At 41.2% G+C, this 50787-nt stretch overlaps 2 protein-coding genes across 3 annotated transcripts; one reads left to right on the top strand and one right to left on the bottom strand.

The window, feature by feature from the left end:
• The first annotated feature begins 39078 nt into the window (after positions 1-39078).
• On the top strand, positions 39079-40716 carry LOC103706910 (CBL-interacting protein kinase 5-like). Its single transcript, XM_026804576.2, has one exon. It carries the CDS (start codon positions 39143-39145, stop codon positions 40586-40588), a length of 1446 nt encoding a protein of 481 aa, XP_026660377.1. The 5' UTR covers positions 39079-39142; the 3' UTR covers positions 40589-40716.
• A 7384-nt stretch (positions 40717-48100) lies between these two features.
• LOC103706882 (CBL-interacting protein kinase 19-like) lies at positions 48101-50416 on the bottom strand. 2 transcript variants are annotated; one of them, XM_008791147.4, is made up of 2 exons: positions 48757-50414; positions 48101-48356 (listed from the first exon to the last, which is right to left on the bottom strand). In XM_008791147.4, the coding sequence occupies exon 1, from the start codon at positions 50216-50218 to the stop codon at positions 48770-48772; it is 1449 nt and encodes a 482-aa protein (XP_008789369.2). In that variant the 5' UTR covers positions 50219-50414; the 3' UTR covers positions 48101-48356; positions 48757-48769. The 2 variants fall into 2 exon arrangements, with proteins under 2 accessions (XP_008789369.2, XP_026660371.2); XM_026804570.2 differs by having other exon boundaries at positions 48153-48356; positions 48810-50416.
• Positions 50417-50787: the final 371 nt, after the last annotated feature.

Here is a 50787-nt window from a genome sequence, read left to right as displayed (position 1 = left end):
TGAACCCGAATTAAGTAGATTGGGCTAAATCCAAACCCAATAGGAACTGAACCGAGCCCAATTGAATGAAATGGGTTAAATTAAACCCAATTGAGCTGGGCCTGAACCCCCATTTATGCAATAGTAATCCCAGCAGGCCCAATTAATTGTAAATCAGGCCTAGTCCAAGCTAATTAAATTGGCAGAGGGCCTAATTGGCTGAAAGAGGCTGGACTTAGTTTTAAATCAGGCCCAACCCTGTCATTAAAAAGCCCAATTAACCATATGGACCCAAATGGCTTTAAATGAACACCAAGGGCTTCAAATTGGCTAAATTAAAATGGGCTAAGATCCTTGGTTGGGACCCAAGCAAGTCCATGATAAGATGAACCAAATTCTATAATAAATAGAGAATAATATGATTCCTATAATGTGGTTTTAGGAATCAACGATTTGCCACCAAGACCTTGGATAACGAATTTGCTGTAAGTAATCTGTCTTAATCCTATCGTAGATCTTGTATTACGAACCAGTGTTTTTTTTATACAATTTGAATTGTATGCATGATTAGTGAAGAATGTAAGTAACCTGTCCTAATCCTGTTATGGATCATGTCATTAATGTTTCCTACGCATTTATTTTAAGTATATATGTTTCATGCATGATATGTTACAATGCATAAGTAACTTGCATGATCCCAGAAGCTATGGCTATGTATGCAACATAATGATACTGATATTTTAATCATGCATGTAAGTTTATAAAGTCTTAGCTAGCCCAGAGGCACTATAATGGGCTCAAAGATGCTACTGAGAATGACTGAGCCGCCAGTGGCTGAATAGTAACTGAGCTTGCCCCGCCAGTGGCTGAATAGTAACTGAGCTGCCCCGCCAGTGGCTGAATAATAACTGAGCCTGCCCCGCCAGTGGCTGAATTGGAATTGGGCCTGCCCCGCCAGTGGCTGAATAGTAACTGAGCTTGCCCCGCCAGTGGCTGAATAGTAACTGAGCCTGCCCCGCCAGTGGCTGAATAGTAACTAAGCTGGCCCCGCCAGTGGTCGAGTCTGACTTCGCAGTAGCATCCGAGAGAAAAAAGACCACGGCATGCCGGGGGCACGGTTTGATATGCATATATTATGAAAATTTTTGTGATTTTGCACTACTGCTTTGTTTAATTTGCTTACATGTTATGCCATGATGATTATTAGATAAACATGCATGTCAGCTTCTCAAACCCTGATTTACATGTTTAGCCTACTGGTTGATCCGATAGGATTATGCAGGATTACTTACTGAGCCGTGTAGCTCACATCTGTTTATGCTTCGTTTTCTTTCAGATCCTCATCAGTGATCGCCATCAGATATGTTTTTGTCTATTTTGTTACAGAGCTTCGTATTTTTGGAGAAGCTTATATACTTTTGTACATTTGAATAGCATAGAAGCTCTGTATTTTTTTGGTTTCAAATTTGAAGGTTGTACTGCAAACTTTTAACATATATATAAGTTTGAATCCTTGTGGCTACCTGTTACCCCTGTATGAGGCTGCGTGCTACTGTGGGCCATAGTCGGCAATGGCACGGCCGTGTCACGGATCCGGGTCCGGGGCGTGACATTTAGCCTCTGCATTTGATCCAGAAACCAGTGGAATATTTAACGAGTGATTTCGCAGCACTGCATATTAATTCATAAAATTAATAGTTATATATTTATGGACCAGGCTTGCCCTTCATCACAAACAGCTGAAAAAGGTTGCAGGCCAACCTTGGCCGAAATCTGGACACTCAGCAATAGAGCGGACGGCCGCATAAAGGTTGTGAAAACAGAGCCATAAATTAAAGTTAGCACAAGATGTTGCGCAAAGGTGATCATGTTCAGAGACTGGCAACCATTATGGCATTAATTTGCAGCTCGAGCTCCATCTCATGACACAGAATGCTGATCAGTCTCCTGAAGGTACCAACCAATAGCAAAAAATAAAATTTGCATCGTCTAACCACTGCAATCTATGATCCTGATTAAGCTTTTGCTTGATTATTATGATATAGAATGCTGAGTAAACTGTTTAGCAGAGCCTGTGTAACTGGGTAAACTGTTAAATGAGATCAATAATTTTTTGTTGGGGTGTTCCACGATTAATATTTCTTTATTATTCTCACTACATTATCATTAGCTAGCTACCTCAAGACCTGTTACTACAAGCCATGTTCATCAACATTTTCCTGCAGTGGATCCTCTTTCCTAGCAGCAAGTGGTTTGCTTAACATGAGTTCTGTCCTTTTCAAACCTCATGTAGCTACCATGTCCTTGTTTTCCTTTCCTTTGGTATCTTCTAATAACTAAAAGAGAAGATAACGCAAGTACCGCCCTTCGACGTCCTTTAACTCGGTCATAGGATGGCATTGATATGTATTCTTCTTCTGCAACGAACCATCTATAAACCAGTTCTTTCATTACACTTGCTTGGCAATCAATGAGAATAATTTTTGCAAGAATTGTAAAATGTTGGATGCCATTTGTCTGGCATTCATCTGCCGCTTACCTAATATTTAAACAAGATAGTTGCACGCTCCCATAATTGGAAGTAATGCAACTATTTCCACTCTTGTCGGGGAGGCTGAAGGCTTCCACAAACTTGGATGTTCTCTTCTGTAGGAATTTTATTATAATCAAAACGGATCAAAATAAAACTTACTTGTTATAGATCGGGTTGTATCACTAGTTTTTGGTCGAATCACAAGTTGTAAGCGTAATTACAGAATTGAAAAGTGCTTATTGATCACAACTCAAGAACCTTTTTTGCCAGAAAAATATATAGCAAGATCACTCTGCTTTTTGGTTTTTTCTTTGTACGTTGTTCTCCTTTCTCTCTTATATTTTTGGATTTTTTGCGTACATATCTTTCTAAATTTTAAAATTTATATGAATATCCTTCCAAAATTGATATTTGCATGTATACCCTTATAAAATAATTGTTTTGCATGTATACCCTCCATTTTTCTTTTTTCTTGCATATATGCCCATCTCATCTAACGCCGTTAAGAAATTAGTAGTTTAAAATTAAAAATGATTGAAACACCCATAATAGGTAGAAGTGCAAAAGAAATATTTGATAAGGGTATATATGCAAATAAAATTTTATGAGGATATTCATGCAATTTCACATATTTATGAGGGTTTACATGCCAAAAAATCTAATTTTATTTTTTTTTTATTTCAACCTGTTTTTGTTTTTAGTGAGATTTGTTAACCTATTACCCGCTTTAAAAATAAAAAGGTACTTTCATAATTTTAATTAATTTTTAATTTAAATAAATATAATTTTGATTAATTACGTTAGCTCAATCGTTATGTCAAAAGTATTCCAACAAAAAAATTGTTTTGTGAGGGCAAGCAAGTAAATATCAATTTGGAGGGCATTCATGTAAATTTTAATATTTAGAAGGGTATTTATACAAAAATCTAAGATTTTTTTTTTGCGTGTATACCCTTTTAAATATATGAAATTGCATGAATACCCTCCAAAATTGCTATTTTCATATATACCCTTATAAATGTTTCTTTTTGTATGTTTATCCATTAATGGTATTTTCGTCATTTTAACTTTAAACTGCTAACTTCTTAACGACATTAGATGGTATGGATATACATACAAAATAAGTGTTTGATGAGAGTATACATGCAAATATCAAAGATATTTATAAAAATTACAATATTTGGGGAAGGAGGGGAGGATGGCGGATTTGGAAAGGCTATTTACGAGGAAGGGTGCTTGCTATCCTTGCTTAAGCTTTTCTTTTCGACCACCTCTTAAACGTGGTCCTGGACCGGCCACTTGTGCGCTACCATAGTCCTTGCTCTTAGACTTCTTGTTCTTGGGCTGCAACTGATACCATTGGTGCAGCACAATAGATTTTGGGTATGCAGATTTTTCGTGACGGAAAAGCCAAGAAGTTCAGGAGAAAGCCCCTACTCTCCTGCAGAAAGAGAGCGCTTTAATTGGAAAGTGCTTGGGCCCCTACACCATCTCCATCAATCTGTCGCTTTTGCTTAAAGTTCGCAATCTCTTGCAGCCCGGTCGTCTAGTCTTAGAGTTTAAGCTCAGAGATTGGCTGGTTGGGTAACGAGTAACGACGGCATCCACCGTTTCTTTGAGACTAGACAAATTTCACTTTACAATTAAAGCGCTTCCATGAGGATATGGCCCAATCACTTTCCAATTAAAGCGCTTCCATGAGAGTTATGTCTTCATATATGACTTCATAGGGAGCCTCCGGAAGAGAGTCATGGTTTACTTAGAATAAATAAAGCGCGAGTTCTTAGCCATCCTTTTCTCTTTCACTCTCGCCTTTCTTTGGGTCTTATACTTGAAAACAGCATGTCGAACAATAAAGGAAAGCGTTTCTTTCTGGAGGACATTGATTGATGATTAGCTAATATCAGAATCCTTTCCATGTAAAAGGTGACAAAAGGAAGTGAATTGGCAAAATTTCCCAAGATTTAATATGATGTGGATTGTTCTTTGCAGCAATATATCTAGATTATTACCACGGGAATTACCAATATTACCGACTGATGAAATCACCTCCAGCGTCGCAGCTTGAGATGCCCTGTGAGAATTTTCAGAGGATGAAATTTAATTAGGTGGTTTAGCCTCTGCATTTGATCCAGAAACCAGTGGAATATTTAACAAGTGATTTCGCAGCACTGCATATTAATTCATAAAATTAATAGTTATATATTTATGGACCAGGCTTGCCCTTCATCACAAACCGCTGAAAAAGGTTGCTGGCTAACCTTGGCCGAAATCTGGACACTCAGCATTAATAGCCACGAAGCCACTAGAGGTTGCCTTCTCGTTTAGCAAATGAGTGGATACTCGACGGTTACAGGGGATGAGTCCTCATTTGGAAAGGATCGAGTATCCTTTCCAACTCGATCCTTTCAAAGATAGGATCTTTGAAAAGATCCTAGTTCCAGATAGGATCTTTGAAAAATAAAATTTATCTACCGAAGTACGTGCTTTGACTAGGACGTCTTCAATTAAGAATATCCCACTTTGGCAACCCTGCAAGTTTATGGATGCCATTGACCATCCATAATTAAGAATATGACCCAAACTTGCTCTCCATGGTCAATGGCACTCATATTCTTTGCTCTCCAGGTTGCAAAGTTTCAACATATCATAACCAACCACCCAAACTTGCTCTCCATAGTCAATGGCACTCATATTCTTTGCTCTCCAGGTTGCAAAGTTTCAAAATATCATAACCAACCACCCAAACTTGCTCTCCATGGTCAATGGCACTCATATTCTTTGCTCTCCAGGTTGCAAAGTTTCAAAATATCATAACCAACCACCCAAACTTGCTCTCCATGGTCAATGGCACTCATATTCTTTGCTCTCCAGGTTGCAAAGTTTCAAAATATCATAGCCAACCACCCAAACTTGCAAGTTTCAAAGAATATGAGGATTGTAAACTCAAGTTTTGGGCATAAACTTGAGGATTGTAAACTCTATATTTATTATAGTGGATTGATTGTAAAGATCCTAGTAGGGGCCCAATCACTTTCCAATTAAAGCGCTCTCTTTCTTTCTCTCATCTTTTAAAGAAACTGTTGCATTGGAAAGCAGTGAAGGTCACTATTGGTAGGAGGCGGCAAAAAAGCCTAGTGGCTATTAATACCCCAGTGGCTCGTTTTTTTTGGGGGGAAGTTGCTTCGCGGTCCAAAGTTAGACCCCTGTATAACGAATAGTCCCTGTTGACTGTGCTTTTAATAAGCAGTCCATTGACATATGAAATCTCATAAGAAGACCAAAATACCCCTGACCTGTTTCCTCTTCCGTCGTTCCTCGTATGCATGTGTTCATTTGAACGAGCCCTATTCAAAGTTCACCAATTCCAGCCCTCGTTCGTCCCCAATCTTCGTATCCTAATCCTCTCTTCCGACGGAAAGAATTCCATAAAAATCTCGCCCGATTCCGCTTGATTTTTACGCCCCGGTTTCGAACCCTAGAACTGCAAACCACTTCCCAACGGTACTCGATCTTCCTCTTTTCCCCTGTTAAGCCGTTCCCCTTTTGGAAAAGTACAACCCTTCCGACCCGATTTTGAGGAGCAAGGAGATATTTTCTGTCCCACCTCGGAGTCGACCTTCGAACCGACTTCGCCCTGTTCGTTTGTAGCGGAAGCTTAGGTGGACATTGGTCTCTCCAACCTTCCCTGAGTCGTCTCTGCATTCCTTCAACAGGTTTGTCACCGCATACTTTCTCGAATAATGTATTGAACACGGACGTGATATGCAGTATTGTACGGCATTCCAGATAGTTGTTGGAATGGTCCAGTGGTTTTGCGGGATTAATGGACAGAGAGGTTGTGGTAGCACATTTGAGAAATTTGTTGTGGAAATTTTTTTCTATTCCGTGCTAATTGTGTTATTTGTTTTAGTTTTTAGGATGATTTATTTTTTGTTGATATTATTAAAAATATAATTTGTAACTATATTTGTGATGCAGAAATCTAAGATGACCCCAAAGCAGAGTATCGGCAAAAAATCCTCTGTTGGCCCGAGTACTATGGTTAATGGAAGATGTTATTTCACCCACTTTGTAAATTTTATGGTCACCCTAATCCCATTCATGTCTGATGAACAGAAGGAAAGAATACGTGGCACTCCATTTGGGCACATACTAGGTCTACCGTATATAAAATAGAGTAGGCCTGTCTTGGACACATTGCTCTCCCTTTGGGATAATGTTGAGGAGAATTTTTGGTTTGGTAGTGTTATAGTGCCTTTTGTAGGGACTGATTTCGCACTAATCCTTGGTTTGAGTGCGACGGGTGATGAGGTGCAACTGCATAGGAAGGGGAGGGTTACGTGTGACCTCATCATCCGGTTTTTTGATGGTGACCACCAGAAAGCCAGTAGAGATGCAATTAAAAGTAGATTACAAGTCCTTGTCGGTAAGAGCAGTCGACAAGATGTGGAGGATTTTACAAAATTATGGGTTCTTTATCTTTTTGGGACTATCCTCTTTCCAACCGTACGCTACTATGTCCCTAAGACATTATGTTCATATGTCGATGATTTAGACCGCTTAGGTTCGTATAGTTGGGGTCTTGCCGTTTTTTCTTTTCTTCGACAGCAAATACCTAGTCTAACCGATAGTGTGAAGACTAGAAACGTCACAGGCCAAGGGGTTGGTCGATACATGGATGGCTGCACGGTCGCCTTGGTGGTAAGCATCATAAGATGTTTTTTTAAATTTCATTGTTACGATATATATATTTAGATGTAATTTGATGTTTACAATGCATTTTTGGCAGGTATGGGCTGTTGAGCATGCTAACAGCATTGTTGGAAGGCACCGGCCACCGTTCATGTATCCACATCTCGTACGCTGGAACAACACCCCATTTCCCCGCAGGGTGGACGTGATTGCGGATGTTATGAAAAATTTAAAACGATTTGAGGTTTGAATGTTGAATTCTTACATTGGAAATATTTTAACTTGTACATTAAATTAACTATTCAAATGCTTTAGGTTATTGAGAAGTTAGAACCAAGAGAGGAGGAGTTGCACCTTCTCTCGCAAGGAAGGCCACAATTACTACGGCCTGATGAGAGGCGTACGGAGACAGAACATCAACAATCCGTGCATGTCGGAACTCAGGTATTAGCAGCTTACTGTGACATAGCATTTACAAACACAAATAAATGCACTTTTGAATTGGCATGCACTTTTCACTTGTCGGCACATAGTTCAAGTCTGCACACATGGATGTATGCCTACAGTTTGTTCAATTCATACACCACATTCATTATTGTGTTGTTTTAGATTCCGTCATCCAGCCAAAGTGATCGACATCCACTGCGGGAAATTCACACACGTATCACAGTGCTTGAGACGTGTTTGCTACAACATAGCTTTAGTTTACCAGACCCTCATCCTATTGGGGATGTCGAGAATACCCGCATAGAATAGCTCGATAAGAGGGTGTCGACAATATAGAAGGTCCTACGAGATAAGGGCCTTCTGGTTGATGACAAACCTGGTGAACATGCTACAGTTCCTCCTGAGGTAAGCATGCTTCCTCTGTATAAGGTCTGACAAGTTAACTACCAGTTCTAGTATGAATTGACTTGCTTGATTTAAATAACCTCTTCCTTGGTTACGTGAAGGAGCATACTACAGTTGATCCACCTATTCACGACGATGCTCTTCAGAAAGATCATATGCAGCATAGTGCTGATTCGGTGGAGGTATGTAATTTTTTCGTACGTAGTGTTCGCAGTTTTTAGAATGGTAGTATAAATTGTCTTGAAATGCATTTTCTTATCAGGTTATTTCGTCCACTGATGCTGAAGCTAAGAAGAAAGCTGGAGCTCCGAGCTCATATGTGTCCTCCTTATGCAAGCGCGTGAAGCTGGGAGCACGCAAGTGCAAGCCATCGGAGAAAGCGAAGGCCATATCACACCAGCCAAAGACTTATAAAAAGGCTAAAAAAAGGGAAGAGGCATTCTCAGCCTTGTATTCGATAAAAAAGCGACGGTTAGCTCTTTCCCATTTGACATACTCAGCCTTGTATTCGATAGTGTTCTTATCTGTTGGTTTTGAATGCTGCTCCTCCAAAGCAAAATCTAAACCCAAGAGACCCAGTGCTATTTCTCTGTCTCGTTTCCATCTCACATAATTATTTTCAGTCAAGGTTTCAACAGCAGACAATTGACTTGATAGGGAAGAGGCATTCAAAACTGCGGAAACAACAAATTTTATTTAATATCATCCAAAAGTGATGCATGCAATCAATGGATGATAACATATCTATCTAATCAACTTGGGCTATTAATTAGATAGTCCGTAATCAACTTGAAAAACATATAAGTCTAATTATGGTAAGAGCCTTGGTGCATCATTGTAGAGTCGCCTTTGGGTTAACAACACAACATGCTATAAGGTACTCTTAAAACATATCATGAAGCTAATTAACAAAATCACATCAGCTTTCGTAACACCATCACCTTTGGGCAGAAGAATGATTCTAGGCTAATGCAATCCCATTAATCACTCCATGTCATTTTTCCAAATCATCATACATAGTAACACCTTCGGGCAAGATATTGCATTTAATGATTTGGCAAAATGCAATGCTACCCTTTTTTTTTCTTTTTTTTGTTGAGAAAATCAGATAAATATCAGTGAGTGTGCCACTTTGGTGACTACCACCCACTTCAATTTCAAAATATTCTCTTAATGGAAAAATAAGGATAGTCTTTATGCACAACAATTTTCAATCACAAAAATAATGATTTATGTGACAAAAATATAACCATCAAACATACTACAAACATAATCAAAAACACATGTGATTGATTAAACAAAGATGTTAATTAAAAAAAGCATATATGGCAGCAAGAAATATCCAAAATTTAACAATTTAATAATTAATATGCATTAGGGCCTAATTCAAATTATTCAGTTTTTAAACAATAATTAAATGGGTTTCTAACTTAAAAATGCAAAATGAAATAAACATGGGCTGACTAAATAAAAGGCCCAACCTGCAATTATGGACTTATTCAAATTGGGTTTTACAAGCCCAAGCCCAAGCCCAAGCAAAAGAAAAACCCTAAGCTATTCTCTCCCTCACTATCTTCTTCCTCTTCACACGGCTGCCGCTGTTCCTTTGTTTTTTTTTTTTTTTGGGAAAGCAGCTTCTGGCTGCTACCCATCGCTGCCCATGGTGGCAGCCCGCGGCTGCCACCCATGGCCGCCACCCACGCCGGCCATTGCGAGTGGCCGGCGACGCTCCCCGGGCCGCCGCGACGCCCAACGGCCGGCTGCGGGGTGGCTCGGGACACGCCCCGGCCTGCAGCGGCGGCGGCGTCCGCCTGCTGTGGTGCCGTGGGGCGGCCGTCCGCCCGCGGTGGTGGCGGGCGAGCCTCCTCGGCCTCCTTTCGCCGGCCGTCGCACGGCACAGAGGCGTCGGCCAGCGGAGAGGAAAGCCCTTTCTTTTTTTTTAAAGCAACCTGTGGCTGCCTTCCATGGCAGCCACCATGCCGGCCACCACCCGTGGCCGGCGACCCCCATCTCCAGGTCGCCGCGACGCCACAAAGCGCGTGGCCGGCCCGTGGAGTCGCCGAACTCGGCCGTGGGGTGGCCGGGCTCGTGGGGTCGGGCGTTCTCCCGCGGCGGAAACGCGGGAGCCACCTTGGCTTCCTTCCGCTGCCTCGCACGGCGCAGAGGCGCCGGCCGGCGACGACGAAGATCCCATGCCATCCTTCATCTTCTTCTTCCTTCCCATGAACAGATGATTTGTAAAACAGGCAAAGGATTTGCAAAACGGAAAGAAGATAAAGGATGTCTGCGGGAGAAGGAAAAACACAGTTTTTTTTGTTTTTTTATAATCCAAAAATCACATACAATCATATTTCATGCAAATCTAAAATAAAATCATTTCGATTTATGCAGAAGATCCATTCACCAATGCATAAAATTAATTCATAAATTTAGATAAAATAATAATTATATATGAAGGATTCTAATCCTAGCATGGAGGCTCTGATACCAATTGTTAGTCATAAATAATAACATGTTAAGATTTAGAATCACAATAATACCGTATTCAAGTTTGAGAAATATACCTGCGGAAGACATATTAAATACGTTCTTCAATCACTTGGAATAATAGCGGCTGGATCTTCCCTTCCTTGCTCCTCACAAAAGATAGCGTCAATGAGGTAAGCTATCAACCATATCGAGAGGAGAGGGGGACCTAGCCTTTATATAGGAAATATAAGGAAGCTTTCTCATTAAAGGCTCCAAAACCCTAATTGGATTTTTTGGCCTACATGCCAAAATTACCACAATAAATAGGACTCAATCCTATACATCCAAGGTGCACAAAGCCCATAAACAAAATGATCACATATCATATTGGGCTTAACCATAGTACAATTCTGAGCTAAAAGTCTAACCCGTTTTATAAAACAAAAATATGCAATCAGTGTAAGCCCATATTTTGAAATTATTCTAACATATACATGCAAATATCAAAGATATTTATAAAAATTACAATATTTAGGATGGTATGCCGCTGCCGCTTGAATACTTGCCTACTATGTCTTGCCAAGCGCAAAGCACAGCTGCCCCTCCTCGCCTTGCCGGAAGCCCCACAACTCCACTTCATCGTTCTCTTGAAGGAAACTTCGGTTCAATAAGTACTTGTACTCCTTGCCTTTGATCACAGGGGATCTAGAGGAGTCCCAGCGAGTGAGCGTCAAGTGGCAGCGAAACCCGCTCCGAGAGTAGACCCATACCTTCAGTCCTTGAACACGATCGGTGCCGGGCATGTTCCTCCTTGCTGGGGGTTGAAGAAGATTAGCAGCGGCCTTCTCGGCCTCAGAGAGCATGGGGATGAGGTTGACCTCCACATCTCGAGAGGGGATGAGGAGGCGGTTCTGGTCCCGAAGATTGAGGTCGGAACTCCTGAGGGTTTTGGTCATTATGAACCTGGGCTCGCTACCGCCATGCTGGTACACTATCTCTCTCGCCCACCCAGGGATTGCAATTTGATCCATTTCTCTTTGCAACCTGAAAGAGGCTCTCTGTGTCCTTTTATCGGAGTGAAAGGTTGGGCGGCTCACACCTATATCCAACGGATGTAAGGAATTGGTTGTAACATAAAACATCAGATCGACTCACAAAAGGATCTTCCTACACGAAAGAGAAGAGCATGGAAGAGGAGGAGTTCGCATACCTATTCCCTTTCGAGTTTGGAAGGAGAAGACCACCAACGCTGTGAGAGAAGAGGAGGAGAGTCAGGCAAAAACAAGAAGGGTAAGATGAACAAAGGGAGCAGAGCCCGGTGGCACCGGATGATCTGGGCGAGATGGGCTTTTTATATCAGGTGGGAAGGATAGCTTACGAGTACGCGTTTTTTAAAAACTCGACATGACCAACCATTCACCATGTGTTTATAAAAACCATGGCACTCGACGAAAGGGACCACGCACACTCGACGAAAACCATGGCACTCGACGAAAACCATGAAACTCGACGAAAGGGACCACGCAACCATGGCACTCGACGAAAACCATGGCACTCGACGAAAGGGACCACGCAATAAGAGGACAGGTTGCTGACCTCATCAATTAAAACACACGGTAGTCTAAGAACAAGAAGTCCAAAAGGACATTAATGAGAAACGGACCACGCAAGATGTAAAACCCTGGAACTGGGCCCGGTCCAAGTGACCTAATCAAAAGAAGATATCCATTAAAAATAATAAGTTCATACAACTCCAAGAATATAAAATAAAATATAAAATCCGTGTCCCTTTGTCAGGGTTGCATCCGGCCCTAGAGAGGAGATCAATATGGGACAGCTGGGATCAAACTTGGAGCATTAATCGCTAAGCACTTAGCGGGTGATGTGGACACAGGTTCAGCTGCAAACGCGACCTACACACATTAGTTCAGACATCATCCCAATTAATTCGACTTGACCTGCACACATTAGACTTAATCATTAAATAATTAAATCAACTCGAATTACCTCTTATAATTATTAAAATGCAATGATGATAGTAAGACATATTTTATGGTCAAATTTATGAAATGTGTGTGTTAAAATAATGATAAGTGCTAGGAGAAAGAGGTTAATTTATATATTATTTAGCACTTATCACCGGCCCAGTCCCAAAACCTCAGCCTCACGTGCAACGCACGTGAGGCGACGGGATGGATTTGTTTCCATCCCGAAGAAGAAGGAAGCCCTGTTTTTAGGGCTTCCTCTCCTCCTTGTGGCCACCGAGAAGAGCCGTCGAAAGAGAGAGTGGGGGAGAAAGGGGGCAGTTGTGGTTCTTCTTCTTCCTCTTCTTCTTCTCCTTCTTCTTCATTTCCGTCGGTACGAAGGGGGGGTCTTCTTCTTCTTTTCCGTCGGAGAGGGGGAGGCGCCGGTCTTCGTCGGGGCTGAGGTAAGAATCTCTCACCTTCTTCTCCTTTCCTTGCTTGATGCTTGGCCATGATGTGTTGGGGGTTGGGGCCGGCCGATCGCCGGATTTGGGTCCAAAACGGCTGCCCTAGCCGTCGGCGTGTTCGCCGCCGCCAGTCGCCGGGGGTGGTCGGGCTTGCTCCGCCACCTCCTGCCGCTGCCAAGGCCAGCCACTGCGGCCGCCTTGGGTCCGACCGAGAGGGAAGAAGAAGGGGGGGCGGGGGCTCACGGGTTCCCTGTCTCGCCGAAGGTGAAGAAGGTAATCGGGAGAGAAAAGAAGAAAGAAGAAAAAGAAAAGAAGGGAAAAAGAAAAGAGAAAAGAAAAGAAAGAAAGAAAAAAAAATAAAATATATAAAAGAAGGGTGGTTTACGGGTATGAACCCGGATCCGAACCCGAACCTGGGGTGCTAGACACTTCGGCAGGGTCGGCCCTGGGAGAATGTTAAAACTTAGGTTTTATATACATATTGTGATGAATTTTAAAAAAAAATTATGGTTTTTGAATTTTAGGTGCTGCGAGGGATTTGCGGAATTAATTGGATTTGTTGTGGATCGCATTCGCAAGATAAGTGATGTAACCTTTTTACTAGATTTATCGGCAAAGTAAATATCTATTTTACGAATCGAATTATTTGCGATTACGAATTTGATGCATGGATTATATGTATAATTTTAGAATATTGTATGACTCTGATTGGACGTATTTGCTTCTGGTTGAATTGTATTTAATTGATCTGACATTGTATTTTTCGGCTTGAAACACTGAATATAATGTAAGAAAAGATAATGACTTGAGATAGATTCATACTTGCAGTCGAGCTATGTTGAGGACCCTGCCAATGGGGGCTAATACATTGGTACCGCAAGAAGAATAGTCGGTGATATGACCCTGCCACAGGGAACATGTGGTCATAGTCCTTGGCTGTTGAGTTGAATCTGGTAAATTGAAAGAGGTTAAGATATGAACGATATTTGGTTTTGACACTGTATGTTTTTATAACTGAAATATGAAATAGAGAACTAATTGAACTATCGACCTGGCTATGTTGAGGACCCCGCCAATGGGGCAGATACGTTGGCAATTGATTGTCCTGAAGGACTCACCGCAAGAAGATTAGTCGGTGTTGATGACCCTGCCACAGGGAACATGTGGTCATAGTCCAGGATCGACAAGATGAATTGAATATGTGAAAGAATCTTGAAACCGCGAAAAGAATCTTATGAATTTAAGAAATATTTGACTTATATTTTGGAACTGCATATCTATTTATTTTCCACATATTATTGCTTGATTTATCTAGCTAGGGTGTTCATTACTTACTGGGCTATCTAGCTCATTATACCCTCTCTTGTTGTTTTACAGATTTCGAGAACTAGTCTATTGGGGATTCAAATTGGAAGAGCGACTAGAAGGATTGTGGCACAAGTTATCTTAGATTAGGGTTATTTAAGTTGATTTGTTATTATGGACATTTATTATGATTGGTGGACTTTTATTATTTTAAGAACTAGGTTTCTGCATGTTGATAAATGATTATTCTGCTGCATATTTAGACTTGTGAGACATTATGACTTGAGTTAGTCAATGGAATAAGATTCCAATTTATTCTTTTAAATTATTTTGGAAATTCATAATTGAGGTGTTTGGTTTAGATGCCTTGCATGCTCGTGGGGAAAGTTTCCTATGGGTGTGCGGCGGTTGGCGCGACCCCCGGCCCGCGATCTCGGGACGGGGGCGTGACACAAGAAGAGGACAGGTCGCTGACCTTATGGTTTAATATTGTGCAATGAAACTTCATCAATTAAACACGTGTTTAATAAGAGAATTAAACAAGAATAGCATCCTCGACAGGGTGTCTTGCTGTGGATGTTTGGATTGAGATCTTTGTGGCCATCAAGATGAGGAATGCTTTGATGGAGACATGCTTTGTGCTTCTGCTGGTGTGAATTTTTAATTTTTCATGGGCTGTCATTTGCTTGTTCTTGCATCAGCAGCATCTTGGTTTAATTGATGAAGTTTAATTGATGAAGTTTCCCTGGGCGGCAGCAGCTCACCCCACTCTGCTGCAAACACCCCCTCTGGATTGTACGAGCGTGCCAACTTGTTCATGTTGTACTTCTGGGGGGCTGCTTCTCTCTCTCTCTCTCTCCCCTATCTTTATCTCTCAACAGTGTGCCTGCTTGTTCTTGTGGAGGGGCTGAGACTCTCTCTCTCTCTCTTTATCTCTATCTCTCAACAGTGTGCCAACTTGTTCTTGTGGAGGAGCTGAGACTCTCTCTCTCTCCCCCCCCCCCCCCCCTCCCTCCCTTTCCTAAGGGCAGGCAGAGGCTCTTCGTGCTGTGAAAAGGGGTGCAAGAAACTAGTGGTGCCTATTGGAGCACGTATGTCCTGTGTGTTCCCTATCTTCCAACTGCTTCCTCCTCGCTATACCAATTAGGAAAAATGCCACAATGCTCCGCTTGTTTCCCGATGCAAGCGTGGCAGAAGAGGATTCGACCACCTCGTTGATTTGCAATAAAGCATGCATGCTTGAGTAGTGGTATTAATTAGGACTGATGCCCCAGGGAAGTGCCTGTAGGTATTGCCGGGAGTCAATTGGGAGCTCTAGAACATATAAGGACGCATTTGGTTCGCGATTGAAATTGGAATCGAAATCAGGATCGAAATGGCTATATTTTCGGATATGTTTGATTTGTGATCGGAATCGAAATTGGAATGAAATTTCAATATTAAAAGAGAGTCAGAACTAAGTTGGGGGGGTGGGGAGGGGGGCGCTGAAACTCTCCTCAATCAAACAGTTCAAATGAGAGTCACTTATTTCCATCTAAGAGCCCAAATCCTCCCAACCAAGCATGTCCTAATTGTTTTGATATTTTTAAAACCCTGGAATGATGCTAGGGAATTATGTGAAGGCTTGGAGCCAGGGAGGGCTTGAAGCCTACGTCTTCGACGCAAGAAGCTTTCTTTTGGGGTGGAAGGCACTTGGGGAGAGCATTAACACTTTGAGTGCAAGTTGGAGAGGGAACAAATGCAGGTTCTACCATAAGTAGCAATGGAGACCCACTCCATCCGCCCTAGCAAAATCCCACTAATTAAAGATGGGGAACAGGAGGCGCTTAGTTGCCTAAAGATTCCAACAGAACCCCGTTAATGGAGCACCGACTTTAGCAATTTTCTTTTTTCTAAGCAGGAAACAAAGTAAAATCCCTCCAAGAAAAATATCAAGGAAATATTGATAACAGTAACATATAGGAGAAAGAGAAAGAAGAAACATTACCAAAAGCTAGAAGAAAACCTTTCTGGTAGTAGTAGTAGTAGTAATAATAATAGAACCATTACTTACCAGAAGCTAGAAAGACCTTTCCTATGACAATAACTGATACAGAGAAAGAAGGAAAAAGGAAGGAAACGTTACTACATGCTCCGAAATTACCTCCTTTCAGCGACAGCCAGATGATACCAAAAAAACATGGGATAAGCTTAAGCAAGGATAGCAAGCACCAAGAACTGTTGCTTTCCAAGCAAAGAACTTTTGGCCATGGTTTTGGTCGTCGAGTGCCATGGTTTTTTTTACCCACAAGAGTGCATCAAGGGACGTGGAAGAATCTCCTCTTTTAATGGCAGAAGAAAAGTCAAGTACTTCTAGAACGGATACAGATTTTGCATGACACATGCATGGTGGATTCCTTTCGCCGAATCGGTTCAAACACAAAGAACGCAGACTCTCGGAGGAGGATTAAGCACCAGCCCTATGTCTGTGTGTGTGAGAGAGAGAGGGACCACGCAATAAGAGGACAGGTCGCTGACCTTATGGTTTAATAAGTACTTGTGCAATGAAACTTCATCAATTAAACACATGGTGCATGGTTCTCTCTCACAGAGAGAGAGAGAGAGAGAGAGAGAACATTAATGGCATCTCGGCAATGGCCCAAATGCAGACCTGAGTGTTGAGAATTTGAATGTTTCCATGTGACCTTTAAGCTACGTTTTGACTCTCTAGGAATGCCTATGAACCATGTCATCATCTGAGGTCATGTCTTGCAACGGAATACAGGCATCCAATCTATTCAGTCTGGACTCTGGAAGTACTTATGTTATTAGATAACCATCGTTACTTAATCAAACTCTTTTGGTTCTGCGTTAGAGGCCTCACGAGTTAGTAGGACTCAGGACCTGTCCTGAAAGAGGTTACATCTTTCTTTTTGAAATCCGCCTTCTCTTTCATCATTATTTTTTTCACAACGATAGGATATGCGTGAGCCGTACCGGCGCCCCCGCCAGCTGTCCTATCTTGCTCGAACAAACGGCTATGATGCATCATTAACACCATAGACAATAGAGAGACGTTACCGGTGGGCTTCAACGAAATAGTCTTGACCTGAGTGTTAAGAATTTGAATGTTTCCATGTGACCTTTAAGCTACGTTCTGACTCTCTAGGAATGCCTATGAACCATGTCATCATCTGAAGTCATGTCTTGCAACGGAATACCGGCATGCAATCCATTCAGTCTGGACTCTGGAAGTACTTATGTTATTAGATAATCATCGTTACTTAATCAAACTCTTTTGATTCTGCATTAGAGGCCTCACGAGTTAGTAGGACTTAGGACCTATCCTGAAAGGGGTTACATCTGTTTTTTTGAAATCCGCCCTCTCTTTCATCACTATTCTTTTCACAATGACAGGATATGCGTGAGCCGTACCGGCACCCTGCCAGATGTTCTGTTCTGCTCGAATAATAGGCTATGATGCATCATTAACACCATAGACTAATAGAGAGACGTTACCGGTGGGCTTCAACGAAATAGTCTTGACCTGACGTTCTTGACACATATATGGTTGCAGGGAGTAGGAAAGAAGCTTCGAGGAAACTTCCTCTTTCATTATCACCGTCTTTCCTGCCGGTCTTCCTGGAGGGAAGTTTCTTGGCCGGAAAGGGGAAGCGAGATATCGAAGAAGGAGCGGCGCGGGAAGAGGAAGAGAGAGAGAACAGAGGGAGGAAATAACGAAGAAGAAGTCCCCCTTGCTTCCGATTCCCACCATCTCTTAAGTTTTCTTCTCCAATCCGCCAGGTAAGCCGCCCCTCAATAAAAAGGAGGGCAGTATTCCTCCTACTGGTCTTTGCGAACCCTACTCTCTCTCTCTTTCTCGATTGATTCTTTGGAGACGGAGAGGGGAACGATCGACCGCCGTTTGATGCTTAGTGGTAGCAGATCCACCGCAACGGTGTCATCTCTCCTGCGACAGCGATGGCCTGCCGCCCGGTGGCGTCCCCCAACAGGTACATGCGGCAATGCGATGAGGAGAGCGGCCGCGAGCGTGGAAACCCTGGCGAGATCTGCTCCTCCAGCGGCCCCTTCGATATCCCTCCCAAGAACGCCCCCATAGAGCGGCTCCGGAGATCTGCTCTCTGAGGCCGAGAAGGCCGCTGCTAATCTTCTTCAACCCCCAGCAAGGAGGAACATGCCCGGCACCGATCGTGTTCAAGGACTGAAGGTATGGGTCTACTCTCGGAGCGGGTTTCGCTGCCACTTGACGCTCACTCGCTGGGACTGCTCTAGATCCCCTGTGATCAAAGGCAAGGAGTACAAGTACTTATTGAACCGAAGTTTCCTTCAAGAGAACGACGAAGTGGAGTTGTGGGGCTTCCGGCAAGGCGAGGAGGGCACTACAGCAAAATTGGTTTTCGCCGATGCCTTATACAAGCATCGGCGGTTTCCTTTTAGCGCATAAAAAAGGCCGATGCTTTTTAAAAGTGTCGGCAACATACGATGCTAATTAGCGTCGTTATACTGTAAAACCTAAGACGATACATATTCGCGTCGTCGAAAATCTAATTCTAAACAAACTACGCGTCGTCAAAAATCTAATTCTAAACAAAACCCAGCGGCCGCCCTCCTTCTTCCCCATTCTCGATCGATATCAAGCTCTAGCCGACCCTAGCTCCTCCCTCCTCCGCATCCACGCTCTCCAAAACTTAGGATTTCTAGGGTTTTCTGAGCGCCGACCCTTGTCCCCTCCTCCTCCCTCCTCTCCGGTGGCGACGATCCAGCATTCGGCGTCCTCCGTACCCTCTCCTCCAACCGCTTCTCCCGACGAATCTCTGGCGAAGGTATGGAAGATATTTTTTTTGTTCCTTCTAATTTCGCAGTTTTGATCTCGTAATAGCGTTATAATCTCTAAATGTTTTGATTAACTTGGTGAAATATAATGTTGGTAAAATGAAGAATAAAGAAAACGAGCAATAATCAGCATTTTATGACTTTTGTATTCAGTTTTGGTCTACATGCCTCTGTTTTTCTGACTCTCTGTTTTGGATTGAACAATTATGAAGTTTGACTAGTATAAATAAAGGATGGGAAGGGAGCCTTTATTTTGATATAAAGTATTAAATACTAATTACAAATTAAGGTAAGAGCAGTATAAATCGAATATATATTAATCTAAAAGTTTAATTAAATTAAAAAATTTAATTATAACTAGCAACTAATTAGAGGAATTATACCCTATAGATCCATGAGTTTGTATTAGTGATTGTCATAGTTTATCCACATTTCCCGAGTCTTTTGAAATGTTCTTCCTTATTTTAGCATTTATTAATTGCATGATCCTCATGATCCGTTAACATGAAGATTAGTGTCCTTTCTGACTTGGAGCAGCAAGAGCATTAGATTGTTTACAAAGTTTTCAAACTTGGTGCGGATTTCTTTAAATATCCATAAAATGCACAATTTAGCAGAAAGTTCTTGTACCATCTATCATTTAAATGCAAAAATATCCACAAGAGGCTTGAAACCTCAATATAGTTGTTTCAAATATTGTTGTTTCAACTGGACTTTTTTTTAATGCTTCTAAAAAGCTGCTTAACAATAAGCAACAAAAACATGTTTGAAACTCACAAACCACTGGATAACATGTTATGCAAGAACACAAAGGAGTCGTGAACTATAACCAATAGTACTAAAATGTCTCTCTTTTAACAGTCAACATGATAGCATACATATTTTACGAAGACACTATTCATAATAAGTGTGTCTTTTATATAATCTGTACAAATATAAATGTGTAGATATTCTCCTAGTTAATAAAAACATAGATTATAAGATTTACCGATAAATTCTTGGTAGATTAAATGGATGTTACTACACAAGTACAACCTAACTAAGGTATAGTCCATCAGCTCTTTGAGTTATTTTATTATCTTACCTGTCTCCTTTGGTTATCCCCTCATACTGATGTTTCAGCCTACAGGGAACCACTTACTGAAGCAAATTGGAAAGATCTTCTTTGCACATATTCAAAGCATCTCTTAAAAGTTCTTAACTTTTACCTGTATTGGTGCCACTAATATTTTCCCTTCCCATTATAATATGTAATAACATAATTTGCCAACACAAACACCTGCCGAGCATCTCACTGTTCATACTAGTAATGTATATAATTCATTGCATAAGACTCGTGAATTGAACTCTTCACTAAAGAATAGCCCTCCCATATTTCATTACTACAACCATCAAGAAGGTGTAAAAAACAATTTATATAATTATTTGAGGGATTCTGTAGGTGGAAAAAGAATGTTTGTGTCCTGTAAATGGGCAGTGATAGTGACCAACATGCTACCAAGTGCTCAGAACATATGGCATTTCTTGACCTTTTCAAAGAAGTCATGGAAATAAGAAAAGGATTGCTGACCCAATTGGCAAACATGGGTCAACAATCTTACAACGACCACATTTGGAGGTTATTGAATTCAAGTTGGGCAAGAACTGTTTTATGGCGAAAGGTCCTATGAGCAGATCCTTTTCAGACCTATAAGCTAGGAGGAAATGCTAAATAAATCATGATAGACTCACTGACAGTAATAAACCTTTGTATTTAGAGATGTATGAGAATCGTGATTATGTGCATTGAATGCCAGAAGATGACTTGTCATGTTTATCAGATGACAAATAATTTATTCATGAAAGCTTCATTTCTTAATCTTCAGACTTGAATCTCAAATGTTACTGTGTTTATAATGAGTTAGTATCATTAAAAATTAGATACCACATAGGAATGCATGATTTATTCCAGACAGAGACTCCTTTGAGCAGGATAGGTAATTGGACTACAATCCAAACTAGTTACGTTGTTGACAGGATATTATGACATCCCAACACCCAATCTACATGTTGGAATTCATATTATAACTGATCAACACTTATCTCTTGAAATAGCAGATGTTGCTAATTTTTATGGAGTCCTCAGTTAGCGGTTCCGAGGAAAGCCATATTATCTAAATGCATATTTGAAATGAATCTTGTGGTCTTATAGTGTTTAAAACACAAGAAACAACATGGTGAAACATACATATTTTATTGCAATTTATTTAGATTTTATTTATTATTTAACTAATATTGTTTTTTTTTGTGCATACTAGGTAACAACATGCCGCGAGGAAAACGATTCAGAGATGTTGAGTTTCAGCACACATCCGTGGGATTTTCTTCCGATCAGTCCCTACGGTCCCAACTGCCCGACGAGCCCCAGCAGCACGAGTCTCAGTCTGCGCACGTGCCACCTGTTGATTGTCCAGACATGAATGACGTGCACATCCAGGATAATTTGATTTACATTTTTTATATTATTTTTTATTACAATACATGGATATTTTATTTTATTTTTATAGATGGACTAGGGAGAGTGAGGAGGACATGAGGACCCACTCGAGCACAGGACGTGTGGAGCCTACATGAGGATGAGAAGATCGTCGTCCAATGCAATGAACTGGGATAGCCTATCAAGAGGGCTACAAGCATTTTATCGACTTTTCTAGGATCGGTTGCACAGAAGGGTCAGTTGTATCCGCTCAACTATACGAAATGGAATGAAATGCTTCCTTCGTATAAGATTGAGCTTTTTAAAGTTATTGAGGTAAAGAATTGAATTTGCTTACTATCACAATTTTATTTTTTGATTTATCATTGTTATAACATTCTTGATTTTAGTGTAGAAAAAGTTTGTCCTTCCTGCAAATAGCCAGATTGGGTGCTGAAGTTCGTCAACCGCAAATGGAAAGAATATAAGGCGAAACTAAAGGCAGACTGGAAGTACGTGGGCATGACCGAAGAGGAGGTGACTCGTGTTTTCCCTCCTAATGTAATCCCTCATCAATAGAGGGAGCTTGTCCACTACTGGTTTTCAAAGAAAGTTCAGATTATATATATTTTTTCAATTCCTTAGATTATATTTACTAATAATATAGATTACAAATTTATACATTAAATATATTATATTGTTTATTTTTTGGGGAAGACATATTTCAACATTGGTAGAGCTGTACGAGCCTCTCAGACTGTTCCTCATACTTCAGGCTCGATGAGTTATGCTAGACTTAGAGCTGAATTCGTAAGTTATTTTGAAACTTTTTGAAACTATTTTAAAATGTTCTATCATATAGCATATATCATGATAACTAGCTTGTCAATATACTTTTTGTTGTAGATGGATGATAATGGAAGGGAGCCTAGTAAGGTGGAGTTTTATAAGATGACTCACACCCACCGAGATGGTAGTTTTGTTCGGGAGGAGGCAAAAGATATAGTTGTATGTATTCATCTTTGAATCTTTCAACGATATTATTATTAATTCTATTATTGCCATACATTAATATGACTTTTTCTTTTGTGCATTATAGGACAGGGCAAGAACTCTTATTTAGAGCGTGTCGAGGAGTCATCATCATCCGACGCGACCAGTCATGTCGAAGCTCAAGTGCTCGCCGAATTATTGGGCCTAGAGCGTTATGGTTGAGTGAGGGGTTATGGCATTAGAGTTATCCCTACTCAGTTATCTACAGTGGGAATGTATACAAGAAATGTTGGAGAAGGTAGTAGCAATGCAGAAGTTAGTAGACTTCGGGCAACAATTGAAGATATGAAGGATCGCCATCAGGCAGAGTTGGCAGAGCTGAAACAGAACCAACAAACTTTGCAGTCTCATTTGAGCATATTTCATCTATGTTGCGGCGATTTCTCCCTCCTCGGGTAAATAACTATATATATTTGATGACTTTACATAATTATCACTTATTTTCATGAGTTAATGATTTTCATAACTTGTAAAGTTTCTCTTTTTTTTTTATAGATTTCTGATACTTCAACAGCTCGTAGAGATGATGGTGCTGAATCCGGTCACTGATATTTTTGAGACCATTATCTAAGGAGTTTTATACGTATTGTTGCCCAGATAGACAACCCAAGAGGGGGGGGTGAATTGGGTTTTAAAATAACTTAGCTATTTAAAACGTTTGTGGATGACTAATTAATGCTTTAGCGTGATGATTGATTCGTTTATATGTGCTGTGAATGAAATGAGAGAAATAGAGAGAGACAATCAATCACAAACACAATGTTTTATAGTGGTTCGGAGCTAACCCTTGCTCCTACGTCCACTTTCCAAGTCTCACTTGGGAATTCACTATAACCCCTTGGATTACAGCCGGTTGTTTTACAAGCTCACAACCAAACTTGTTGTTTTACGAGCTCACAACGAACTCGGTCGGTTTTTCCTGGCTCACCGACTAGAACCACCCCGATTGTTTTTCCGGGATCACAATCGAACCCTTACACACGTTGGTTTTACACTCAGCTCACCAACCAACCTCTACACCCTTGATTCAATCCCCCGATTGAACCAAGCAAAGACAAGATGTAAATAAAAGGGACAAACGGAAAACAAAGCTTCTCAAAAGCAGATAAATAACAATATAAACTGAAGAGAGGTTAGAAGCCCTCAAACACATTTGAGTTGGAGTTGAGTAGGGCTTCTTGAGCTTCGGGTCTCCTCTTGAATGTCTGGTCGACTTGAATGCAGGAGGAGGCTTCTTTAAATGCTGGGAAGAGGAAGTTGGATGAAGTTAATGCCGCTCTTCCCTTTTTTCGTTGAAAACCAACTTGCAGAGAACGAAAGCTTGATCTCTTTGAATGGAATGGTCGTTCTCTTCCTTGCTACAGTCCTCTGTGGCTATTTAAACCATCCCCCATGGAAACTAGCCGTTAGAGACCTTTTTCTGCCCGTTCTGCACACTCTGCACAACCTGACAATATGTCCGTTGGGGGGTCGGAGTCGACTCGCGCGATCAGGAGTCGACTCGGCTGTAGCGGGAGTCGACTCATGCTTTTCTGGAGTCGACTCGACAACTGTTCCGGATTTGAATTAAAGTGGCCTCTTCGACTGGGAGTCGACTCGTCTTGACCCGGAGTCGACTCGCCAACTTCTGGAGCTGACTTGGCATTTTCGGAGTCGGCTCATCTCATGAAATCCACGGAGCCAATTTTCATCTTGGCCCACTGGAGTCGACTCGATAATCCTGGGAGTCGACTCGGCGCTCAGAGCCCGAACTCCCGATCTTCTGTCTTTTGGCTCGTCCAGTCTTGGAGTCGACTCGAACTTCTCTGGAGTCGACTCGGCTCTCAGTTTCCGAAACTTGGCCTTCTGTCTTTTTGGTGGAGCGCTGCCTTGGAGTCGACTCGAGCTGTCTGGGAGTCGACTCGCCTCTCAGTTTTCGAAATATGGCCTTCTGCCTTTTTGGTGTCGCGCTGTCTCGGAGTCGACTCGTGTATTGCGGGAGTCGACTCGAATCTCAGAGTCCGAAAATGGTTCTCTGACTTTTGCCTAGTGTTCCACTGAGAGTCGACTCTCACTTTCTTTGGAGTCGACCTGCCAACCATCGGAGTCGACTCGCGTTCCCCCGGAGTCGACTCGAATCTCAGGGTTGAAATAACGCTCTCTGACTTTTCTGACTGTAGCTTCTTGGAGTCGACTCATATTACTCCGGAGTCGACTCGGTAAGCATCGGAGTCGACTTGCGCACTTCAGGAGTCGACTCGCTGACAGGTTTTGAGTTGATGCTTTCTGTTCGTCTGTCTGTTCTCAGTCGGAGTCGACTCGTACTGGTCTGGAGTCAACTCGAGCCCGTGCCAGTGATTCTGATACACTTGGAGTCGACTCGTAATATCCTGGAGTCGACTCGAGTCTCAGACTTTGGTTCAATCTGACTTCATACCTTATCCAAAATATCTTAAGCCAAGTCTAGAGACATTTAGACAAGATTTTCACTGAAACACTCAATTGAATTCATTAGTAAAATATAAGATATACTCAAATGCTTTGAGCTCATCAAAATCAAATAGGGTTTCAATCAATCACTCCACAATCTTCCCCTTTTTGATGATGACAAAACTTTGAGTATATGTAAAGTGAATTGCTCAATAAACAAGGAAATAAAATCCATAAATGAATTCAAATGTCTGGTAATTTAATATATCCAAGCTTGAAAGGTGTGAAGCAATAAATTTTGGAATTAAAGCTCCCCCTTTCATTTGGAATTATATAAGCCTTCATATCATGCAATCAATTGTTTGGCTTATATATATTTAATGATTTAGCTTTCTTAAAAACATTCAGATTCTCCCCCTCAACATATGCATTCTACTTATGATTTGATTCTCTGAATTTTCTTTTAATGTATTGAATTTTTTGATTTTAAATTTTTAGTTTTTAGAGGAAAAATCTGTCAATTTGTTCTTGAGTTGGATTCAGCTAATCTCCGAATATCCCTTGAATAGATTTCGGAGATTACTCCATTAGGAGCCCCAACAGAGAGATAATGAGCCTCGAGGTACCAAATCCACTAAGAACAAATTATGTTTTAATTTTCATTTTGATTCCTTTTATGTTGATTCCATTTACATATCTATTAAATATTTCTCCCCCTTTTTGTCATCGTATCAAAAAGGAGGTAATCAGAACACACAATCAATCATAGATCAAATGGCACAGAATTGCAGACAATATGGCTACTCATTGTATTGATTTATATGTAAATACATGTGAGAATACAATAAGTAAAGCAAAACAATACATGTCAACACAAAAACAGCTAAGGTCTCCTCGAGGATGTAACTCCTCCTCTCGAGGATGTAGCTCCTCCTCTCAAGGATGTATCTCCTCCTCTCGAGGATGTGTCTCCTCCTCTCGAGGATGTGGCTCCTCGAGGCATGCGCTCAGCTGTCGGATGATGGCCGAGGTGGCCCTGCTATGCATCGTGTCGAGCTCGGTCACCGACTTCTGAAGTGCATCCAGCTTGTCGATGAGCACATTCGACAAGCGCTCGGCCCCCTGAGTAGTGGTGCTCATGTCCTTCCGGATGTCATCGCGCATCTTCCGAGTGATACCCGTGGCCTCACTCATGCTGGAGAACTGAGCCTGGATCAAGCTCCGGACATTGTAGATCTCTTCCCGTACATGGGCCGTCATGTCAGTCACGGCAGTCAAGGAAGGGACCAACTCAGAAGATGTGGGTGCAGGAGTGGGAGCAGGCACTGAACCTCAGAGCTCCCGAAGTAGATCATCCCGCAGGTCTCGGACAATCTCCTGCCGCAACTCCAGGAGCTGCTCAGGAGCAATCCGGACCGCCATGGGTGGTGGAGCTGAGGAGGAGGGTCCGGCTGAGGTGGAGGGTACTGGAGTGGAAGGCTGAGTGGGATAATCAGAGTCTGGGTCAGGACTAGGAGAGTGTCTGGTGGTACGTGTGGAGGTAGAAGACTTCCTAACCCATGTCCCCTCGACCTTCCGAAACCCCATCCTGTGTAGGGTCCCCGGACGCATGCGATCTGTCCATCGCAATGCGCGAGAGGGTTCCCCCTCTGGAATAAGAATCTCGTACTCCCTAAACAAAAGAGTGAACAACATACCGTAGGGAAGGGTGAGCCTAGGTCGATCTAGTGGCTCACATAGATGCCTATAAATGAGTTTGGGAAAGTTGATTGGGGTGTCCTGAAGAATATAAAACATAAGGGCGAGGTCCCTCTCAGAAACAAAATCGAAGCGCCCAGTCTTCGGGAAGATGGACCTAGACAAGATGCTCAGGAGGATCCGCACCTCAACAGGAAGTGAGCTAGTGGACACCTCATCTAAGGGGGACTGAGGTGGGTATCCTAGAATGGCCGTAAGGGCCTCAGTCCTATCCTCGGGGTGTGTGGGAGCCACCCCTACTTGTGGAAGGTGGAGGATGTGGGCAATGATATCCTCCGAAATGAACAAAGGGACACCGGCTACCATGCCCTCTATACCCCCATCTCTCCGATGGACGGTACCGTAAAACTCTCTAACTAATCCAGGGTATGTGGGGAGATCTAACGTAAGGAAATATTCTAAGCCCTGGACACGCAATCTCTCACCTATGGTGAAGCCCTCCCGGGAGAGATAGTCGAAATCGACGTATCTCCCGGTGGTGACCGCCTTCCCGGCACACGGCCTCGCGGGAACCGCCCTCGGCGGGGAACGAGCCGGAGGTTGTGGCCTCACGGGGTCGTTCCGAGCCTTGGAACGCCGCTCGGCACCGGTCGCGGAATGGGGCCTCTTCCGGCTTGAAACAACGGATTTGCGAGGCATGGTTGACCTAGAATGGGATGAAAACCTAATGGGCGATGAAAAATCGACGGGAAAAGGACCTAGGGGCGGCCGGAGACGATCTACGAGTCGACTCTAGGGTTTTGAACAGTGGCGGCGGTGAAAAGAAATGTTTTCTAAGCGATGAAGTTAGGGTTAAAAAGTCGGATCCCGACTGCGAGTCGACTCGACCTCGAGTCGACTCCAAAATATGCGCGAGTCGACTCTTCTTATGCGCCTATTGACCTCGAGTCGACTCCCGACTGTATGCGAGTCGACTCACCCTCTGCGGCCATTGATCTCGAGTCGACTCCCGTAAATGTGCGAGTCGACTCCCCCTTACGAGCCGACTCTGAAACATGCTCGAGTCGTCTCGAACCCTGGCACGCACCTTAAAATCATGCTATATTCGTGCCGAATGAGGGAAAATCACTAAATTATGATCTGATTTGATGATCATTGAAAAGAAACTCTATTTTAACCACAATCTAATCATCAAAATCAATGAATCTAGTGGAAACTACCACTAGGATGGATCAATCACTCCTAATCCCCTCCTAAGCACACTAAATCTCTCTTCACTTAAGGGTTTTGTAAAAATGTCAGCTAATTGATTATCAGTACAAACAAATTGAAGTGTCACATCACCATTCAGTACATGATCTCTTATGAAGTGATGTCTTATCTCAATATGTTTAGTTTTTGAATGCTGAATTGGATTTTTGTTAGATTAATGGCACTTGTATTATCACAATTAATGGGTATTTTATCTTGTTTAATGCCATAATCTTCTAATTGTTGTTTGATCCATAAGATTTGAGCACAACAACTCCCGGCTACAACATATTCAGCTTCAGCAGTAGATAATGCAACCGAGTTTTGTTTCTTACTAAACCATGAGATTAGGTTTTTTCCTAGAAATTGACATGACCCGCTGGTGCTTTTTCTATCAAGTTTACATCCAGCAAAGTCTGAATCTGTATATCCTATTAAGTTCAGACTAGATTCTTTAGAATACCATAAACCTATGTTCTTAGTTCCTATTAGGTATTTAAAGATTCTCTTAACTGCAATTAGATGTGATTCCTTAGGATTAGACTGATATCTTGCACACATGCAAACACTAAACATGATATCAGGCCTACTTGCAGTAAGATACAATAAAGATCCTATCATACCTCTATATAGTTTCTGATCTACAGATTTACCTGATTCATCTTGGTCTAATTTACATGATGAGCTCATGGGGGTGCTGACTGACTTGTTTCCCTCCATATCAAACTTCTTGAGCATCTCCTTGATATATTTGGCTTGATTGATGAAGATACCTCCTTCGGACTGTTTGATTTGAAGTCCGAGGAAGTAGTTCAGCTCTCCCATCATGCTCATCTCAAATTCACTCTGCATCAAATCAGCAAATTCTTCGCAGAGGCGATTGTTAGTAGCACTGAAAATGATATCATCAACATAAATCTGCACTAACAACATATCTTTGTTTTGCTTTTTCAGAAATAGTGTTGTATCTACATTACCCCTAGAGAACTCATGTTCTAATAGAAATTTGCTAAGCCTTTTATACCATGCTCTAGGTGCTTGTTTCAACCCATAAAGTGCTTTGTTCAATTTATAAACATGATTGGGGTATTGATGATTTTCAAAACCAGGAGGTTGTTCTACATATACCTCCTCATTAATATACCCATTTAAGAATGCACTTTTTACATCCATTTGAAATAATTTGAAGTTCTTAGAGCATGCATATGCTAATAATAATCTAATAGCCTCAAGTCTAGCTACAAGAGCAAAGGTTTCATCAAAATCTATACCTTCTTCTTGATTATAGCCCTTTGCTATTAGTCTAGCCTTATTCCTTATTACAATTTCATTTTCATCAAGTTTATTTTTATAAATCCATTTGGTACCTATAATTGGATATTCAGAAGGTCTTTCAACTAGATTCCATACTTTGTTTCTAGTAAATTGGTTTAATTCTTCTTGCATTGCATTTATCCAATTTACATCATTTTCGGCTTCTTCTATGTGTTTGGGCTCAAAATGTGAAACAAAGGCTAGATGATTATTTAAGTTCCTAAGGGATGCTCTAGTCCTAACAGGTTGTGATGGATCATCTAGAATTAATTCCTTAGGATGCCCGTGAGCATACCTCCAAGCCTTAGTTAGCCCATGATCTACTATAGTCTCTTGGCCTGATGATGCATCTTCGATTAATTTTTGATTGTTATCTTGTAATGTCATCTCATCTATCTTTTCTTCAAGAATTTCAGCATCATCATCAAAATTAACTCTCTTGCTAGAAGAAATGTCACTAGAATCATCAAATACAACATGTATAGATTCTTCTATAACTAAGGTTCTTTTATAAAAGACCCTATAGGCTTTGCTAGTTGTAGAATATCCTAAGAATATGCCCTCATCAGATTTAGAATCAAATTTACCTAGATTATCTTTTCCATTATTATGAACAAAACACCTACATCCAAAAATATGAAAGTAATTTACCTTTGATTTTCTGTTTTTCCAAAGTTCATAAGGTGTTTTCTTTATAATGGGTCTCAATAAAACTCTATTTAATATATGACAAGAAGTATTAATGGCTTCTCCCCAAAAGTACTTAGGGAGGTTACCTTCACATAACATAGTTCTAGCCATTTCTTCTAGAGTTCTACTTTTCCTCTCCACAACTTCATTTTGTTGTGGTGTCCTAGGTGCAGAAAAATTGTGTGTTATTCCCTTTTTACTACAAAACTCATCAAATAAATGATTTTCAAATTCGGTACCATGGTCACTTCTAATAGCTATTACTGAGGTATCTCTAGCATTGGTTACTTCTTTATAGAATTTCTTGAAAACAGAAAATGCTTGATCCTTATGAGCTAAGAACACGACCCATGTGTATCTAGAATAATCATCTACAATAACTAGACCATATTTATTTCCGCCTAGGCTTGTTGTTCTAGTTGGTCCGAACAGGTCCATGTGTAATAATTCTAGAGGTCTAGAAGTAGAGACACATTTTATGGATTTAAAGGAGTTCCTAGATTGTTTGCCATATTGACAAGCTTCACATATTTTATTCTTTTCAAATCTTAGTTTTGGCAAACCTATCACGGAATCTCTTTTAACTAATTTAGATATTGTGTCCATGCTTGCATGACCTAACTTACGGTGCCATAGCCAACTAGCATCATTGTCCTTAGTTTCATTAACAACTAAGCATGGGTTGTGTTTGGCAAGATCCTCAAGATCTACAACATACACATTCCCACGTCTTATTCCTTTAAAAAACTAAACTATTGTCATTTGGGTTTGCTACAATGCATAGTGATGGTTTAAACATAACATCATAACCTTTATCACATAATTGACTAATGCTTAATAAATTATGCTTAAGACCGTCAACATACCTAACATTATCAATAAAAGTAGAAGGGGTAATTTGTACTTTACCTATACCAATGATGTGACCTTGGTTGTTGTCTCCAAAAGTCACAGCACCTCCCTTCTTAGCTTCAAGGGTGAAGAATTGATCCTTGTCACCCGTCATGTGTCTTGAGCAGCCACTATCCAAGTACCAGCAATTTTTGTTGACCTTGGCTGCAAGACACTCCTACACAAGTAGATCATATAATCTTAGGTACCCAAGTTTTCTTGGGTCCTTCATGGTTAGTCATGTTGGTTCCTTTTGGAACCCATACCCTTTTAATTTTTCTTTTAGTTTTACCTTTTCTATAATCGCACACATTTGCTTTATGTCCTAAGGTTCCACAACAAAAACAGGTTATTTTCTTAGTTTTACTTTCCCCAGCTTTAACAAAGAAGTTACTAAGAAGTTTTTGCTTGTTTTTTGGTTTATACCCTAAACCCGCTCTATTAAATACTGCTCGTTGACTATTAAGTATCATATTCAATTTTTCAGAACTATATGTAAACTTTTCAACCAAAGGTTTGTACTTTTCAAGTTCTTTAGTTAGAGTTTGTTTTTCGGTTTTTAGAATGTTTAAATCTTTTATGAGATTCCCGTTTAAGATTTGTTTATTGTTTTTAAGTTCTGAAATTTTCTTAGTTAATTTTTCATTATCTTTACTCAAGGTATTAGTCTTTTGAGTTAAGAGTTGATTGCTTGTCTTAAGTTCTAAATTTTCTTTGGTGATAGAGTCCTTATCCTTAACTAATTTATCATATTTATGTAGGTATGATTGATTAGCTATCTTTAGCTCTTTATTCTTAAGATTTATGGCCTTATATTCAATCATTAGTTCATTAAATGCATCATACAATTCATCAAATGTAAAATCTAGATGCGATTCGGACGTTACCTCATTTTCATTGGCCATGAAGCAGAAATTGGCCTTTTCTTCTTGTTCATCATCCGATGATGATGATGATGAGTCGGAGTCCGATAGGGTGGTGACGAGAGCTTTCTTCTTCTTGTATTTGCTCCCCTTCTTTAGTAAGGGACACTCAGCTCAGATGTGCCCCGGTTTCTTGCACTCATAACACCCAATCCCCTCATTTTCCCTTTTCTTACCTTTATCCTTCCGATAGGAATTTGAGGGGCCTCTCCTTTGATGATAGGACTTCTTGTTGTTGATGAATTTTCTGAACTTGCGCACGAGGAGAGCCTCATCATCATCTCCCTCATGATCTTCTTCTTCACTGCTGCTACTGCAAGACAGATCTTTGTTAGATGATGTAGATTTAAGAGCTATTACCTTTTTCTTATGGGAGGACTCTTCTTCGCTGTGCTGCTTCATTGTTAGCTCGTGAGTCATTAGGGATCCAAGGAGCTCTTCAAGTGGAAGCTTGTTCAAGTCCTTAGCTTCTTGGATTGCCGTCACCTTGGCTTCCCATGACCTTGGTAGACAGCGAAGAATTTTCCTGACAAGATCACTGTTAGTATAATTTTTGCCAAGGCTTTTTAGGCCATTGACAATGTCAGTAAACCTAGTGAACATGCATGTGATTGATTCATTAGAATCCATTTTAAATAGTTCATACTTATGAACCAATATATTTATTTTGGATTCTTTGACTTGATTCGTGCCCTCATGGGTCACTTCAAGTCTATCCCAAATCTCTTTTGCAGAATTGCAAGTAGAGACTCTATTGAATTCATTCCTATCTAGTGAACAATAGAGCACATTCATTGCTTTCGCATTGAGTTGTGCCTTCCTAAAGTCATGGTCATCCCAATCCTTTTCTAGTTTGGGTACATTGACACCCTCTACATAGATGGATGGGATGTATGGTCCATTCACTATAATGGTCCACATCTCATAATCTTGGGCTTGGATAAATATTCTCATCCTAGCCTTCCAATATGAGTAGTCGGATCCATTAAAGAAAGGGGGTCTTTGGGTGGACTGACCCTCAATGTGGGAAGATCCAAATGGGGTTGTCATTTTGATCTTTGACTCTAAGGTAGAAGAGTTTAAGCTCTGATACCACTTGTTGCCCAGATAGACAACCCAAGAGGGGGGGGTGAATTGGGTTTTAAAATAACTTAGCTATTTAAAACGTTTGTGGATGACTAATTAATGCTTTAGCGTGATGATTGATTCGTTTATATGTGCTGTGAATGAAATGAGAGAAATAGAGAGAGACAATCAATCACAAACACAATATTTTATAGTGGTTCGGAGCTAACCCTTGCTCCTACGTCCACTCCCCAAGTCTCACTTGGGAATTCACTATAACCCCTTGGATTACAGCCGGTTGTTTTACAAGCTCACAACCAAACTTGTTATTTTACGAGCTCACAACGAACTCGGTCGGTTTTTCCTGGCTCACCGACTAGAACCACCTCGATTGTTTTTCCGGGATCACAATCGAACCCTTACACACGTTGGTTTTACACTCGGCTCACCAACCAACCTCTACACCCTTGATTCAATCCCCCGATTGAACCAAGCAAAGACAAGATGTAAATAAAAGGGACAAACGGAAAACAAAGCTTCTCAAAAGCAGATAAATAACAATATAAACTGAAGAGAGGTTAGAAGCCCTCAAACACGTTTGAGTTGGAGTTGAGTAGGGCTTCTTGAGCTTCGGGTCTCCTCTTGAATGTCTGGTCGACTTGAATGCAGGAGGAGGCTTCTTTAAATGCTGGGAAGAGGAAGTTGGATGAAGTTAATGCCGCTCTTCCCTCTTTTCGTTGAAAACCAACTTGCAGAGAATGAAAGCTTGATCTCTTTGAATGGAATGGTCGTTCTCTTCCTTGCTACAGTCCTCTGTGGCTATTTAAACCATCCCCCATGGAAACTAGCCATTAGAGACCTTTTTCTGCCCGTTCTGCACACTCTGCACAACCTGACAATATGTCCGTTGGGGGGTCGGAGTCGACTCGCGCGATCAGGAGTCGACTCGGCTGTAGCGGGAGTCGACTCATGCTTTTCTGGAGTCGACTCGGCAACTATTCCGGATTTGAATTAAAGTGGCCTCTTCGACTGGGAGTCGACTCGTCTTGACCCGGAATCGACTCGCCAACTTCTGGAGCTGACTTGGCATTTTCGGAGTCGGCTCATCTCGTGAAATACACGGAGCCAATTTTCAACTTGGCCCACTGGAGTCGACTCGATAATCCTGGGAGTCGACTCGGCGCTCAGAGCCCGAACTCCCGATCTTCTGTCTTTTGGCTCGTCCAGTCTTGGAGTCGACTCGAACTTCTCTGGAGTCGACTCGGCTCTCAGTTTCCGAAACTTGGCCTTCTGTCTTTTTGGTGGAGCGCTGCCTTGGAGTCGACTCGAGCTGTCTGGGAGTCGACTCGCCTCTCAGTTTTTGAAATATGGCCTTCTGCCTTTTTGGTGTCGCGCTGTCTCGGAGTCGACTCGTGTATTGCGGGAGTCGACTCGAATCTCAGAGTCCGAAAACGGTTCTCTGACTTTTGCCTAGTGTTCCACTGAGAGTCGACTCTCACTTTCTTTGGAGTCGACCTGCCAACCATCGGAGTCGACTCGCGTTCCCCCGGAGTCGACTCGAATCTCAGGGTCGAAATAACGCTCTCTGACTTTTCTGACTGTAGCTTCTTGGAGTCGACTCATATTACTCCGGAGTCGACTCGGTAAGCATCGGAGTCGACTCGCGCACTTCAGGAGTCGACTCGCTGACAGGTTTTGAGTTGATGCTTTCTGTTCGTCTGTCTGTTCTCAGTCGGAGTCGACTCGTACTGGTCTGGAGTCGACTCGAGGCCGTGTCAGTGATTCTGATACGCTTGGAGTCGACTCGTAATATCCTGGAGTCGACTCGAGTCTCAGACTTTGGTTCAATCTGACTTCATACCTTATCCAAAATATCTTGAGCCAAGTCTAGAGACATTTAGACAAGATTTTCACTGAAACACTCAATTGAATTCATTAGTAAAATATAAGATATACTCAAATGCTTTGAGCTCATCAAAATCAAATAGGGTTTCAATCAATCACTCCACACGTATCTTTCTTATATTTTTCAAAATACATTGTAATTCTAAACTTATTATGTAAATTTCATCATATATGACAATACGAATTTTTTGAATGATCTGAATGTTTGTTTTGATGTAAACGTAATGCAGGTTCATATTGCTATAATATGTTTCTTAGTATTTGTTTTTCAATTTTTTTTCTTTAAAAAATTCATTTTCGATGCTTTAAAGCGTCGTTAAAAATCTCCTCTGACACGCTTTCCCCGATGCAAGGAAAGCGTCGGTAAAAATCAACAAGCGATGCGTCGGTAAAAACCCGTTTAAGCGTCGGAAAAAAATTCGCCCCAATTCGCCGCATACATGTTCTAGTTTATGCCGACGCTTTATTGTGTTGGAAAAACTGGGTACACCGGCGCTTAACAAAGCGTCGGTAAAGCCCAGCATTTGCCAATGCTTTTTCCTAGCGTCGGAAAAAAAATTTTTCACTCTGATATCGCCGACGCTTTTGCGATGCTTTGGTAAGCGTCGGCTGTTTTTTCGCCGACGCTTATAAGCGTCGGTAAAGGCTAGAAAAAACGTCGGAAAAAACCCATTTTCCTGTAGTGGGGAAGCTGTGCTTTGCGCTTGGCAAGACACAGTAGGCGAGCAATTAAGCGGCAGCAGCATACCATCCTAAGTATTGTAATTTTTATAAATTTCTTTGATATTTGCATGTATACTCTCATCAAACACTTATTTTGTATATATATCCATACCATTTAATGTCGTTAAGAAGTTAGTAGTTTAAAATTAAAATGACGAAAATATTATTAATGGATAAACATACGAAAAGAAATGATTGTAAGAGTATATATGAAAATAGCAATTTTGGAGGGTATTCATGCAATTTCATATATTTAAAAGGGTATATACGCAAAAAAAAAATCTTAGGTTTTTGTATAAATACTCTTCTAAATATTAAAATTTATATGGATGCCCTCCAAAATAATATTTACTTGCTTGCCCTCACAAAACACTTTTTTTGTTGGAATACTTTTGACATAATGATTGAGCTAACATAATTAGTCAAAATTATATTTATTTAAATTAAAAATTAATTAAAATTATGAAAGTATCTTTTTATTTCTAAAGCGGGTATTAGGTTAACAAATTTCTCTAAAAACTAAAACAGATTATAATAGAAAAAATAAAATTAGATTTTTTGGCATGTAAACCCTCGTAAATATGTGAAATTGCATAAATATCCTCCTAAAGTATTATTTGCATATACACCCTTATCAAATTTTTTTCTACACATCTACCTATTATGGGTGTTTCAGTCATTTTTAATTTTAAACTGCTAATTTCTTAACGGCGTTAGATGCGATGGGCATATATGCAAGAAAAAAGAAAAATGAAGGGTATACATGCAAAACAATTATTTTATAAGGGTATACATGCAAATATCAATTTTGGAAGGATATTCATGTAAAATTTAAAATTTAGAAGGATATGTACGCAAAAAAACTCTATAGTTTTGCAACTACCCATATATAGAGAGACAAAAATTAACTACCTTTAGTAGTTATAAGATATCCAACAATTGTCATTGAAGAATTGTTTTTCCTTCAAATAAAATAGATCGGGTCGACCTATCATAGGCGGATTGACCCGACTCCAAAAACCAATATCTTCTGTCTATTCCAATGATCCAAAAGCATTCTCATTCTCCTTAAGATTTTACATTAGGCATACTAGTAGGATATCTGTAATGTCATGAGTAATAGATAGCTTTTTTCTAGGTCATAAATCCATGCATAGGCTAATTGTAAGGTGGTATCATTTTTATACCTGGAGTTAGGACGTGTGGTGTCGTGGCATTACTGCTGAGTATGACACAATGTATGCATGGCAGATGGGGTTTCATAGTGGGCAAAATTCATAACAGTTCTGAGCTTGCACAAATAAAGTTTAATAAGCATATTTAATAGAAAATGCCGTTGCCACAGATGCAATTGTTGGTTTTGCTTGAAAAAAGCCACAGAGGCAGACTTCTGGGGGGCTTGGCGACTACCATCCGCTGGTGAAAGATATTCGAGCCATAGTTTCCGACGGGCTGGTGTTTCAAGCGAAGCATGTGTTTAGAAAGGCCAATGGGGATGCTGATTGGGTAGCTTCTTTTGTTACTGACCATTTCGGGGACCATTTATGAGGGGAAGAGGTGGAGTTGCCTATAGCTCTTCGTGATGTACTGTTTTTTGATTTTTTTTGGATGTTTTTATACACGTTATGTATGAGACTTCTGTTTTCAGCAAAAATAATAATAATAATAATATAGGGCGGTTTTTATTAAAAATCTGACTAAGATGATGGAAAGAATATTTTTTTTTTCTTACAAATACATCACTTATGTTATTCCCATTTGAACATGATCTGCCTCATAAGTGACTCAGCTCGTGGCTGTTTTTTGTTTTGTTTTTGTTTTTTTTTGTTTTTGGTGTATCCAGTTGCTTATCTTAATCGATATGATCGATGAGCTTTCATTCCTCCTATCAAAATTCAGTTTTAAGTGATGTTTTCAAGTAGAAGATGTTGGTGTGGTCGCTCCTCACGTGGGATCTAGTTTATTTAAATTTACAAATTAAAAAAAGATCCACCTTATTTGAATTTTAAAATTTAAAAAAAAAGAAAACAGTTTCAAACCGCCAACTTGGGTGGGGTGATTGCAGAAAAAAAATGAAAAAGAAAAAAAACGACCGCGGGGCTCTATGGAAATGGTGAAGAAAAAAAATGTGCTATTTTATCGGATGATCGGATAGTTAATTTTATCTATATTTATTTCCAATATTGAGAGCTACAAATTGAACAATTTTGATCTTTGAAAAGTTTTCTCTATTGATTATTTCAAGTATCAACACGTGGTGAGATATATTGTTTATTTTGCTATTTATTATTGAAATCCACCATTAAATCTTGTTGATATTTGTACAACTTCTAATTAAACTAGAGAGGATCTATTATATTTTTATTATTCTAAGTAGTGGAAGATTTTAGTTAGAATGGATCTCGTAGTTTTTAGTTGGACTGGATCTCGTAGTTTTTTTCTTCATATCAAAAATTTTCTATATTAAAAAAATTGTGTGGCCTCTTATGCGTGGATTACTTAATTATTTTTCTTGTTAATTACTTGAGTAGGTTAGAAAAGATTATTATTACATGGTGAGTAATATTCTATTTAATTACACAAAGAGAATAAAAAAAGTTTGCGATATCATTATTTTTTTATTACATTTTTCCACAAGTAATTTCTTATTTCAAATCCTCCTCTCTATACTAGCATAGAATGCAAAGTTTCAACTCTTTGGAAACGATGAGGCCACCAAATCTCCTGAGCCATTTTTGCAAAGTCAACTGGAGGCAATAACTGGATTTCCTCCTATAAATTTATGAAATTTGTTCAAGCTTGCATTTATCCATGTCAGCACGTCAGAATTTAGAATGTAACTGGATAAAGTTGTTTTATGCTCTTATTTTTGATTCATAGGGTTTTGGTATTCAACAGCTACGTACATTTGTTTCTTTTTTTCTTTTTTTGTGTTGCTGCTTGTAGATACTTTTTTATTTAAGGATTTGGACCCCCAAATTGCGAAATAACCTTAAAAATTCGCGTGCAGTGATTAATTTCTCTTCCATAAAATTTAATATGGAACAACAATCCACACTTTTCCCATTGCAGCTAAACTAGATCCGGTGATGATCGATCGAAATGCCGGAAAGAGAGGGGAAAAAAACAAAAACAAAAAAAAAAAAACGGAAGGGGAAGTGATAAATTAGGAAGCACCCACCAAATTAAATTTAGCTCCATGAGTACTGAGGGCTTAAGAACCTTTCAGAAAGTCCACTTCATTCTTTCTCAACCATCTAAAACATTGCATTACATTAAAATTTTAATTGAATCCATGAGAGAAACCAATATAAATATAGATCATATGCCCTGGCATCTCCCTCCCTCCCCATTCCCCAAACTTTGCACCCCTCCTTCTTAACGACCACCAGCTAATTAAACCTTATCCCAGCTCTCACCATCTTTAGCCCGTTGCATCATCCCTCCATCTAGTTGGCAATCAGCCTGTCCAATTCTTGCCCCTGATTTAAACCCGGGTCACCCTTCACCACCCCTCCCTTCCCTCCATGGAGGGCTCCCCCAACTCGAAAACCAGGGCCCGGGGGCCGAAATATTTGCCTCCACCATTAGCTGAGAAGAAGAAGAAGACCCCCTCATACGAATATATCCACCCCCACGGCTGCTTCCACCCGTCATCATCGCAGAAGATGGAGAGAGGCACCGTCCTCATGCGCCGCTACGAGCTCGGCCGCCTCCTCGGCCAGGGCACCTTCGCCAAGGTCTACAAAGCCCGCAACATCCTCACCGGCGAGACCGTCGCCATCAAGATCATTGACAAAGAGAAGGTCCTCCGCACCGGCATGATCGACCAGATCAAGCGGGAGATCGCCATCATGCGCCTCGTCCGCCACCCCAACGTCGTCCAGCTCTACGAAGTCATGGCCACCAAGTCCAAGATCTTCTTCGCCATGGAGTTGGTCCGCGGCGGGGAGCTTTTCGCCAAGGTGGCCAAAGGCCGGCTCAGCGAAGACATGGCAAGAAAATATTTTCAGCAACTCGTCGGCGCCGTCGACTTCTGCCACAGCCGAGGAGTCTATCACCGGGACCTAAAGCCGGAGAACCTCCTCCTCGACGATAGCGGCAATCTCAAGGTCTCCGACTTCGGCCTAAGCGCGCTCCGTGGGTCGAGACGGCAAGACGGGCTGCTCCACACGACATGCGGCACGCCGGCCTACGTCGCGCCGGAGGTCATCAACCGAAAAGGCTACGACGGCGCCAAGGCCGACATCTGGTCTTGTGGGGTGATCTTATTTGTCCTCATGGCCGGGTACCTTCCTTTCAACGACCCTAATCTCATAACAATGTATGGAAAGATCAGCAGAGGGGAGTTCAGGTGCCCTACCTGGTTCCCCTCCGATATCCGGAAGTTGTTGTCCCGGTTGCTCGATCCGAACCCGAATACGAGGATCACCATGTCCAAGCTCATGGAGAACTCCTGGTTCCGAAAGGGATTCAAGCCAGTGCCGCCGACGCTGCAATATAGAGGATCGCCATGTCCGAGATCAGATGGCGACGTGCATGGCTGCATGCATGGCGCCACCTTCCCGTCAGAAGACGAAGAAAAAGATGAAGCGGAGGAGGAGATCAAGAAGAAGTTGGCAATGTCGCCGATAAGACCGTGCTGTTTAAATGCATTCGATATTATATCGCGGTCGCAGGTGTTCGATTTATCGGGATTATTCGAGAAGGAGAAGGGGGTGAAAGCGGAGGCGAGGTTCACGTCCAAGAAGCCGGCAGCGGCGATCGTGTCGAAGCTAGAGGAGATAGCGCAGATGGAGAGATTTAAGATGATCAAGGAGAAAGATGGGGTGGTGAAGCTGGAAGGGAGCAAGAAGGGGAGGAAGGGGCAGCTGGAGATCGAGGCCGAGATCTTCGAGGTGTCGCCGGCGTTGTTCCTGGTGGAGATGAAGAAATTGTCCGGCGATACATTGGAGTACCAGAAATTTTATCACCAGGAGCTGAGGCCTTCGTTGAAGGACATTGTTTGGACGTGGCAGGTAGGGGATCAGTCACCGCCGCCGCAGACGCTGGCTTTGTCACCGCTCCGGCCGCCACTTCCGGTGCCCGCAAGTCATCCGGCATGCATTTTTTGATCTTCTTTGTATATGCTATTCTTCGAGCGGTGTTTTATGCTTTAGATGGGCCGGAAGCGCTGTTGATTGTGGATTGTTTGATTTCTTTTCTTTATGCATTTGCTTTGGATTTGGCTGCTATGGCTTGCTCAATTCAGCAAGAGTTTGTTGGGAGTTCTGGTTTTATCGAGGGAGTGTAATAATTAAAGGCTCAGAGCCCTAGAGAAATGCTTCGCATATTAAAAAAATTATAATAATTGAGTCTAAACTGGACGACCTTGCATATCATTCAATCTTTCCGCCAGCTGGAATTTTAGTTCATCATAAAATTGTAGTTTTTCAATTCTTTTATTTTTGAGAATATATAAGAAGAAGGTGTAAATGCATGCATGGATATGTGGATGCCCGCTCGTGTGTATATTAGTTCAAGTATTATCTTAAAACAGAATTTAAGATATTTAAGATTTTTTCACTGAAAAATACTCTGTGCAATCTGGTTAGAGATAGCAAAAAATAATCTGACGCGCCAACCCGATCTACAATAAATAGATTTGGATTCAGGCTAAACAAATTTAGGTTACAAATGGGTCAACCTATTTTGACCTATTTATTAAATAGGTCAAGTTCGGATTTTAGAGTTTTAACTCTTTTAATAAGGTTAACATATTTAACCATTTACCTAATTTTCTTTTCAGAGCCCAACCCAATTCATCGATAGAGCAGCTGGCGCCTTGCCATTCCTACCGAGATCTTGGCTCTTGAGCATCACCAAGAGAGGGACGGCGATTTTCCCATCTTCCTTTAATTTTTGGATTTCCCTCAAGGTTTGGAGAGGAGCCGAGGCGAGGAATATATTTGTGAAGAAATACAAGATAACGGATGTGGATCGCACCATCCTCTGCCTCAAGACCCAACACCGCAAGCTCGTCGACTCCACCCCACGCAGCTTCCATCCCTTAGCTCGCATCCCACCTCTCCTTCTCCGTCATTTTCACATGCAACTTCTTTCTTTCTTGAAGAGAAATAGCCTCTTCTTTGAGTTTTTGATAGAAGATTAAGGTTCTCTTTTAAAACTTCATCCTACGTACCTTCTTTCTTTCCATCCATCAATTTGTCTATGTGTGTATCTTTATCATGTTCCCTCATGATCAAGAAATAATAAGATATTCCTTTTTCCCCTGAATTCTTAATTCTTATTTTTTTTTTCTACGAAACACTTCCTGTTGTTGCTAGTATCATCTTTTAAATTTGCAGTTCCATACCATCAGAAATTGATAATTGTTTCCTTCATATTTTTCTTGACCTTTCTTACTAGGGAGAGATGCTGTTAGTGAGTTACAAACTTTAGTTCTTCGGATGTGTTCGGTGAAGTAACATATTTTAGTGAGTTACAAACAAATGCACCTAGTTAACCACTACTCTTACCGAGCATCACCAGTAGTTAACCAATTAGAGCTAACTGTCTTCTTTCTTCTTCTTCTTCTTTCTGATTTTTGGGGGTGATGATGACCCATGCCCTCCAAGATGGTGCGACAATTTATGAATCCAAGATCTAAGCTTAGATCTTTTGTCATACCTTACAGGTCATGCTCATTGTGCATCCATTAAACTTTTTATGCGTCCATCTGTTTCAGCAATCTGCACAAACATATGCATGTGTTGGATCCATTAAGTCTCAGCAATTTGTTTGATATGTGTGACAAACAGGTTAAGTAGTTAATAGTGGATAAACAGGTTACATAGGTATCTAACAGGTAAATAGGTTTGCTAGCGGACCTCACCCAATATGACCCAACAGGTTGGATAGGTTGGGTTTAGACTGTCTATCTAATAAATAGGTCAAATTCAGATTTGAAATCTCAATAATAGGCCAAGCTGAGGTTTGGAATTTCATGACTTGACCCGCATCTGACCCAACCGGTATATGATCCAACCTGACCGGATTGCCACCCCTAAATCATGCAAAATATGCCAACTTGAACTCGAGTTTGGATCACTTGGGAGAGAGAGTGATTTGTACTCAAATAGGTGTTCTGAAGAGGGACACTAGAACCACCACTGGGACTGCAGTCCAACCAGCCTGGCATTTATCATTTGCGAAAGACTTTGCCCCTGATGATGATGCCGCCAGTGAAATCATTAGGTAGCCTCCTCACAGTTTATTCAGCAGCAGCAGCAAGTAGGTGGGAACAAAGTCTCCATTGACGTTGGGACAACTCTAGGAAAAAAGTAATGAAGGTTTGGATTCTTCCACTTCTTGCTGACTACTCCAGCATTCTGAAGAAACTAGCACCATCAAATTTCTATTATGTGACCGATTAATCTAGAATGAGCTGAGAAGCTGTTTGCCATAGAAATGGTTGAAAAAGCATGCCCATTTACCCTTATTCTTCCAGGAGCCCTACTCTAGCAGAAAAACTGATGAAGTAACATGAACTGGAGGAATCTTGGAAGATGTCAGGAAGGTGCACAGTATGCACTTCAAGTATTCAACCCACCAATTTGAAAGCTAAAAACAGAGGATCATGATTCATCACCATGACCAAAAAAAAAAAAAAAAATCCTTAAATCATCCTAGAGACAAACTTATGAGACTAAAGAACTCCTGCAAACACATCAGAAATTCCAAGAAAGTCATGCCTAATAACACAAAGGTTTATGCAAGGTAATAAAATTTCTCCAGTATTGTAGTTTAATCTTAAATCACATTGTCATGGCTATCTTAAGCATTCAGATGGAATACTTACCATCTTCCTAGGTTAATTAAGAGACAGAAGTGCTAAGTTTTTCATCTAGAAAAGTTAAACAACAACTATGATCTTGTTAGCAACAAGCAACAGCAAAAGTGCACGATCTCTTTTGGATAGGTAATTATCAACAGTTGACTAGAAAAAGACAGAATCCCAGCAGACACAATTTCTTTTGCATATAACAATCACCAAACAGAGGAAAAAAAAAAAGAACTTTCCTCTGAAAAGTTAAGAACATATGCCATCTCAACTTTTGCAAATGCTAAATACTTAATCAGTAGATGGAAGGACCATAATGTAAATGCTGTCTACATAGCTCATATAAAAGAGAAGTCGAGTCAAACTGACTTTAAGTTCATGATACCAAATTATCCATCAAAGGTGGGTGCAGGCCAAAAACAAAACCAGAATATTTGTAAAGAACATCAAATTAGGAATCAACTGCAACTCTATATTTTCTAATTTCTAGACTTCTGAAATGTTCAGGCCACCAGCACTGAAACTTCCTAATGATTTAGCTCAAATGAAAATGAATCTATTTATATACAGAAACTTATATTCCTTTTTACAGATCCAAAATGGTTCATTATCATAAAAGCTGTAAAAGATCATTTATCAGAAGCCAACTTCAAGTAATAGGAAATATGCCCCTCAAATTGGCACTGTCATCATACCAAAAAGAGCACTCCAAAGTTTAACACTTGAACTCAATAGAAAATTCCTCATAAATTACATACTTCATTCAGCAAACTTAGAAAAACCAAATTAACTGAAAATTTCCTTGCACTATGTCAATTTTATTTCTTATCTGCATTTTCACTATTAAGTGAAGACTTCACGCATAAGTCCAGTTATTTCCAACCCTTAGTTTACCTACTTTTGGCACATCTTTGAACACAATTTACGCTTTCAAAGGTGCTGAATTTGGCTCTTCTACAAAATGATAAAAAGTGAATACTCTAAAAAGCAAGATTCGTCGTCTCGGTATCAGGCCCCATGCCAGTGCCACACCAGCACTGTGTTGGCACGATACGGTACAAGATTTTTTCGGATACCAAGTATGCCATCTGTATCAGATACCGGTACTGAACTGCTATGATACAGTACACCCCGTACCATCCAGTTCAGGCCGGTACAGCGAACCATGCCTTGAAGAAATACTTTGCCTTCTTATTTATCAGATAAATAATGACAAAAGAGGAATTACAATTACAGATCCTAAACTTAAATGGGGAAAAGTTCATACGTAACCATAGAGATGCAGCTAGCAAAAACATCAGAAGAGATTCCACATAGCAGTAGAAAAGGCCACAAGAAACAAATATTGTAGGATCCAATGATATCAATTCATCCAAGATAGAAGCACCTTAAGGAACCAATCCTATTTGATAGATGTGTTCTCACAGCTTCAAAGAATTTTCAAATAAACAAGCTGCATATATAGCTCCAACTCATAAGAAGCTGCCTCCAAAGGTCACTTCTGTAGCATAACTTATTACAACTCCAACACCTTGGCTAGTTCTTTTTTTCTTTCTTTCTTTTTTGGTACATACCTTGGCTAATCTTGAGTATACAACTAAAGCAGTTTATCCAATCATCTGCTTGAGCACTCAAGAGAGTATCTTGAAAATTTTCAGTTTAAGATTCGTCTCTTTTCAATAAATAAACTAACAAATTTCCATATAGTTCTATCGCTGCGTCTTTGCTCAGGCACAAAACATAGCCAGTAATGTTTCTCTCAAAACCAATACTAAGAACTAGGATCAAATACTACTAATCTCAACAACAGTGCCATTTTCCTTCTAAACTGTAACTGCAAAATCTTAAAACAATCTCATCCACATCCATCCATGTGGCTTCTCCCGAGCTTGATGCAAAATGTGTTCCAATATCATTTTCTTTGTCGGAAAATAACTCGAAACGAACACCAGACAATTTCTGTGTTCTTCTCACTCTGGCAGCAAAAAATTCTATAAATAAGGTGATCTTATTAGTCCTGTTATATGATCATAGTCCGCAGGGTGGAAGGTTGTTTGTAGAAGTAAGAAATCAATATCATTTTTTCCCACAAACCTCAAACAAATAATATTGTTTAATTCATGCTTTTCAGCATTTCTACACTTCTAGATCTTCACCTCAATAGATTCTTAATTATAATCTGTTAGAGAGAGAGAGAGAGAGAGAGAAAGCGGGGCCTGGGGCGTGGAAGCATCAGGTCCATGAACAATAGGAGGCAACTCAAGACTAGTCTTTGACTTTCATCAGTTCTTGGAAAAAGTAGTTTCCATTGATTTTACCAATGAGGGATACTTTGAAGTGTAATACAGTAAAGCATGGCATCATCAACATGTTCATCATTCTTTGTTTGATTAAGTTTGTGGATCCTGCTAATTTGAAACATTTAGTTTTCTTTTTTCTTCTAGAGACTGCAGTCATGGGCTCTTGTTTCATTTGTAATTCTTCATAGCAGGGAATCATGATATTAGCATATCCAGAAAGTTACTTCCTGCATCCTGATCCTCAGAAATTCAACTTCTCAAATTATACCCTTGGATCACACTGTGGCTATTTAGTCCTCTCTTTCTAAGGAGAAACTCTTTGGCATGGGAATTTTAATTTTAATGAGGAACATGCAGAGAGCTTCTAAGGATTTAAAGGGGTGAAAAATTCAAGAAGCATGAAACAATGAATTGGACGAAAGGGTTCTCTTCTTTTCCAAGGATAGAAGTCAATTGGTACAAGGAATACTCACACTAAACCACCAAGAGAGAGGGAGTGAGCTTATAAGAAGTAACCCTAGTAAGACTGCATGCTGCAATCCTCTTTACTTTCTCATGTGATATGGAAAAGTTGGAAGGGTAGGCAACAGATTTGCTTGAATGGATAATAATGATGATCACCTTCTAGAGTTAATTAGAGGTGTGATTTGAATAAAGGTAACTAAGTAGATGAGTATTGAGTGGATGAGAGAGAAATGGAGAATGCAGAAGGGGAAACTCCATCACAGAAGTCCTTCCACGAATGGAAGGAGGATGGGAGAGGTAATATTTTTGAAGTATGCTACCCCATGGAAAGGGATGTGATGCCGCACCACGCACGGGGAAATCGGCTGCAGTGAGGGTCCAACTCGGCGTCTGCTGTGGTGTTACAATGGGAATCAGAAGAAGAGGAAGGAAGAACAGGAGGAGAAGAAGAGAGGAAGAATGGCAGAAAAAGAAGAAGAGGAAGAAGGAGAGGGAGAAGAGAGAAGAGGGAGACGTGGGGGAAAAAAAGAGTTTCTTAATCTTTCATTAACCCTAATCAACATAAAAGTCCCCTATAAATAGGGCCCAAATAAGACCAATTAAAATAAAACCCTCCTTACACAAAATAATTCCCAATGAACCCGAAATACATAAATAAACCCTAAAATGCAAACAAGCCCATAAAATAACATAAAACAAATATGCAAAAAATAAAAAAATAAAATGGTGGACTAGGCGGGGACATAATCAGCTCCGATGTCCCCATCAGGATGTTATTTGTTGCAACCATAACAAGAGGAGGTGGAATGTGGTCAGAAAGAAATTCTTTTCTTCACTATATCTAGCACAAAAAAGTATACCATTGCGGAATGACCGGCAGTTGCCAAGAATCTTTTGTTCTGGCCACAAAACACCAAAATTCAAATCCTCAAAGCCTTTTATCCAATGCAAAAAGTTTGTATAAAAGGGAATAAGGCTCTACAAGACATCAGATTCCCAAGGAGGATTAAATAGCTCAAAGAGTTTTGTGCACCAAAAAGGGGTGAATACACTTGGCTCACAATACAGATCCAGCAGCTTATACAACCTGCTTTGAACAACTTTACACATTTCCATACCCAATTGAGAACTTCTATCTCCAAACCAATGAAATTTTCTGTAACTTTCGTACCCAGATCATCTTTATAGAACCTTCACTGAATCCTCAAATGGCGCCCACAACTCACTTCAAGAGTTGTTGCAACCTCTTAAAGTTTTAATTCTTAAATATATAGTTACTGTTGAATGAAGTGTTGATTAAGGTCAATCCTTCTGATGCTCAATCAGACCATACAAGAGCTTCGACCTCTCTAAATCTGACAATTGCTCACCTGAAGTACAAATAACTTTGAAAAGCTGGAGGTTCCCTTTCCACCACAAAATATTCCATCCTTCAGCTATGCAAGTCTTCAACAATGTAAATAAAAATTATGAAACAAGAGCCTCTCTCTTTTCTTAAGTCATTAAGATTTTCTTTAAAAAGAAGGGATGATTATTGTAAATATCTAAGAGTCTCCTTCAGATGGCAAAAACTGAGTTTAAATTTTTAACCCGTTATAGATAAGTATCTTCCTTTTATAGAGTGTCGCTTAATCTCTATCTAAAATTATCGGCAAATTTTAGAAAGTGTAGGTAAATTCTAAAAGACATAAGGATTATCCATTGACAGGAAATATAACCCAATATTATTTGCATTACCGACAATGGAGTCCTTGAAAGCTAACGGATCCAAGATACACATAAATCAGACCACTAGGTGCCTAAACTAGAAACTGATTTTTACCATCACTAAATTTAATTCCTGAGCACTAATATTAGGTTCAACTTCAAAATTGACACTCATACTCTAAATTAGAATATTTTTGTACTATTTCACTGATTTTGTATTAAAAATATTACGAAATAACCAATGCATTGTTTAGAGGTTCAAAAACAGTTTCAAAGCAAGAGGCAGAGAATGCGAAACCAACAAAGTTTAATACTCAGAGGAGAGAATTTGAAAGCTCATGTCAATCATTCTGGTCTTCTTTCTCAATTCAAGCTACTAGGATAAGATGGAATAAGATGTTTTGATTATCATCCATAATGCTAAAAAGTCCAAAGAGATTTCATGTTCATGTTAAGGAAGCTGCCAAAGTTTACGTTAAACCAGACAGCGTTGTTCTCAACAGATTTTTCTCAAAGAATAACCATACCTTTGTAACATAAGAACCTCGTCACCTAATGAGAAGGCTCAATGTGCCATCAAATTGTGCTCTGCAAATCCAAGAAGAAAACAACCCAATATTAACTACTTAAATGTGAGGCTGAAGTCATTGAAAGCATATCCTACATCAGAGATCGAGTCATTTATTTAATTTAACATTAAAAAATTGTATTTATTTAATTCTTCAAGCCAAACTGCCACTGGATTCCATTACAGATGCTTCACATTGAAAAATGAAAATTCAGTATTCTATAAAATTTCATTTCAAAACAAGTGCTGGGAGAATTTGTTGCTAATACATGAAAAGCAAGCTTCTTCCCTAATTCCTAGTACAGCTCCAGCAACAAATAAGAATATGATATAGAAACTGAAAAGAGAATTTTATGGAATCATGACTGAAAGAATCATAAATCATATGGATCGGGAGAGAGGGATACGGGAAAATTTTACTCTTGTTATCTTTCTACTCGGTATCAGAAGCAATATTGGCCATGGAATGCGACCTGTACATGAGATTCTGCAACCCTGGCTTCAGCTCCTTGTTCCAAAACTCCTCGTACTCATCTTTATCCCCTGCCTTCTTCTTCACCTCGACCACCACAAGCGATGGGGTGAGCTCAAAAATCTCTGCAGCTATCGTCAACGGCCCCTTCTCTCCCTCCCTCGTCCCTTCCAAGCTGACCCGGTAATCCCTCTTCCTCACCGTGAAGCTCACCAAGTTCGCAATCTCCTCCATTTTGGATATAATTTTCGACACGGGCTCCCCCGAGATAAACCTGGACTCCTCCCCTCTCTCCTCAAACAGCCCGGACAGATTGAAACCCCTTGAGAACGAGATTATATCGAACGCATTCAAGCTGGCCGGCCGCGGGAGCCCTGCCTTCCGGCGCTCTTCAGAAAGGGTCGCAGGGCAGGATGCAACGGAGGAGTCGGACTCCGACCCGGACTCGGAGGCCTCGGCTTCCTCCGGATTCTCCTGCTGGTCCTGCAGCGAGGCGCTGCCACCACCGCCGTCAAAGTCTTCCAGGCTATGCAATTGGTCATCCTCGATGTAGAACCGGATGTGGCGGAAACCCTTCTTGAACCACCGGTTGTCCATGATCTGGGGGATGGTGAATCTCGTCTGGGGATTTGTGTCGAGCAGGTGGGTGAGGAGGCGGGTGAGGTCGGGCGAGAACCACCGCGGGCACCGAAACTCTCCTTTGTAGATTTTCCGGTACATGGCCATGATGTTCTGGTCATGGAAGGGGAGATATCCGGCCATGAGGATGAAGAGGATGACGCCACACGACCAGATGTCGGCCTTGGCGCCGTCGTAGCCCTTGCGGGCGAGGATCTCAGGGGCGACGTAGGCCGGGGTGCCGCAGAAGGTGTGGAAGAGGCCGTCTTGGTGGATCTGGTCGGATACGGCAGAGAGACCAAAGTCGGAGACCTTGAGGTCGCCGTTGTCGTCGACGAGGAGGTTCTCGGGCTTGAGATCGCGGTGGAAGACGCCGCGGGCGTGGCAGAAGCCGACGGCGGAGACGAGCTGCTGGAAGTAGCGGCGAGCGATGTCCTCCTTGAGGCGTCCCTTGGCAACCTTGGAGAAAAGCTCGCCGCCGCGGACGTACTCCATGACGAAGTAAATCTTGGTCTTGGTGGCCATGACCTCGAAGAGCTGGACGATGTAGGGATGGCGGACGCGGCGGAGGATGGCGATCTCGCGCTTGATGTGGGCGACAAGGCCGCCCTTGAGAATCGTTTCCTTGTCGAGGGCCTTGATGGCCACGCACTCACCGGTGTTGACATTGCGGGCGTGGTAGACCTTGGCGAACGTGCCATGGCCGAGGAGCTTACCCACCTCGTAGCGGCCTAGGAGGAGGGCCCCTGGGGCGGTCTCCTTCTTGCCCTTCCTTGGCGCCTCATCCGCCATTACTAGAGGAGCTCGCAAGCTCCACGCCTCCCTCTCTCCCTCCCTCTCCCCCCCTCTCCCTCCCGATGGAAACTATTCTAGGGCTCCGGGGATTCGTATATATCGGTGGTGGTGGTGGTCTCCAATAAGAAGACGGCCGCTCCAAGTGGGAGGACGGGGGGAGGGGGATTTTGGGAAGGGGTAAAGCACCGTTTGACGTCTCTTCCCTTCTCTGGCCCTTGCCTTCATAATTCCCGTTTCCCGTGAGCCGTTCCGCTGAAAGTAAATCCCTACCGCGGCAGTAAATACGACACGCGCGAATTCGAGACTCGTGCCTGTAAAACATATGGCAAGCACGACTCTTGAAGCTAGACAAGCGATCTCGCTCGCTCCCGTCAGAACAATCGCTTCGCGCGCAGCAGGGCCGGGGCGTAACCTGCGGCTTTTTCTTCGGAAAAAAGGCCGGGGAAAGATTTGGGGAAACGATATGTTTCCCGGCCCAAGAAAATTCGTCACAAATGGCACCAGCGGCCGAACCCTCCCGATTACCCACAAAATGCACCAGTAGCATCGCGCCACGTCGGATTCAG

Source organism: Phoenix dactylifera, chromosome 4, assembly GCF_009389715.1.
Source record: "Phoenix dactylifera cultivar Barhee BC4 chromosome 4, palm_55x_up_171113_PBpolish2nd_filt_p, whole genome shotgun sequence".
NCBI classification, from domain to species: domain Eukaryota; kingdom Viridiplantae; phylum Streptophyta; class Magnoliopsida; order Arecales; family Arecaceae; genus Phoenix; species Phoenix dactylifera.
The sequence above is the reverse complement of the archived record's forward strand: the minus strand, read 5'-3'. Positions and strand labels throughout refer to the sequence as shown.

What these genes read in the sequence shown, in the direction of transcription:
- LOC103706910 (XM_026804576.2), top strand. Translation starts at nt 39,143, where the DNA reads ATGGAGAGAGGCACCGTCCTCATGCGCCGCTACGAGCTCGGCCGCCTC.
- LOC103706882 (XM_026804570.2), bottom strand. Translation starts at nt 50,218, where the DNA reads ATGGCGGATGAGGCGCCAAGGAAGGGCAAGAAGGAGACCGCCCCAGGG. An exon ending in TTGCAGAATCTCATGTACAG is followed by an intron (nt 48,357 to 48,809) that starts GTCGCATTCCAT and finishes TTGGATTTGCAG; the next exon opens with AGCACAATTTGATGGCACAT.